Below are 72089 nucleotides of genomic sequence, written 5' to 3'. Positions count from 1 at the left end.
GACACGAGTGCCTTCGCTGACGGCATGATATCACCTGTAGCGCCTCTCTTGGGCTCGTGACCATATCGTTTAAAGGTCTCCAAAACTGTGGCCAGGTCAGACGAGACGTGATTTCAATCATTAAGAGCTGATGGTCGGTTCGAGTGCGGCGCAGATCCAATAAAGCCATGGATCAAAATTGCCAACAAGGCACTCTGCAGGCTGGTGGTGGTTTTGTAATGGGATGGGATATGTTTACATGGGATGGACTGGTCCATCTGGCCCGGTCATTCACTGTAAATGGTCATGTTCGGTTACTTGGAGACTACTTGCAGCCATTCGTAGACTTCTTGTTCCCAAACAGCAATGGATGATAATGCGCCATTGCAGATCATTCTGGAAAATTCACGCGAATGATTTGTTCACGCTTATAGAGCAAAATCAGGAGGTCAGATCGTGCACAAAATTATGTACTGCCAACATTTTTGCAGTTATGGATGGCCATAGAGGCAGCAAGATTCAATATTTCCGCAGGAGCCTTCGAACGCCATATTGAGTCCACGCCACTTCAAGATGCTGCACTATTCCGGGGTAGGCACAATATTAGGAGGTAACCCATCATTTTTGTTACCTCACTGTATTTGTCACTGCCGATAAACAGTTTCGCAATCAAGTTGGCTGTTTACGACGTCTGTACTTCCTAAGAACATAAAGTAAGTTAATTTATTTTGAAATAAAACACTTTATTGCATTATTTATCAGTTAGCTGTTTTCACCGTACTGGTCATTATCGATCATATCATAATAAAAAATGTTATGCTTACAGGGTATTACAGTCCACACATCTGCAATACGTGATAGCGTCCCTAGTATGTGTTTCACACAACCATGCAAGATTCGGCCGCAACTAACACAGTTGCACGATCCAAATATAAATCTAAGAAACTGCAACACTTACGCGGCGCCGGCCAGGGTGGCCGAGCGGTTCTAGGCGCTACAGTCTGGAACCGCGCGACCGCTACGGTCGCAGGTTCGAATCCTGCCTCGGGCATGGATGTGTGTGATGTCTTTAGGTTAGGTAGGTTTAAGTAGTTCTAAGTCTAGGGGAATGATGACCTCAGCAGTTAAGTCCCATAGTGCTCAGAGCCATTTGAACTTACGTGGCTTTTACACTGAGTTAGCGTACATGACTCATATATATATATATATATATATATATATATATATATATATATATATATATATATATATATATTTGTGTAACCTTAAAACATACATACTGGAAACACATGGTGTGGTCAACGTCTTAAATACGTGTGGTCGTCACATGTTCTGTCCGCATTTATTATGGTTATCCAAAACTCTTATTAGGGATACCATCACGAGTTACTATTTTCTTTCGTCGATATAGCCTGTGAAAGAACACAAAGTTAGTGAAGTAATAAATAATGGAATAGCGTTTTTTTTTTCTTTCAAAATAAAATAGCAGCATATGTGGCACGAAAGAAGTCCGATTGCATAGGGATTGGCGGTGTGAATGGAATAACAAGATTTACGAAGCGAAGAAATAGCACATCAGTTGCGTTAGAAAACAAAGATCTAAATTACAGGATAGATCTTTACGGTAGGCAGAGACGTGTGAGCGGAAATGATGGCGCAATCGGAGCTTGGTGCTATCAACACAAACTGCAGCGTTTAGCTTCTCCAAGCAATTTTTGACACTGTAACTGTCAGGTCACTGGCGTTGGCAGAAATGGAGAAACAGGTAAGCCGACATGAAGTGTTCTGGGATATGTGACGAAACCGAATGACGGATCCGTGGGACACCTTTTAGTGTGCCATTTACATGCGGTTAACATTGTTAACAAAGTGGTTGTCGCCATAGATGAACGTTCATCGTTTTCCTTTCAGTTTTTGCTCCAAGGGGGATTGCCATGCTGCTAGCTTTTTGATGTGCAAGTAGATAATAATAAATCAATACTCAAATACACAGCGTTAAAATCGGCAGCATATTTGCAATGTGCAGCAGATATTTTTATGGGCAGATATGTCGATATATTTTTCGTCTATATATCGGTAACTTTCGTCTAAAATTGTTGGCCGACTCTGATACCTTTCAAAACATCGATATATCGGATACAAGATATTTTAAAAAATATCAACAGTCCCAGTTACGACTGCCACATCTGTTGACAAATGTCGTTAAGAAAGTTCCTAAGTGGATTGGCGATTGGTATCGTCACTTTATGTAGCGCAGAGAAAGTTTTTCAGTAACATTTCGATTTCAACTATTTGTACATAAACAGTACAGATCCTTACGCTACACAACAGTAGACTTATATGATGGAATACCACGGTGACACTTCAGGCGTCAGGATGGAGAAACAGACCTCCCGTGGCAAAATGCTTAACCTCAAACAACAGGACGTTTACTTGCAAAGCTTACGCTATTTGTCAAGAGAGGAAACCCCGGCCTCCAGGGAGAAAGCAGAAGTAGCGCCTAGTTGCCTATGCAGTAATTACTCGACGAAGAGCGGCAAACGCGACGCGAACGGCAGAATGGCGGTGCGGGGGTTACAGTCTGGCGCTATGAGGGCAGATTAATGGTCGCACTCGGTCTTCATTAGCCGCTGACGCGACTCCAGTCATAATTGCTTCGCCCACTCGCGGGAAATAACTTGTCACAAACTTCTTTGATTATTAACGCCAGTGGGCTCAAAGTGGAATGTCTCAACTTATGAAGAGAGCGCCGCGGTCTGAAGGGTATTCTTATAAGTGGGTCCCTCAAAGAAGTTGGCAGGCGAAGAGAGAGAGGTCGGGATATGTGGATGTCTGTGTGCGCCGCTGCCGAAACGACTGCTCAGAATTAAAAATAAATTCGAGGCACCGATCTCTAAGGCCTACTTTCACCCGTGTGACTGTTATGGAGATGTAAATGAGTCGACTGGAAACAGCTGTACGAGGGCACACTGACAAGTAGTGCCTCCGAATTTTATATTAAGTTCTTGAAATCAGTTGACGTATTACATGCCATTCGCATTACTATTTCGACTTCCCAATTTCTGTGATGAAAAGTTGCAACTCTCTGCCGCCAGATCGTGTAGCATAGCGGTGTGTATTGTAACTCTGTCTGGGCAGAGACAGCGAGCTGTAATCGAGTTTCTAACCGCAGAACAAGGGCCTCAAATTAAAATCCTGTAAGAATGAAATTTATGTATGGCGGTGATCGTTCCGACATAAATAATGTCCAACGTTGGACTGTTCATGTTCGTAATAGTGAAAGCGATAGTGCTAACCTCGACGTGTGGGACAGGGCTCGCCGTGGACGTCTGCATACGGCAGCCGACGAGAATCATCGCAGTGGGGTTGATGAATTCATCACAGAAAACCGCCGGATATAGAAGGCACAGCTCTCAGGGTTAGTACTCGTGGTCTAGGGGCCGGCACGGTAGCTCAGCGTGTTCGGTCAGAGGGTTAGCTGCCGTCTGTAATAAAAAAAACTGAGTTAATGGATCAATAACGAACTTCAACGGCCGTCAGGTGACGTCCGCCACGAACAATTGAAACGAACAATAACGAACAAAATGAGATTAAAAAAAAAAAAAAAAGGTAGCGTCTTTGATTCATAATCAAAACGTCTTCGGTCCCGGGTTCGATCCCCGCCACTGCCTAAATTTTGATAAATAATCAGCATTGGCGGCCGAAGACTTCCGGCATAAGAAGTCAGCCTCATTCTGCCAACGGCCTTGTCAAAGAGGGCGGAGGAGCGGATAGAGGTTCAGGGCACTCTCTTGTCCTAGGGGTGGGAAATTGCCCCTGAAGGCGGAAGAATCAGCAATGATCAACGACATGACGATGCAGAAGGCAATGGAAACCATTGCATTAAAGGCACGTAACGTGTATTCACAGGACATGTGGCCTGTAATTGAAGAAGTGTCATGATGATCTCTCCATTGGCAAAAGATTCCGGAATAGTCCCCCATTCGGATCTCCGGGAGGGGACTGCCAAGGGGGAGGTTACCATGAGAAAAAGATTGAATAATCAACGAAAGGATAACGTTCTACGAGTCGGGGCGTGGAATGTCAGAAGCTTGAACGTGGTAGGGAAACTAGAAAATCTGAAAAGGGAAATGCAAAGGTTCAATCTGGATATAGTAGGGGTCAGTGAAGTGAAGTGGAAGGAAGACAAGGATTTCTGGTCAGATGAGTATCGGGTAATATCAACAGCAGCAGAAAATGGTATAACAGGTGTAGGATTCGTTATGAATAGGAAGGTAGGGCAGAGGGTGTGTTACTGTGAACAGTTCAGTGACCGAGTTGTTCTAATCAGAATCGACAGCAGACCAACACCGACAACGATAGTTCAGGTATACATGCCGACGTCGCAAGCTGAAGATGAACAGATAGAGAAAGTGTATGAGGATATTGAAAGGGTAATGCAGTATGTAAAGGGGGGCGAAAACCTAATAGTCATGGGCGACTGGAATGCAGTTGTAGGGGAAGGAGTAGAAGAAAAGGTTACAGGAGAATATGGGCTTGGGAAAAGGAATGAAAGAGGAGAAAGACTAATTGAGTTCTGTAACAAGTTTCAGCTAGTAATAGCGAATACCCTGTTCAAGAATCACAAGAGGAGGAGGTATACTTGGAAAAGGCCGGGAGATACGGGAAGATTTCAATTAGATTACATCATGGTCAGACAGAGATTCCGAAATCAGATACTGGATTGTAAGGCGTACCCAGGAGCAGATATAGACTCAGATCACAATATAGTAGTGATGAAGAGTAGGCTGAAGTTGAAGACATTAGTCAGGAAGAATCAATTCGCAAAAAAGTGGGATACGGAAGTACTAAGGAATGACGAGATACGTTTGAAGTTCTCTAACGCTATAGATACAGCAATAAGGAATAGCGCAGTAGGCAGTACAGTTGAAGAGGAATGAACATCTCTAAAAAGGGCCATCACAGAAGTTGGGAAGGAAAACATAGGTACAAAGAAGGTAGCTGCGAAGAAACCATGGGTAACAGAAGAAATACTTCAGTTGATTGATGAAAGGAGGAAGTACAAACATGTTCCGGGAAAATCAGGAATACAGAAATACAAGTCGCTGAGGAATGAAATAAATAGGAAGTGCAGGGAAGCTAAGACGAAATGGCTGCAGGAAAAATGCGAAGACATCGAAAAAGATATGATTGTCGGAAGGACAGACTCAGCATACAGGAAAGTCAAAACATCCTTTGGTGACATTAAAAGCAACGGTGGTAACATTAAGAGTGCAAAGGGAATTCCACTGTTAAATGCAGAGGAGAGAGCAGATAGGTGGAAAGAATACATTGAAAGCCTCTATGAGGGTGAAGATTTGTCTGATGTGATAGAAGAAGAAATAGGAGCCGATTTAGAAGAGATAGGGGATCCAGTATTAGAATCGGAATTTAAAAGAACTTTGGAGGACTTACGGTCAAATAAGGCAGAAGGGATGGATAACATTCCATCAGAATTTCAAAATTCATTGGGGGAAGTGGCAAGAAACCGACTATTCACGTTGGTGTGTAGAATATATGAGTCTGGCGACATACCATGACTTTCGGAAAAGCATCATCCACAGAATTCCGAAGACGGCAAGAGCTGACAAGTGCGAGAATTATCGCACAATCAGCTTAACAGCTCATGCATGGAAGCTGCTTACAAGAATAATATACAGAAGAATGGAAAAGAAAATTGAGAATGCGCTAGGTGACGATCAGTTTGGCTTTAGGAAAAGTGAAGGGACGAGAGAGGCAATTCTGACGTTACGGCTAATAATGGAAGCAAGGCTAAAGAAAAATCAAGACACTTTCATAGGATTTGTCGGCCTGGAAAAAGCGTTCAACAATATAAAATGGTGCAAGCTGTTCGAGATTCTGAAAAAAGTAGGGGTAAGCTATAGGGAGAGACGGGTCATATCCAATATGTACAACAACCAAGAGGGAATAATAAGAATGGACGATCAAGAACGAAGTGCTCGTATTAAGAAGGGTGTAAGACAAGGCTGTAGCCTTTCGCCCCTACTCTTCAATCTGTACATCGAGGAAGCAACGATGGAAATAAAAGAAAGGTTCAGGAGTGGAATTAAAATACAAGGTGAAAGGATATCAATGATACGATTCGCTGATGACATTGCTATCCTGAGTGAAAGTGAAGAAGAATCAAATGATCTGCTGAACGGAATGAACAGTCTAATGAGTACACAGTATTGTTGGAGAGTAAGTCGGAGAAAGACGAAGGTAATGAGAAGTAGTAGAAATGAGAACAGCGAGAAACTTAACATCAGGATTGATGGTCACGAAGTCAATGAAGTTAAGGAATTCTGCTACCTAGGCAGTAAAATAACCAATGACGGACGGAGCAAGGAGGACATCAAAAGCAGACTCGCTATGGCAAAAAAGGCATTTCTGGCCAAGAGAAGTCTACTAATATCAAATACCGGCCTTAATTTGAGGAAGAAATTTCTGAGGATGTACGTCTGGAGTACAGCATTGTATGGTAGTGAAATATGGACTGTGGGAAAACCGGAACAGAAGAGAATCGAAGCATTTGAGATGTGGTGCTATAGACGAATGTTGAAAATTAGGTGGACTGATAAGGTAAGGAATGAGGAGGTTCTACGCAGAATCGGAGAGGAAAGGAATATGTGGAAAACACTGATAAGGAGAAGGGACAGGATGATAGGACATCTGCTAAGACATGAGGGAATGACTTCCATGGTACTAGAGGGAGTTGTAGAGGGCAAAAACTGTAGAGGAAGACAGAGATTGGAATACGTCAAGCAAATAATTGAGGACGTAGGTTGCAAGTGCTACTCTGAGATGAAGAGGTTAGCACAGGAAAGGAATTCGTGGCGGGCCGCATCAAACCAGTCAGTAGACTGATGACCAAAAAAAAGCTCTCAGGTAAGTTTGGAAAGTCACGAGAGCGTGTACAGGCCATCATTGTAGAACTGCGGTACAGAAAACTGTGTGCGCTATGGTTGCCTCGATTGCTCACTCCCTACATGAAACAGTGCAGATTGGACATCTGTCGACAATTTCCTTTGTGTTTTGAGCGCAAGGTTGATCGGTTCCTTAACAACATTGTGAGAGGTGATGAAAGCTGGGTTCACCAATTTGCCCCAGGAACGAGAGGCCGTCAATGGAGTTCCACCACAAAGGATCACTGTCGCTAAAGAGTTCAAGACCATTCCACCAGCAGGCAAAGACATGCTCATACTGTTCTAGGATGTTAATGCTGTGGGGCATTTGGAATTGATGCCTAAAGGCAGCACAATAAACTCTGCAAGGAACTGTGAACACTTAGAAAACTTAAACCACGAATTTGAAGAGTCCGTAACATGTGGAGTACAGCGTCCTTCAGCAATTCAATAATCGAGCACACACCAGCGAAGCGACGTCTGAAGCACGACGGTTGGGTTCATACCATCGATCATCCTTCATACCTTCCCGACTTCGTCCCATTCCATTTTCTTCTGTTTCCAAAACTTTACTAACACATTCGAGGACATGTAGCGGAGAAGGCAGAGGCGAGTTTGTGACTCCATCAACGAAGTCAAGCGTTCTACAGTGACTGTATCAACAGACCGGTCTCACGTTGGGAGAAATGTGTGGACACCAGTGTAAATTAGATGAGAAATAAATATGGAGTTTTCATATAAAAATTTCGGAAGCATTACTTTTCAGCATGCCCTTGTATGGGTGGTGAAACATTTGATTATGTTCAGTGACTCGTTTACACGTGAACTCGTTCCATTTGCTTTCGGCCTTTTTTTTTTTTAAAAAAAAAAGAAGAAGAAAAAGGAGGTTCAAATGGCTCTGAGCACTATGGGACTTAGCGTCTGAAGTCATCAGTCCCCTAGAACTTAGAAGTACTTAAACCTAACTAACCTAAGGACATCACAGACATCCATGCCCGAGGCAAGATTCGAACCTGCGACCGTAGCGGTCGCGCGGTTCCAGACTGTAGCGCCTAGAACCGCTCGGCCACCCCGGCCGGCCTTGGGTCTTCATTCTGGTTTAAATCCTCATCTACATCTACATACATACTCCGCAACCCACTAAACGGCATATGGTGGAGGGTACCTTATACCGCTACCAATTGTCGCCTTTCCTGTTCCATTTGCGAAAGGAGTGAATGAAAAGTGTCTATCTACACCCCCGGGAATGGAAAAAAGAACACATTGCCACCGGTGTGTCAGACCCACCATACTTGCTCCGGACACTGCGAGAGGGCTGTACAAGCAATGATCACACGCACGGCACAGCGGACACACCAGGAACCGCGGTGTTGGCCGTCGAATGGCGCTAGCTGCGCAGCATTTGTGCACCGCCGCCGTCAGTGTCAGCCAGTTTGCCGTGGCATACGGAGCTCCATCGCAGTCTTTAACACTGGTAGCATGCCGCGACAGCGTGGACGTGAACCGTATGTGCAGTTGACGGACTTTGAGCGAGGGCGTATGGTGGGCATGCGGGAGGCCGGGTGGACGTACCGCCGAATTGCTCAACACGTGGGGCGTGAGGTCTCCACAGTACATCGATGTTGTCGCCAGTGGTCGGCGGAAGGTGCACGTGCCCGTCGACCTGGGACCGGACCGCAGCGACGCACGGATGCACGCCAAGACCGTAGGATCCTACGCAGTGCCGTAGGGGACCGCACCGCCACTTCCCAGCAAATTACGGACACTGTTGCTCCTGGGGTATCGGCGAGGACCATTCGCAACCGTCTCCATGAAGCTGCGCTACGGTCCCGCACACCGTTAGGCCGTCTTCCGCTCACGCCCCAACATCGTGCAGCCCGCCTCCAGTGGTGTCGCGACAGGCGTGAATGGAGGGACGAATGGAGACGTGTCGTCTTCAGCGATGAGAGTCGCTTCTGCCTTGGTGCCAATGATGGTCGTATGCGTGTTTGGCGCCGTGCAGGTGAGCGCCACAATCAGGACTGCATACGACCGAGGCACACAGGGCCAACACCCGGCATCATGGTGTGGGGAGCGATCTCCTACACTGGCCGTACACCACTGGTGATCGTCGAGGGGACACTGAATAGTGCACGGTACATCCAAACCGTCATCGAACCCATCGTTCTACCATTCCTAGACCGGCAAGGGAACTTGCTGTTCCAACAGGACAATGCACGTCCGCATGTATCCCGTGCCACCCAACGTGCTCTAGAAGGTGTAAGTCAACTACCCTGGCCAGCAAGATCTCCGGATCTGTCCCCCATTGAGCATGTTTGGGACTGGATGAAGCGTCGTCTCACGCGGTCTGCACGTCCAGCACGAACGCTGGTCCAACTGAGGCGCCAGGTGGAAATGGCATGGCAAGCCGTTCCACAGGACTACATCCAGCATCTCTACGATCGTCTCCATGGGAGAATAGCAGCCTGCATTGCTGCGAAAGGTGGATATACACTGTACTAGTGCCGACATTGTGCATGCTCTGTTGCCTGTGTCTATGTGCCTGTGGTTCTGTCAGTATGATCATGTGATGTATCTGACCCCAGGAATGTGTCAATAAAGTTTCCCCTTCCTGGGACAATGAATTCACGGTGTTCTTATTTCAATTTCCAGGAGTGTATGTGCGTCTGTATGTGCTCTGACATCTCTAACTTTGTCATCGCAATACTTGAGCGAAATGTATGTTGGTGGTTGTATGATCGTTCTGCAGTGTATCACTAATGCCAGTTCTCTGAACTTTCTCAATAGAATTTTGCAAAAAGATCGTTTCCGTCTATCCAGATCATCATTTTGAGTTCACGGAGCATATCCATAATACCCGCGTATAGATCGATCCACCGGTAACGCAAAAAACACACACACACACACACACACACACACACACACACACACACACACACACACATATTTACGGTCTACGGACGTCTTCCCATCTGGCAGAAGAATATTAAAAAATAAATAAAAATTATATCTTACTTCTGTGTTAATGTTTTACAGATTGATTTACGAGACACTCAGAATATGTTTATACGTTTTTCATTTTATTTCTACGTGTTTAATCCAGTAAACGTTTCCTGCGTTTTGTTCTGTTTCAGTTAATGAATTGTCAACATATGGTCGTAAAAAAATATTAATAGAGTAATATTGGTTTTGAATGTTTCTCCATTAACGGTTGCAATGGGTTTAACACACAATACCCCGGAGGTCGCTGTTTTAAAAGTTCACTGGTGTGGACCTATTCGCAAATGAACATTCATTTTATCTGCAAAATGCTATGGCATTGGCAAAAAAACGCGTTTCACAGCTGAAAGACACTGGTTAGTTAGGGTTACCACGAAACCTCAAATACGGCGAATTTCGTGAGTAGTAAGATACTGTATCACAGACGTTGTCTTAACTATGACATCTCTTTCACAGATACTGTTTCCCTTTGTCATACCGAAATATCCGCCATGTTAGTATATGCCGTGATTTCTCGTATTAACAGAAAAAGTGCATTTTTGTGATTGCTTTGTGTTTCCACCTGCGATACCTGTGACGTTGAGAACTTCAGTTCAAAAGGGGCTTACGTATTACAGGTAAGGGACGCACTGTGAACGTACCCTGTATCATTTTGGCTCTGAGCACTATGGGACTTAACATCTGTGGTCATCAGTTCCCTAGAACTTAGAACTACTTAAAGCTAACTAACCTAAGGACATCACACACATCCATGCCCGAGGCAGGATTCGAACCTGCGACCGTAGCAGTCGCGCGGTTCCCGACTGAGCGCCTAGAACTGCTAAACTGTATCATTTCGTTTCCCATGCAGTTCTTGGCAGTCACAAGACTTCCGTCTCATTTATCACACTAGTGTATTTGTGCACGAATTTCATACATCTACCTGAAACAAACCACTCCTATAGTGCAAGAATACAAATCGACGAGACTGTTGCTATACCTCAAAGAAAGCAGCAGTAGATGACGAAGCACAAAAATAAATGTATCTGTTGTAAAGGATATAAGGAGGGGCTAAGGCCTGTCGTTCATGAAGTTTAACTTGTGTGCTGAAGAATCAACGAAACAAATCAAAGGAAATTTCGGAACAGGATGACAAAGTGTAAGGGGAACAAATATCAAATTTCCTGATCCCTGCAGGTAGGGATAAGTTAAATCAACAGTTACACTGAAGGGGTGTTAAGAACAGTAAAAAAAAAAGAGGGATATATCTGTAAGGAGTAGTAAAGGTTCGCTAAACATTGAAGCTTGTAAAAAAGAGAGCATGTAGTAAAAAGAAAAAAGGCATTGTCAGATAGTGATTAACATGTTATAAACTAAATGATAATTAAATGGACACCCTAGCCGCAAACAGGCGTTGATGTACTTCATTGGGGACATGTTGAAAATGTATGCCCCGGCCAGGGCTCGAACCCCGGATCTCCTGCTTACATGGCAGACGCTCTATCCATCTGAGCCACCGCGGGCACAGAGGATAGTGCGTCTGCAGGGACTTATCCCTTGCACGCTCCCCGTGAGATCCACATTCCCAACATGTCCACACCACTACATTCGTAGTGCGCCTAATAGATGTTTGCCCATCATACTCATTACTCGTGGCAGATTAATCTACCAAGTCCCGTACGAGTTCGGGCATAGCGTGTGTGTTCGCACAAGAAGGCCAATGGCCGGGAAGCCATATTTTAACTATATATGACGGTAGTATCTGTTCCCGAAAGAACAGTTAGCGTGGATGACCATGCAGCTTTGCTAGAAACGAAATGATAATTAAATGGACACCCTAGCTGCTACGCTGCATGGTCATCCACGGTAACTGTTCTTTCGGGAACAGATACTACCGTCATATAAGGTTATAAACTCTTATTTCAGACACCATCATATTTATTGTACAACAATAGTAAATAAGGATTTCAGCATTACTTTAGTCACCTTTAGATTCTACAAGTCAGCACGGGTCTACAATTTATAAAAGCATAAAGAAGTAGGACAATCTTGCTCTGCAGAGCAGCGTTACACTAGATCACAGAGGCCAGGAAAATGATAGAATCCTGTTGGCACAGGTGCAGGAAGCTTGCTTTGATAAAATGTCTAGCGATGCTAAATACACACAAAGAAATAAAAAATGTCCTATAGGTATAGGTAGGGAGAAAAGCAGTGAGTGACAGTGGAACATCAATGTCAACTAAAAATGTAAATGTAGGTTTGTCTCAAAATCGATAATCTTTGGGGCCGGCCGGTGTGGCCGAGCGGTTTTAGGCGCTTCAGTCTGGAACCGCGCGACCGCTACGGTCGCAGGTTCGAATCCTGCCTCGGGCATGGATGTGTGCGATGTGCTTAGGTTAGTTAGGTTTAAGTAGTTCTAAGTTCTAGGGGACTGATGACCTCAGATGTTAAGTCCCATAGTGCTCCGAGCCATTTGAACCATTTTTTTTATAATCTTTGAAATTTCTTGATCAATTCCTTTGAAATTTTGACACGACATTGTGTTGTAAGACGGATGTATTCTTAGGTACCTAATTCCTTAATACATGCTTATTTTTAGTATATACAGGGTAAAATTCGCGCACTCGGGCTTCGCAGCACGACTCCTAGCATGCCAGAGATGAAAAAATTTCGTTCAGCGAGTACATCCGGCAGAAAAAGGATATTACAGAGTGACAGTCCGGCAACACTGTAACCTCATGTTTGGTAACAAACTCTGTCAGCAAATATTAGTCGTACCGTACAGTTGATGCAGTGGATAGAGTTTTGGGCTAGCGTGCAGAAGGTCGATGGCTCGATCCTTGGTTGAGGCATATGATTTTTATTTGGTTAATATAGTCCAGGTGGTACGGTATCTGGCATCTTAATCGTCAACAGCGTTTGCAGCGGGTCCTCTAGAAAACATTTACACTTACATACTACAATCCTACAAACGGAAGATTGGTCAACTTTGAAAGAAGCCACTTCGTGGCCGTGAATTTATTTGCACGACTTCATCTAGTAGACACGAAACCTGCTTTCATTGTACCCTTCTCAAGTGGTCTCACAGATTAGTGCCAACTATTATTCTTGCCTCGTTCTGGTCCATTACATTTCGTCAGGGCCTTACCTTTCCAGTAGGACTAGCAACGTGCTTTGCTAATAATGTCCAAACTCAGTTACTATTTGTATGTGTTGTCACCATGGTCCCACTAATTATACCTTTCAACAATGAGTCTGGTAACCGCACGCTGTTTAGTACGTACCTCAATTAATAATAGTAATAGTAATAATAATAATAATAATAATAATAATACCCGTGGAGGCCCGGGAAAAGAATAGGCCTCCGGTATGTTCTGCCAGTCGTAAAAGGCGACGAAAAGAACAAACCACTAATAGGGCTAACCCCCCTTTTAGTGTGATTAGTTGGTTCAGGACAGAACTAAAGAAGCCTCGGACAAGCGCCGTCATGGTCGGGGACGACGCTTGAACCCTATGCCCGCCCACAATAGTAACGACACTGCTAGCCAACTGGAAAATGATTTAAATCCAAATAGAGGTGTTTTGCAGGATATGCTTCCTGCAACCACCCTAGAAGGAAAACAAAGACAGAGGATGAGATGGTCAGATGAAGTTAATCGACACCTCATGTTCTGTTATTACCAAGCAACAAACCTAGGAACCAACACAACTGGATACAGATCACAAGTATACACAACATTTATTACCAGATACCCAGAATTAAAATTTTTAACAGAACAAAGACTAGCTGATCAGATCCGTGTAATAATCAAAAATAACAGGATACCCCAGTAAGAATTAGGAAACATCAAACAACAAGTACAACAAATACTGGAACAAAATAATGTGCAATCAGAAGAAGAAGAAAATACAGTAATGGACTCAAACATCCCAGAGCAAACAAACAAAGAACAACACGCACCAATTAAACAATCAGAGGAAAAGGAAATCTTAAGACAGCCACCAGAACAAGCACAAATAGAACACGAAGTGACACACATGTTAGATATAGAAGAAAAATTTCAGCTGACATATATAGAATACAAAGACACAAATACAGACATAAGACCATTCTTGCATAGACCACCAAATAACCCACAAGTCGAAACAACAATAAAAACTATCAACACAATCATACACAACAAAATAAATGAAAACACAACTATGGAAGAGTTACAACTACTGGTTTATATAGGAGCACTCACTACACTAAATATACACACTAGACAGAGATCAGAACCAACCAACACACAGAAGAAACCCACAAAACCAGCATGGCAACACAGGCTACAGATCAGAATAGAAAAACTGAGAAAAGACATCGGACAGCTAACACAATTTATAAGAAATGAAATCTCGGAAAAAAAACGAAAAAGGTTAGGTAAAATCTCACAACAAGAAGCGACAGAGCAATTAGACGAAAAGAAGCAGAAATTACAAGCATTAGCCAAACGACTCAGAAGATACAAAAAAAGTGAAAATAGAAGGAAACAAAACCAAACATTCAACACAAACCAAAAGAAATTTTACCAGACAATAGATAACACACACATTAAAATAAACAATCCACCAAACATAACAGACATGGAACACTTCTGGAGCGGCATATGGTCTAACCCGGTACAACATAACAGGCATGCACGGTGGATACAAGCAGAAACAGACACATACAAGATGATACCACAAATGCCTGAAGTGATAATTTTGCAACATGAAGTCACCCAAGCAATTAATTCTACTCACAATTGGAAAGCCGCTGGAAATGATAAAATAGCAAATTTCTGGTTAAAGAAGTTCACCTCAACACATTCACATCTAACTAAATTATTTAACAGTTACATTGCAGACCCATACACATTCCCTGATACACTTACACATGGAATAACTTATCTGAAACCTAAAGATCAAGCAGACACAGCGAACCCAGCTAAATATCGCCCCATAACATGCCTACCAACAATATACAAAATATTAACTTCAATCATCAAACAGAAATTAATGACACATACAACACAGAACAAAATTATAAATGAAGAACAAAAAGGCTGTTGCAAAGGAGCACGAGGATGTAAAGAGCAACTGATAATAGATGCAGAGGTGACATATCAAGCTAAAACTAAACAAAGGTCGCTACACTACGCATACATTGATTACCAAAAAGCTTTTGATAGTGTACCCCACTCATGGTTACTACAAATATTGGAAATATACAAAGTAGATCCTAAATTGATACAGTTCCTAAACATAGTAATGAGAAATTGGAAAACCACACTTAATATCCAAACAAATTCAAATAATATCACATCACAGCCGATACAGATTAAGCGTGGAATATACCAAGGAGACTCATTAAGTCCTTTCTGGTTCTGCCTTGCTCTGAACCCACTATCCAACATGCTAAATAATACAAATTATGGATACAATATTACTGGAACATACCCACACAAAATCACACATTTGCTATACATGGATGATCTAAAACTACTGGCAGCAACAAATCAACAACTCAACCAATTACTAAAGATAACAGAAGTATTCAGCAATGATATAAATATGGCTTTTGGAACAGACAAATGTAAGAAAAATAGCATAGTCAAGGGAAAACACACTAAACAAGAAGATTACATATTGGATAACCACAGCGACTGCATAGAAGCGATGGAAAAAACAGCTGCCTATAAATATCTAGGATACAGACAAAAAATAGGAATAGATAATACAAATATTAAAGAAGAACTAAAAGAAAAATATAGACAAAGACTAACAAAAATACTGAAAACAGAATTGACAGCAAGAAACAAGACCAAAGCTATAAATACTTATGCCATACCAATATTGACCTACTCATTTGGAGTAGTGAAATGGAGTAACACAGACCTAGAAGCACTCAATACACTTACACGATCACAATGCCATAAATATAGAATACATCACATACATTCAGCAACAGAAAGATTCACATTAAGCAGAAAGGAAGGAGGAAGGGGATTTATCGATAATAAAAACCTACATTATGGACAGGTAGACAATTTAAGAAAATTCTTTATAGAACGAGCAGAAACTAGCAAAATACACAAAGGAATCACTCATATAAATACATCGGCTACACCACTACAATTTCATAACCACCTCTACAACCCTTTAGACCACATAACATCAACAGATACGAAGAAAGTAAATTGGAAAAAGAAAACACTTCATGGCAAGCACCCGTATCATCTAACACAGCCACACATCGATCAAGACGCATCCAACACATGGCTAAGAAAAGGCAATATATACAGTGAGACAGAAGGATTCATGATTGCAATACAGGATCAAACAATAAACACCAGGTATTACAGCAAGCATATTATTAAAGATCCCAATACCACAACAGATAAATGCAGACTTTGTAAACAACAAATAGAAACAGTAGATCACATCACAAGCGGATGTACAATACTAGCAAATACAGAATACCCCAGAAGACATGACAATGTCGCAAAAATAATACATCAACAGCTTGCATTACAACATAAACTTTTAAAACAACAAGTTCCTACATACAAGTATGCACCACAAAATGTACTGGAGAATGATGAATACAAATTATACTGGAACAGAACCATTATAACAGATAAAACAACGCCACATAACAAACCTGACATCAAACTCACCAATAAAAAGAAGAAATTAACACAACTAATCGAAATATCCATACCCAATACAACAAATATACAAAAGAAAACAGGAGAAAAAATTGAAAAATACATCCAACTGGCTGAGGAAGTCAAAGACATGTGGCATCAGGATAAAGTTGACATCATACCAATTATAGTATCAACTACAGGAGTCGTACCACACAATATCCACCAGTACATCAATGCAATACAGCTACATCCAAACACATATATACAACTACAGAAATCCGTAATTATTGATACATGTTCAATTACCCGAAAGTTCCTAAATGCAATATAACACATACCGTACAGTTAATAGGAAGTGACGCTTGATCAAGGTCCGCGTCACTTTCCATTCTTAACCAGACTTAACGTCTGAGAAAGTAAAGAAATAATAATAATAATAAATTATTATTATTATTATTTTATCGATGGGATTGTGGGAACATCACGTTTATTACCGTTAGGGAAACAGTGTAATTCGAAACCGAACATTTCACGATTAGAGGTGTCGGGATGAATCATGTAGAAAAATACACACATAAAAACAAGTTTTGCATCACCTCGGTTCCGAGATTTCCGGAACTTGTACTGAAAATAGGAATGGAGATCTACTCTTCAGTCCATTTCTCCTTACCACTGAGTATGAAGTTGTACAAAACAACTTTCTTGTTTTTAATATGGGAATCTTGCTTTTGCTTTTGTCGGTCTCTGATGTAAGTTCGTAATGAAGTCGCTTTCTGAAAAATAATAGGAAAGTAGGAAGAAAGATACGATTTAATTTAAGCTTATGGGGAGATCGTTACAGGCAGACCTGTGTGCAATATCAATATAGGTACAGGATATAGTGTTAAAGTCCAGTACATTGACAACCAGAGCTTGATCACTCTAGGATCATTAGTCCGAAATATCGGGAAACTCTGCCATGTTTGACAATAAATGGCATCAATATCAGCTTCTCTCTTTCAGCAAAGAGGTTGGGAGTAAAAATATATGAAAATCTAAGTCGGACATAACGGAAATGTGCAAGAAGACTTGTAAAAATATAAAAAAGTTCTTCCCTCTTGATGGAAAAGAAACTTCCACGAACACTTATACTTCGAATTACTAATTACGGCGATAATATCCCGGAAGGCCTTTCTCTGGAAACTTCACAGCGCCTGGAACTGATAATGAATGGCTGTGTTTGTCACGTCTGTGATGCTCGATTCTTGGATCGTATTTCACCACCATCTGTACAGCTATCCTGTGTACAGACAATCACAGATTTCCATACCCTTCTGTCTTTTATGTTGTCTTATCAATGGACACTGTCCCTCACATCTCTCCTTGGCCTTAAAGCTGTTGTCTGGACAAAATGGCAGAAACACCCGTTCCCATCAGAGTTCTTTCTGTCCCACTCCATCGTTCAGCTTCTCCGTAGCAGGAACCCGACTCTGGAATAACCTCCCTCATTGTATTAGAGAACTGAATAACAACCCCAGCTTCACCCACATTTAAGTGTGTGTTTACGGAGTGTAGTGGTAGTGTTTCCAACACTACACACGCACATAGAGCACAAAATGAAAACTGAAAGTGATATGTTATAAGAAATGTGAGTGAAAACACGTCGAAAATCGACCAGATGGAGCCTGAGGATCGAAGGACACCTCCCGGAACACCTCCCGGATCACACATATTGATTAACAACCATGTAATTCGGCACTGAAGATGTTTCACAAATAAAAGAAGCAAAACGCTATGACAAAAAGCAAACTGCCTTTAATTTAGTTGCATAGACAGAATACACCTCCATGAATTCTACTTTAATATAGGAGGGCTGGATCTTAAATAGTGCAACTATTTATTCGCAACCGATACAAAAGAGTTACATGTTTGCACCTGTTCCTGTACTTCAAAGCAGTTACCAGCGCTGTGTAGAACCCGTTGCCAGCGATGTGGAAGGCGTAGTATACCGTTAGCAGAGCCTGTTCTGTTGATGGTGCGAATGGAGCGGTCTACTGCCTGTCGAATCTCTGGATAAGTTCTGAAGACAATGCCACGAAGTGGTTCCTTCTTCTTCGGAATGAAATCGAAGTCATAAGGACTTAAGTCCGGGGAGTATGGTGGATGGTACAGTACTTCCCAGTTCCATCGACCGAACAGAGCAGCCACTGCTTGCACTGTATTCGCCCGCGCATTGTCGTGCAAAATGATGGGTGGGTTGCACAGAAAGTGTCACCGCTTCTTTCGCAAAGCTGGTGGCAGGTGATGCTCCAAAAACGAAGAGTAATACTGTGCATTGACGATCTGCCGTGGAGGAACGTAATGCGTTAGGATAACACCATCACAGTCGTACACTAGAATCGCCATAACTTTCGACAGCTCCATTCACACCACCAACAGAAGAGCTCTGCTATCGGTATACTACGCCTTCCACATCGCTGGCAACGGGTTCTACACAACGCTGGTGACTACTTTGAAGGACAGTAACAGATGCTAACAGGTAACTCTTTTGTAGCGGTTGTGAATAAGTAGTTACCACTATTTAAGTTCCAACTCTCGTATAAACAGGGTGTTTCAGGAGTGATGGTCAATATTCAAGGATATGCCAGGAATAATCATTCGAAACAAAAAAGTCAATTAACCATGGGGTCTAAAACGCATACTTAAGTGTTATGATCAATTCTTTAACTTCGAAATTGCGAAACAAATATCTTTGCTAGGGAGGTGGTGATATGGAGTAGAAAAAAAAATTCCACTAATTATGTGACCAAAAATGCTTAACTTACGAGCTACGAGCACATGTTCACCTTTGCTATTTTGAAACAATCTCTTCTAATGAACAAGTGCTCATAACTTTTAAGGTATGCACTTTCAAGCACATGTTCACTGGACATTTTTTTCCTTGTATTGGTCCATAATACCACTTCCCAAAATACATAAAGCAAAGACTTGAATCAGAAGAGATTTGCTTCACATTATCGAAGATCAAGAATTGCTCATAGCTCTTAAGGTATGCCTTTTAGACCCCATGTTTACTTGCCTTATTTGTTTCGAACGATCATTCCTGTTATATCCCTGAATATTGACCACACTTCTGAAACACGCCGTATTCTGGTTTTGCAAATATTAAATCTGAATACAGAGATAAAATTCAGTTGAATAGCAAATATCACAGGAAAGAATTGAAATGGAGTAAAGAGAATTCAAATACACAAGGAAATACTTGCAATTTTTCTTTAAATTTCTTTCACAGCCAATTTAAATTTAAAGAAACACATAAAACACAATATAGAAGCCAAATTTAGCGTTGATAGTGGAATGCTGTGTGATACAAATTGAAACATAGAGAGATACGTTGTCTAACATTGTACTCACTGGAGTAATGTACTCAGAATCATGTCCTGATCTTCCTGCAAAAGAACCTTCTATAACAACATAATCTGTGAAAATAATATGGTAACCATTTGTAGCAACTCGTCTCCCAAAACACCTGGTATAGCAATTATTTTCAGATTACGTATAGTCTGAACCATCATCAAATTTTCGTATTAATTGTCTGTAGACCTATTAATGACTGTGTAAAACATATATTCCAAGCCTGTTTCCTCTTCACTGCACATTTTCAAAACAAAAACACGCTAAACGGATGAAACAGGGAGAACTCGAATGCCAGCTAGCGCCTACGAAACAAGAGACACATAAAATGTTTCAAAAACGCCTCTATTTACTGCACTACCGTTCGGCGGTCACAATAGAAACTACGAAGCTTGTACATCTGACAGACGTTTGCGGGAGTTATAAATATAAGTACGCCATTGCGGAAAATCAGCGTAATTGACATGAAATAATATTACGTTCGCCTTACACACTCGTTTCGGGCAAGCGCCGTAATAATAAGTCAACCCAAAGCTTACTATTAAAAATCGGGGTTTGGGGGGATCCAATATAATGTGTTAGGGAAGACGTGTTGAGATTTAGTGCTACCAACAGGCAACTAGCGACAAGATACCAGCAGGATTCTGGAACATATATTGTGTTCGAACATTATGAATTGCCTCGAAGAAAACGGTCTACTGACACAAAGTCAACACGGATTCAGAATTCATCGTTCTTGTGAAACACAACTAGCTCCTAACTCGCACGAAGTGTTGAATGCTGTGGACAAGGGATTTCAAATTGATTACATGTTTCTAGAGTTCCAGGAGGCTTTTGACACTGTACCACACAAGCGGCTTGTAGTGAAACTGCTTGCTTATGGAATATCGTCTCAATTATGTAACTGGATTCGTGATTTGCTGCCAGAGAGGTCGCAGTTCGTAGTAACTGAGCCAAAGTCGTAGAGTAAAACAGAAGTGATTTCTGGCGTTCCCAAAGGTAGTGTTATAGTCCCTTTGCTGTTCCGTATCTGTATAAACGATTTAGGAGAAAATCTGAGCAGCCGTCTTAGGTTTTTTGCAGATGACGCTGTCGTTTATCGAGTGGTAAAGTTACAAGAAGATCAAAACAAATTGCAAAAGAATTTAGAAAAGATAAATGTACGTTGCGAGTATTGGCAGCTCTCCCTAAATAAGGAAAATTGTGAGTGCTAAAACGAATCCGTTAAACTTTTACACGATAAATGAGTCCAATCTAAAGCCGTAAATTCAACTAAATAATTGGGAATTACAATTACGAACAACTTAAATCGCAAAGAACACATAGAAACTCTTGTAGGGAAGGCTAACCAAAGATCTCTTTTTATTTGCAGGACGCTTAGAAAATATAACCGATATACTAAAGCGACTGCCTACACTACGATAGTCTGTCCTCCTTTAGACAATCCTGCGCGGTGTGGAATCCTTACCGGACCTTGACGGAATACTTCGAGAAAGTTCAAAGAAGGGCAGCACGTTTTGTATTATCTCGAAATAGGGGACAGTGTGTCATAGAAATGATACAGGATTTGTCCTGGACATCATTATAACAAAGATGTATTTCGTTTAAGCGACATCTTATCACGAAATTTCAATCACCAACTTTCTCCTCCGAATGTCAAAATATTTTGTTGCCGCCGACCTACATAGGGAGAAACGGTCGCCGTAATAATCAGAGCTCGCACGGAACTATACCAAGGATTGTGAAGGTGGATCGATGAACCCTCTGCCAGGCACTCATATGTGATTTGCAGAGTATCCGTGTACATGTAGATGTCAAACAGGTTCCAGCCTTTTCACTGTCGCACCGTCTCTGTAAATTAACAAGTACTGTCAGAGGACGCAGGTCCAAAGAAACCCGCTATTTCTCGTAGCCATTGCAGAGTGATCGCCGCTCAGGGACGCGCGACCGCAGAAGACGTGGGCGAGACGCAGCCGCCTCTGCTGAGCCGTGTTCTGCCACGGCCGGTAAATATTTAGTGCTCAGCCCAGAGCCAGCCAAACTCCGTGGAGGCACCTTTCAAACAGCCACCGCCTGCATTCTCGGCCATTTGATGTGCTCCCTGCCGCGCGGCCACTGTGAACTGCCTCTGTGTTTCCCGTCAGCTGCAGGCGCGCCCGTTCCCGGAAAAGTTTGTAGAAGCAGGCGAGTCGCCGCGGGCAACGAAACCGTGTCCTACCAACAAGTAAGAATTTACTCGTCGAAAATCTTTGTGCGTCCGCTAGCTGGAACCTAAAGCTACGAAGCACACAGAAAAATAACTCTGGAACGCTGCGTTTCTCGTACGAACCTGGTATGTGCTCACAAAATACGTTTTATGATATAATTCTTTTCAGCTCGCCGCTTATTCGACTGCTTCAGAGAAAAACTGCTTTAATCGTAGTAACTTAAATCAACGTATTAAAAATTGGTTCTGATGTAACGTAAAAGACGCTTTCGATCCACTGCACAAAATTGTTTGAAATTACCCGTACGTTTCCATGTCGATCCTTTCACCCACATTTACTTTATCATCTTCCTTCATGTGGCTCAAGTTTACGTATATGGTTTCTCTTTTAGAAATTATCCCCAGGTTTACTAACATATATTTGAAGCCACAATCACCTCATACAGTGACGTTCTGGATTTTCTGCAGGTTAAGTTCCATCATCAAATCCCGCGAAGCCTAGTAAGAAAACACGCCTCATCTTAATTTTGACAGTAATTATTAAAAAAAGCCTTTTGAAGCAACTTATATATTAAAGTCGAAATAAGACGCCAAAATACCTCTATTTTGCCGGCCGCGCTGGTCTCGCGGTTCTAGGCGCGCAGTCCGGAACCGTGCGACTGCTACGGTCGCAGGTTCGAATCCTGCCTCGGGCATGGATGTGTGTGATGTCCTTAGGTTAGTTAGGTTTAAGTAGTTCTAAGTTCTAGGGGACTAATGACCACAGCAGTTGAGTCCCATAGTGCTCAGAGCCATACCTCTATTTTGATGAGTATATTCGCTTGAGGGACGATGTTTCAATTACTGTTAATGAATGGAAACATAGATAAAGACACGCTTCGGTAACTTGCGTAATACTCTGTCTAGACAAAATACGGTTTCAGTTTCGGAATCCACTGATAAAACGGAACCGACTGATATACATCACGATTCCATTAAGTTAACTTTTTCGACATTTTCCTAGTGATTTTTCGTTTTTGTTTTTCTCCAGCCCCTCGTCCGCCTCCGTAGCGCAGCGGTAGCGTTACCACCTACCACACAAGGGGGAATGGGTTCGATTCCCGGCAGGGGACTGGGTGCTGTGTGTCCATCATCATTTTCATCAACACTGACATGCAAATCGCCGAAGTAGGGTCAACGAAACAGACTTGCAATACGGCGGCCGAACTCCGAAGGGGATATCCCGGCCAATAAATGCTAAACGATCATTTCATTTTCAGTTCCAGCCCCTCCAACAACTTTGAAAGCGGTTTAGTCAAAATATTATCAATAAGATTTGCTTGTATTCACTAGCGCCAATTTGTGAGGAACTTCCAATGTCATCAGCCTGCACAGAAGCATCTGTATAGTTGGCCATCAGAATAGCTTCGAATTGAATGAAATTTCATTTGATTCGAAAGACACGTTTTAGTTCTGACGTCATCAGCCACTAGAATAAAAGCAGCTGTCTTGAATAAAGAGAGTGCTTGGGCAGCTGTGTTTGCGGTCTTCAGGGGATATCGACTGGTAGAACAAGCTGCAGCTATGGTCAAACGCTGGTGGTCACTATACACAATTCAGGACAAAATGTCACCACAAACAGATATTACACTTCAATTGATTTGGGCAGCCGAGGTGGCGGAGCGGCTCTAGGCGCTACAGTCTGGAGCCGCGACCGCTACGGTCGCAGGTTCGAATCCTAACTCGGGCATGGATGTGTGTGATGTCCTTAGGTTAGTTAGGTTTAAGTAGTTCTAAGTTCTAGGGGACTGATGACCATAGATGTTAAGTCCAATAGCGCTCAGAGCCATTTGAACCATTTTTGAACCTAAGCTATTTGTATATTACCTCAAGTTTTTATAATATTTTTTAATTATAGTAAAGTGTACTTAAACAGTACTATAACGACTTATAATTTTTCTCAAGATAATTAGACTTGGTACACATAAATAACGAAGTAAGTGAAAGATATAAAATGCATTTTTGAAAACAGTTTAAAAAAAAATCAGGTTCTGGATCCTGATTATGCATCAGTAGATCTTTCAAAAGTATGTTATTAATGTAACTCAAGAACAGTTAATGAATTCTATTTATTTTTTAAATTTTTTATGGTGGTGAGAATGTACCCCCCCCCCCCCCCCTTCGTAAGAAACGTTACTGAAAATGGCTTAATATTGCGAGGGTTAAATCCTAGCAACGACTGCGTTCCGTATTAATGGTAACTACGATGCTCGAATAGCGTCCCAATGATTTACTATCTCCAGGTTACTGAAAAAGGATGATTCAGGGTGGAGCGTATTGTTGAACTAGCAGGAGGAAGGTATTGGAAAGCTGCGCGTTCCGTAGTAATAGTAATAGTATAATTACTTATGGATGACGGCTTAACGAAGATTTGACATTCTATTGTTTAAATAGTAGTCCCATTTCTTGACAAAAACTGCAAGTAACATGGCGAAGCTGTACATTTATAATACTGTTGTCACCGTTCAGTACGTAGGACGCGTATGTTAAAAAACTGGAATTTGCTCTTATAATTATTGCTTGTAATGGAAGTGGTACAAAACACAGCGTCATGCGAATACTCGGGGTATAATGCTGACATTGTGATGACATATTACTCCTGTAACTAACGCTAAACAAGTTTCCATCCATTAATATCACAAATTACAGCTGAAATATTAATGGCCGCTAATGACCGATCAGCAGAACACACTTGCTTGTCAGCCCGATTGCAACAGACACGTGGAACAGTAAACATCGGGCCGCGTAAAATCGCGCGTTAGGAAGAATACATACGCTAAAAATGAGGTTAACGTTTTAAAATTCTCCTGCAATGGAACAAATAACTGCCTTTTCTTAGGGAGAAATGTACCAGAAAAGGTTGGAATGTAGCATAGTCCGATGTGGTCTCCGATGAGTGAGGGATAACGGTGAATATACGTACAGTGTCGGTTAAGAGTTTTCTTCACTTTCAGTTCCATCCACACATATCGGTTTTCTTCAGATAGGATTAATTTGTTACACGAGAGCTGATCAACGAAGACTGAAATTGGTTCAAATGGCTCTGAGCACTAAGGGACTTAAAATCTGAGGTCATCAGTCCCCTAGAACTTGAAAATACTTAAACCTAACCATCCTAAGGACATCACACACATCCATGCCAGAGGCAGGATTCGAATCTGCGACCGTAGCAGTTTCGCGGTTCCGGACTGAAACGCCTAGAACAGCTCAGCCACCGCGGCCAGCAACGAAGATGATGTTTTTTCACAGATGTCTGTTACCCTATTTCAATGCTTAAATGATCTTTTCAACATTACTCCTCTTCTGGAACGAAATTTTCACTTTAGTGCGGAGTGTTTACTAATATGGAACTTCGTGGCACAGTAAAATTGTGTGACAGACAAGGACTCGAAATCTGGATCTTTGTCTTTCGTGAACAATTGCTCTACCGACTTAGTTACCCAAACACCGCTCTGTACGCTTCCTCCCAGCTTTACTTACTCCAGTACCTCAATTCCTGCCTTCGTAAATCCACAGAAGCTTTCCTGCGAAACTTGCAAGACTAGCACTCCTGGAACCAATGATATTGCGGAGACATGGCTTAGCCACTACAAGGGGTATGTTTCCAGAATGGAGGGAGGAGGCAAAGTATTGGCGGAAATACAACTGTGAGGAGAGGACGTGCGTCGTGCTTGGGTAGATCAATCGGTAGAGTTTATGTCGGCGACAGGCAAATGTCCCGAGTTCGAGACTTGGTCCGGCATACAGTTTCAATCTGCCAGGAAGTTTCTTCGCTCTTCTTCTACTTAAATGCGCTTTTTATAGCTTCTCTGCCAGTCCTCGAACAAATGGTGCAGCCCATTGTTTATCATATGCTTGAGAATCGCCTCACATTTCTTGAACACTGCTTCAGAGTTTTGGAATCAAATGCTCCGAAGCTTTGCTTTTTGTGATGGGAATATAAAAAAAAATCACAAGGTGCAAGACTGCGACTGTAAGGAGGATGTGATACACAAGTAATCTTGAATTGAGACAGAAACTGTGTGACTTGATTTGCGACGTGAGGCTGCGTAGAGTCATAATGAAGTCGCCACTGGTCGTTTTCTTGCAACCTGCTTCCTCAGTTTAGCCAATACTGACGTGTAGTATGCTGCTGTAACAGTAGTGTGAGAGGGAACTACATGCTGGGAAATCATTCCGTGACAGTCAAAAAGTGTGAACTTCATCACTTTCCCTGCAGATGTTGTCCTCCTTTGAAGTTCTGGAATCAGTAACAGTTGTACGATGCAGACCATTTTCACCGTACGCTTGATGCAGCCTTTTGTAAATTTCAGTGGCTTCGTGGTGTAAATGAGCACAGAATATTATGGCGACTCTCACGTCACCTCCATTGTTTGACATGCGAAATGCAAGGAGAGTCTACAGAATAGAGCATTACTACCAACCTACCGATACGAGAGTGTTGCCTACGGCATTATAAATAAAAACTCTTTCTTTTCAAATATTCGCGGTACAGATTGGAAACTCCCACGGAAGCTACAAGAAGAAATCAGTATTTGTCTTTGTTGCTCAGTTCTCGTAGTCAGTGACGTTTATAGACGCCACGGAAAAGCATGGACAGAGTCTAACAACCTAATGACATATCATAATTATAAAAGAACCTCTTAAAGGTGGAGTAACTCAGTAGGACAATAATGGAAAATAGATCCACTAGAGCAGTCTTACCACTTAAAGGAATTTCACGAACGGATGGAGTAATACAGCGTGATTGTAAAATCGCATGCGTTCACACACACAGGCAGCGGTAGCAGGAAACATATACACTCCTGGAAATTGAAATAAGAACACCGTGAATTCATTGTCCCAGGAAGGGGAAACTTTATTGACACATTCCTGGGGTCAGATACATCACATGATCACACTGACAGAACCACAGGCACATAGACACAGGCAACAGAGCATGCACAATGTCGGCACTAGTACAGTGTATATCCACCTTTCGCAGCAATGCAGGCTGCTATTCTCCCATGGAGACGATCGTAGAGATGCTGGATGTAGTCCTGTGGAACGGCTTGCCATGCCATTTCCACCTGGCGCCTCAGTTGGACCAGCGTTCGTGCTGGACGGGCAGACCGCGTGAGACGACGCTTCATCCAGTCCCAAACATGCTCAATGGGGGACAGATCCGGAGATCTTGCTGGCCAGGGTAGTTGACTTACACCTTCTAGAGCACGTTGGGTGGCACGGGATACATGCGGACGTGCATTGTCCTGTTGGAACAGCAAGTTCCCTTGCCGGTCTAGGAATGGTAGAACGGTGGGTTCGATGACGGTTTGGATGTACCGTGCACTATTCAGTGTCCCCTCGACGATTACCAGTGGTGTACGGCCAGTGTAGGAGATCGCTCCCCACACCATGATGCCGGGTGTTGGCCCTGTGTGCCTCGGTCGTATGCAGTCCTGATTGTGGCGCTCACCTGCACGGTGCCAAACACGCATACGACCATCATTGGCACCAAGGCAGAAGCGACTCTCATCGCTGAAGACGACACGTCTCCATTCGTCCCTCCATTCACGCCTGTCGCGACACCACTGGAGGCGGGCTGCACGATGTTGGGGCGTGAGCGGAAGACGGCCTAACGGTGTGCGGGACCGTAGCCCAGCTTCATGGAGACGGTTGCGAATGGTCCTCGCCGATACCCCAGGAGCAACAGTGTCCCTAATTTGCTGGGAAGTGGCGGTGCGGTCCCCTACGGCACTGCGTAGGATCCTACGGTCTTGGCGTGCATCCGTGCGTCGCTGCGGTCCGGTCCCAGGTCGACGGGCACGTGCACCTTCCGCCGACCACTGGCGACAACATCGATGTACTGTGGAGACCTCACGCCCCACGTGTTGAGCAATTCGGCGGTACGTCCACCCGGCCTCCCGCATGCCCACTATACGCCCTCGCTCAAAGTCCGTCAGCTGCACATACGGTTCACGTCCACGCTGTCGCGGCATGCTGCCAGTGTTAAAGACTGCGATGGAGCTCCGTATGCCACGGCAAACTGGCTGACACTGACGGCGGCGGTGCACAAATGCTGCGCAGCTAGCGCCATTCGACGGCCAACACCGCGGTTCCTGGTGTGTCCGCTGTGCCGTGCGTGTGATCATTGCTTGTACAGCCCTCTCGCAGTGTCCGGAGCAAGTATGGTGGGTCTGACACACCGGTGTCAATGTGTTCTTTTTTCCATTTCCAGGAGTGTATAAAGGAACTGAAATTTGGAAACTATTTGATGCTCTTTTTTTTAGCAGAAGGGCTGAAGGGGACAAAAGAGGGGAGAAAAAGAGTGGCGAGGCTTAAGAAATTGGGAGAGAACGGCGGTTCGGGGGAGACTTTATAGACAGGACAAGAAGAAATATATATATATATATATATATATATATATATATATATATATATATATATTACTGGCCATTAAAATTGCTACACAACGAAGATGACGTGCTGCAGACGCGAAATTTAACCGACAGGAAGAAGATGCTGTGATATGCAAATGATTAGCTTTTCAGAGCATTCGCACAACGTTGGCGCCGGTGCCGGCAACTACAACGTGCTGACATGAGGGAAGTTTCCAACGGATATCTCATACACAAACAGCAGTTGACCGACGTTGCCTGGTGAAACGTTGTTGTGATGCCTCGTGTAAGGAGGAGAAATGCGTACCATCACGTTTCCGACTTTGATAAAGGTCGGATTGTAAACAATCGCGATTGCGGTTTATCGTATCGCGACATTGCTGCTCGTGTTAGTCGAGATCCAATGACTGTTTGCAGAATATGGAATCGGTGGGTTCACGAGGGTAATACGGAATGCCGTGCTGGACCCCAATGGCCTCGTATCACTAGATGTCGAGATGACAGGCACCTTATCCGCATGGCTGTAATGGATCGTGCAGCCACGTCTCGATCGTTGAGTCAACAGATGGGGACCTTTGCAAGACAACAACGGTCTGCATGAACAGTTCGACGACGTTTGCAGCAGCATGGACTATCAGCTCGGAGACCATGGCTGCGGTTACCCTTGACGCTGCATCTCAGACAGGAGCGCCTGCGATGGTGTTCTCAACGACGAGCCTGGTTGCACGAAAGGCGAAACGTCATTTTTTCGGATGAATCCAGGTTCTGGTTACAGCATAATGATGCTCGCATCCTTGTTTGGCGACATCGCGGTGGACGCACATTGGAAGCATGTATTCGTCATCGCCATACTGTCGTATCACCCGGCGTGATAGTATGGGGTGCCATTGGTTACACGTCTCGGTTACCTCTTGTTCGCATTGACGGCACTTTGAACAGTGGACGTTACATTTCAGATGTGTTACGACCCGTGGCTCTACCCTTCATTCGATCCCGCGCGAAACACTACATTTCAGCAGGATAATGCACGACCGCATGTTGCAGGTCCTGTACGGGCCTTTCTGGATACAGAAAATGTTCGACTGCTGCCCTGGCCAGCACATTGTCCAGATCTCTCACCAATTGAAAACGTCTGGTCAATGGAGGCCGAGCAACTGGCTCGTGTCAATACGCCAGTCACTACTCTTGATGAACTGTGGTATCGTGTTGAAGCTGCATGGGAAGCTGTAACCTGTACACGCCATCCAAGCTCTGTTTGACTCAATGCCCAGGCTTATCAAGGCCGTTATTACTGCCAGAATGGTTGTTCTGGGTACTGTTTCCTCAGGATCTATGCACCCAAATTGCGTGGAAATGTAATCACATGTCAGTTTTAGCATCAAACGAAAAAAACTACAAAGAAACAAACTCGTATAGCTTGGATGGGGAAACCAAATGGCGGTGTGGTTGGACCGCTAGATGGCGCTGCCATATGTCAAACGGATATGCTACTGCTACTGCTGTGCGGATTAGCCGCGACAGCAGCTAAAACACCTACTTGGGCACCATCATTTGTTGCATGTCGTGGTTGACGTTTCACATGTGGCTGAACACTTCCTGTTTGCTTAAATAACGTAAGCATCCGGCGAACGGTCCGGACACATGGATGATGTCGTCCAGGATACCGAGCAGCATACATAGCACACGCCAGTTAGGCATTTTGATCACAATAGCCATACATTAACAAGATATCGACCTTTTCCTCAATTGGTAAACGGTCCATTTTAACACGGGTAATGTATCACGAAGCAAATACCGTCCGCACTGGCGGAATATTACGTGACACCACGTACTTATACGTTTGTGACTATTACAGCGCCATCTATCACAAAGCCAGACAAGTGGTCCAACTAAAACATTCATATTTCTTTACATACTACACGAATGTGTAATAAATAATGTAGGTTCCTATTTAAAAAAAAACGTAGCTGATATCCGTTTGACCTATTGCTAATTTCGTGAGATATTTGACCCGGTCACTATCAATGGACCACCCTGTACGTAGCAGGTTTAACAAGAGAATGAATGTTACGGTTTGTACGTGTAACGTGACATACGTATCACTGCCAAGTAACGTAGCTCGTTGAAACCTGGAATATACCAAGAGCTGCTCGAGTGTAGCACAGAACTGAAACAAGTACACAACGAGGAGAACAATACGTGATTGTGGGTCCTTCTTGATGTAAAACCCTTCTGTTTTATTTTACTTCCCAAACCAGATCGTAAAACGATTTCGTCGCCATCAGTGAGTTTTCCTTTATTCTTATTTACTTTTAAGTCACAGCGTTGTTCCTAATTTTTTCGCCGTTTCCTCCAGCACATTTTCTGTGTTGCATGTCATCTGCAAGTTCGTTGATCAGCTTGCAGTTGGTTTTAAAGCACAGTAAGATATAGCTGCCACATTTACATCCGCGCCAATGGTATGTACGTGTGTGAAGTTAGTTCATACCCGACAATGTCTTCTGTGTGCTTCAATGTTTTTTGTCAGTCAGTGTAAATGCAGAGTAAGCAGTTACCAACTGGATACTACGGATAGTCGATTGGAATTCGTTGTAGTTGTTATAAAATTATCTTATGTACTTCTTTAGCCAGTACCACCATTAGACTGTTGTTTATTTACAGTATGCCATCTTAGGCAAAACACTTGGTTGTGGCACTTTGAAGTCGAAATCATGATTATGTAAGTGTAAATGTAACACTGTAAATAAACAAGTCTAATGGCGGTACTAACTTTAAAGAAATATATCATGATTGTGGCCCCGCATTACGAAAAAATTATTAAATGTCTTATGTACATTACAGCTGTGTTAATTACTTTGTTAAATGTTAATTTACTAGTAAGTACCGGGTGATCAAAAAGTAAGTATAAATTTGAAAACTGAATAAATCACGGGATAATGTAGATAGAGAGGTACAAATTGATACACATGCTTGGAATGACATGTGCTTCTGTTAGAACCAAAAAAATACAAATGTTCAAAAATGTCCGAAAGATGGCGCTTCATGTGATCAGAATAGCAATAATTAGTAAGACAAAGTAAGACAAAGCAAAGATGATGTTCTTTACAGGAAATGCTCAATATGTCCACCATCATTCCTCAACAATAGCTGTAGTCGAGGAATAATGTTGTAAACAGCACTGTAAAGCATGTCCGGAGTTATGGTGAGGCATTGGCGTCTGATGTTGTCTTTCAGCATCCCTAGAGATGTCGGTCGATCACGATACACTTGCGACTATAGGTAAACTCAAAGCCGATAATCGCACGGACTGAGGTCTGGGGACCTGGGAGGCCAAGCATGACGAAAGTGGCGGCTGAGCACACGATCAGCACCAAACGACGCGCGCAAGAGATCTTTCACACGTCTAGAAATAATTTGGTTTTTTTTTTTTGTAATAAAACCCCATGTCATTCCAAGCATGTGTGTCAATTTTTAACTCTCTATCTACATTATTCAGTGGTTTATTAAGTTTTCGAATTTATACTGACTTTTTGATCACCCAGTATTTTAAAGTATCTGTAGCTGTCACATGAAACTGAGGTAGCTACTATAGCCATAGGTCATTTTTAGGGTGCTGGACGTTATAGGATCTCTTTGTTGTCTGTCTGTCTGTCCGATAAAACGTTTTTTTTTTTTTTTTTTTTTCTTTCATGAACGGGTAGACTTGTTGAGTTGAAATTCTAGGTCATTGCGGTCATAATATATGGCCAATTACATCACATATTTTTATACTCATAAACTCACTTATCGGAACATGTAGGGTACTTCTCCTTGGTATAGAATCATGGAATTTGGGAAGGAGAAAGATTCACAATATAAGTACAGGGAAAATATCGGAGCTATTAATTTGCAAATACACCACAGGAAGAATATTTCTTTGTCATTTGTTATACGAGTCTCCGTCCGTCCGTCCGTCTGTCTGTTAAGACACCTTTTTCTCAGGAACGGGTTGATGTATAAAATTGAAATGTATGTCACGTCCTGAAGTATATGGTCCTTAGTTGGTGTAAAAATATTAAGCTTCTAAACTAATACAGTCAAAAAATAAGGACGTTCATATCACAATTATATTCTGACACTCGCAAAGTCACTCATTAAAACTTGTAGAGTATTTGGAAAGAAACAAGGTTTCACAGTACACGTAAAGTACAAAAAATACTAAAAATGTTGATCTTTAATGATATCTCATGAAAAAAGTTTTTTTTTTTTAATCTGCTTTCCGACTTCAGACTTCAAATTAAAACACTCTCGAAAATCTTGGAATCCCTGGGACCCATATATTGTTAGTATCAATGTCAGCCGGCCGATGTGGCCGAGCTGTTCTAGGCGCTTCAGTCTGGAATCGCTCGAGCACTGCAGTCGCAGGTTAGAATCCTGCCTCTGCCATGGATGTGTGTGATATCCTTAGGTTAGTTAGGTTTAAGTAGTTCTAAGTTGTAGGGTACTGATGACCTCAGTAAGTCCCATAGGTTCTCAGAGCCATTTGAACCATTTTATCAATGTCAATAACAGGTAAGAGTCGTCGAAATTCTCGACTTAAGGATGAACTGTCTATACACTTTATTAAGTTCATAGGGAACCCTCAGTGCCAATTTCTTCGTGAAGGAATGACTTGTCTCAAATTTAAATACACGTCAAATTTAAAAGACGGTGAGCTAACGTTATGGTTACTAAAAGTGTAGCTGTAACCGAAGACAGTAAGAGCAGCGTTTACGAATTTACGTGCTATTCAGTTGTGGATGCTTCAGAATGCACTTTACTTAAACAAAAGACTATAAGCTGCCCCGAAGTGAAAGAAATAAAAGCTCCCTAATCAAGGAATGCTGCATCACGGATCTGGAAGTACAGGTGACTATTGCTGTGTAATAATAAAATGCTAGTAAATTAGCATCACCTCCGCGCTGATTTCCCGTTTTCCGACTTCAGAAAACGATGGCTAGTTAATCATCTTACCGGCTGCCGCAAAACGAGGAGGGGATTATTAATGAAACGCGGCCTTTCGCAGAAACTGAGCTAAAAACCCGCGTCCGGAAATAATTTCCGTGAAATAACAACCGCTACCCCGGCGAAATGGTAGGGCTGCGCGAACCTCGCGCCTAGCACGGGCGCCGAGCGAGGCGGCACATAAAGATTTTGACTTTAAGCACTGCGGGCACCCATTCATAATTTACGACGCCGAAGAGAGAGTCTCGTGGGTATTTTAGAGAAAAGGCGCTTTCGGACGCTTTAAAAACAATTCACGGAGCCCCTAATCTGATTATCGATTGTGGCCGGTCGGAAGAGGCCGTGGGGATTTAAACCGAGGAAATTCGCGAGAGACTTGTGTCCGGGGAAGCCTGCGGTCGAGGCTACGTTCCACAGTATTCCCGGGAAATGGAGTGGGGTGCGGGTGGAGGTGGGCGTCGCTTGCACGCCCAACTTAGGCGCCACGGACTGTATCTGGACTAGCGAAGCTCCGCTGGATGCTGGATGGTGTCAACCAACTGAAAATGGATACAAGGTCCCGCATTACGTGAAAAGTCTCTATAGGATCATTTCGCAACACATTTGACGAATTTTATCACGTTATGGTCTCATTTTCTGCACCGCTTGTTCACGGTGCGCGTCTTCAAACTCGTCCAGAAGAGCTGAGCAGTGGAACTTACATAAATTCAATAATTATCTGACGTTTAAATGAAAGCGGTTTTACTCTGCATCGGAATTGTTATATAGTATGTAATTCAATTGCTTATCCTAAGTACCCTTTATTATTCATATCCGTATTAATATGTAATGACATTCTACATATCATGATTCCTCCTTTACCTTGCCTTGCCTTCTCTGTAAAATTATGAGGCTATACACCGTATTTTGGGGATTATAAGACGCTACGGACTATAAGGCACACTTCACCTTTTAAACAATATTTTAAATTTTACATTTTTACCATTTTCATTATTAGATTTGCAAACCCAGACCAAAAAAGAATGTCTTACTTTACAAATCTGAACTTTAAAATCCGTGAAAATCGTCATCTGACCTACCTTCTTCTTCTTCTTCTTCTTCGTCTTCTTCCTCTTAGTCGTCATCATTGTCCTCTTCATATGTACGAGGATGAATCAAATATAAAACGGAATTTTATTTTTATAACTTTATTCAAGTTTCAGAAAAATTCGTACACAGGACCTTATTTTTCTGTATAGTCTCCGGAACGGGAAAAATTTTTTTCCCACCGGATGGACAGTTTCTTGATCCCCTTTGTTAAAACGAACGTCGTCGTGACAGCAACCAGTTGCGCACGAATACTTGGACAGCGCCATCGTTATCTTATCTGTCCCCTCCCACTGCTGCCCGCATCTCGTGGTCGTGCGGTAGCGTTCTCGCTTCCCACGTCCGGGTTCCCGGGTTCGATTCCCGGCGGGGTCAGGGATTTTCTCTGCCTCGATGATGGCTGGGTGTTGTGTGCTGTCCTTAGGTTAGTTAGGTTTAAGTAGTTCTAAGTTCTAGGGGACTGATGACCATAGATGTTAAGTCCCATAGTGCTCAGAGCCATTTGAACCTCCCACTGCTCGCTTTAGTGGTCCAAAGAAACGATAATCGCAGGGCGATAATTTCGGACTGTAGGGAAGATGTTCAAGTGTGCTACAGAACAACTGGAGCTTTCTTTTTAAGTTCAGGCAGCTGTGTGAGGTCGAGTGGTGTTGTGACGCGTGACACATCCCGGACGGGAACTGTGCACCTTCCATGGCGATATGCACGTTTTGTTCTGAGCAAAAGATTGCAGCAGACGCAGCGTTCACAGTACGACGTTCGTGGGAAAAATGGATGGAAACTTCTTTAAAATCAAAATAGACAACAGCAAGAACCTCTCGCGCGGAGAGACGGTTTTCGGCTTTGGCGGGTGCGACCTCCATGCAGCTTTCAATCGATTCTGGGGTGTAATGGTGCACCATTGTCTCATCGCAGGTCACAGTTCGGTGCAAAAAATGTTCCCCTTCAGTTTCGTAGCATGTCAGAGCTGTTTACACACATCAAGGCAATGAAATTTGTGTTCTGCGGAGAAAAATTCAAGATTGTCAGTAAGGATCGACTGAGTCTGTCGTAGCTTATGCCAACTTCAGTAGCAATTTTAGTAATGTTATTAGACGATCGTCTTCAGTAAGCTGGCTAACAATGCAAATATTCTCCTCTTGCTGGTCCTCGGGCGACGTCTATGAGCGTTTGTCGTCCTCGTGAAAACTGTTTGAGACAAGCGTATACCGAGTCTTTCTCAGCATGTCTTCCCCAAACTGTGCCGCAAGGCTATTCAAAATTTTGGACGGCTTTATGCCCTCTATTGTAGCCAACGGCCTTGCCGCAGTGGTAACACCGGTTCGCGTCATATCACCGATGTTAAGCGCTCTCTGGCTGGGCTAGCACTTGGATGGGTGACCATCCGGTCTGCCGAGCGCTGTTGGCTAGCGGGGTGCACTCAGCCCTTGTGAGGCAAATTGAGGAGCTACTTGATTGAGGAGTAGCGGCTCCGGTCTCGGAAACTGACATACGGCCAGGAGAGCGGTGTACTGACCACATGCCCCTCCATATCCGCATCCTGTGACGCCCGTGGGCTGAGGATGACTCGGCGGCCGGTCGGTACCTTTGGGCCTTCATGGCCTGTTCCAGAGGAGTGAGTCTTTTTTATGCCCTCTATTGTGAGAAACTTGATTAGAGTGCGTTGCGCAAAACATGACGCTAACTCTTGCTCTGACATGGCAATTCTGACTGAAGAAATGGTACTACAACGTTATATCTGTGGAGAACAATCACTGGAAACGAAAACAACAATGAGGAGAGATCGCATTACTCTTCGTTTACAAATAGGCGAGTAAAACAAAAATTACGGCTTATATTTGACTGACCTTCGTAATACGGTCTTAACAGCCATTGGGAGCGTTACTTACTCCACACTTTTTGAAAGATCTAACAATAATGCCTTCTCTCAGTCTAGAATAGGATCTTATCCACTGACAGACTAGTTTTATTTGTAGATCGTTTTAAAGCTACCTTCGGCGTGAATTCAGCCATCATACATTTATTCCAGTCCTCTCATATAGATTAAAATGCTTTATTTCAAATGGTTCAAATGGCTCTGAGCACTATGGGACTTAACATCTATGGTCATCAGTCCCCTAGAACTTAGAACTACTTAAACCTAACTAACCTAAGGGCAGCACACCACACCCAGTCATCACGAGGCAGAGAAAATCCCTGACCCCGCTGCGAATCGAACCCGGGAACCCGGGCGTGGGAAGCGAGAACGCTATCGCACGACCACGAGCTGTGGACAAAATACTTTATTTATCGAGACATCAAAAGACTGCAATTGCGAAACAAATCTCATGGAATAACAACAAGCTTTGTACTTCCCAGCCTCAATTTCTCTTTCATAGAATTTTTCAGACGACTAATAAACTTGACAAACGATAAGCCACTCTCTCACTATTCTCCATATTCAAGGATACAAATTAATGTTGATTTTTTCACCCAAGACATCGTGTTCGTGAGACGATAGAGTCATCCGCATGAGGAGGCACTGATGGAAGTGTATACATTGTTAATGGATGCAGGATCTTTACGGTGGCTCTCTTTCGAATAGTAGTTTTCTGGAGCTGAGAACAAGCAGGCTGTGTGGTCGGTTAACAGTAGATGTTGCAATGTACATTTGCGGATTGGAAGCTACGTGCAGCTATTAGGGAAAGGAACATCTCGAACCTCTTACTGGGGAGAGAATGCTGGGCTCAAGAATTTCTCCCACTGTGTGCAGACAATGCATCCTTTCAAAGAGGCGGAAAAACGGCCTACCTGGCCCTACTTGTTAGGCGCCTCTTGCCACAGTAAAGGTGGGGGGCACAAGCAAAATCTAGGCCACCCGGCCAACATGTTACGACAGCATCATAAACGCCCTTTGTGAACAGGGATGGCAGCTATAAAAATTCGTGAGTTTCCATGTTCACCGTGGACTGGACACTATCGGGGGAGCTGTGAGGTGGTGTTGCCCTTCGGCCTACAGCGTTTATGGGAAGCCTCAGTCAGTCAGGCTGGCCTTTGTGGCGGGGCTGTTCTAGGCTCTTAAGTCTGGAACCGTGCGACCGCTACGGTCACAGGTTCGAATCCTGTCTCGGGCATGGATGTGTGTGACGTCCTTAGGTTAGTTAGGTTTAAGTAGTACTAAGTTCTAGGGGACTGATGACCTCAGCTGTTAAGTCCCATAGTGCCCAGAACCACTTGAACCATTTTTTTCAGTTCTTCAAAACAATTTTAGAAGGAATGCAAGATTTATGGCGGCCCTGAAATAATCTATGTTGGGGCACAAAAGCACTTTTCTTAGTTTAGCCAGGACCCTGGTTGGACAGGCGGTAACACCCAGGCCGTCCAGACAATAATCTCCATGATAAATGTGTTGTTCACTTTAAAGCTTTATCGAAATTCAGAATAATACGCTGCCTTATGTGGCCACTGAAAATAAAGAAAACAAAAAAACAAGAAAAAAACAAAAACGCTGGGAACAGAATGTCTCCCCTTCTCTGCTCGAGAATTTGCGAGTCAAGGATTGGCCGCTTCTCCTGAAAAGAGATAACTATTGTTAACTTTGATTAGGATTGGCCGATGAATGGAGCAGACGAGTTAAATGGGAGAAATGGAGTTCGTGGAGTCTTGTGATTGGCACGAAAGACTTGTAGGGGCAGTTGTGGGAGTGCTTTTGTAGAGTTTACTCAGGTTTGATGGGAAGCGAGGCGAGCAGAAACTGTGTCTTCCAATTCAAGCTCCAGGGTGGAATGGGTCTTCCGATTTAGACTCTGCTCTGGAGAGGATTCCGGTCTTGACTTTTGTTAGGAGTGGGTTTTCCGATTCAGACATCGAGTTGCAGTGGGTCATTCGATTCAGACTCCGAGCTGGAATGGGTCTTCCGAATCAGACTTCAGCCTGGAGAGGATTCCGGTCTTAACTTTTGTTGTGAGGGGGTTGCACTAGGCCACTTGTCCTGGGCGTGACTTTGCTCTAGTACTGTCTTTACTGGGGAGCCTGTGGTGAGGACTTACCTGTACTGATAATTTAGACCTTAGTCATCGCGGACAAGTCGTTGTGCCGGAAGCCGCTCTGAAATGTGAGCTACTTAGCGCACTAGGGTATAAATGATGCAAATTGGTCGATAATATGACTGGTGGAACCTGTCGAGATTTCAGGTCTCCGTTAGAGAGTAATTGCAATCCGTGTAACAGATCAACAGCCGTGACCTTCCATATTTCATTCCCACGATAGGAAATTACAGGCGCTGCTCAACTTTGCTCTGCAGACGCTTGATCCAGGACCACCACCTCAGACTGCACCGCATACCGACAAAAGGAGCATTGTTTTGCTTCTCCAGTTTGTTAGGGTAAACAAGATCACAATCTCATCAATTGTTGTCAGCTGCAGCAACGTAGTATAACTTCTGTGTAGAATAAATCCATCAAGGTCAATACAGCGTTAGTTAATTTCAGATTGCATTATCCATATTCTGAGCCAGAATAAATTTTTCAATCAGACGAACCTTAATTTTTGCCAATTACCCACCAAACCGGGTTGTTAATTGTTCTTTGTATATTTGTGCTGCCATAAGATCACATTTTATTTTGGTCATCATGCTTAACATGTTTTTCCCAATTTTTTATCAATAAACTTGTGCCATAACTTTTATAAAAGATCAATCCCGTGTTGATGTATTAATCACACATCAACATTTGACAAAAATAATGACAGGACCACGATTTCGTTAATACTGTTTCAGCATTCAAGTTCATTTAGAGTCTGATAACTGTCGCTTCCCGCGCCCGGGTTCCCGGGTTCGATTCCCGGCGGGGTCAGGGATTTTCTCTGCCTCGTGATGACTGGGTGTTGTGTGATGTCCTTAGGTTAGTTAGGTTTAAATAGTTCTAAGTTCTAAGGGACTGATGACCATAGATGTTAAGTCCCATAGTGCTCAGAGCCATTTGAACCATTTCTTACACTGTACATTCTTGAGCATTATCCTTCAAAATGATGGTCAGGTCTTGCAGAAAGTGTCATCACTTCTGTCAGAGCTATTCGAATCTGATAACTGTGATAACCTCTAAAGCAGGCTGTCAACACCACACACAATTAAAAGACAAAATCAGTTTAGGAGGCGCTTAGAGCAGGTAGTCAAGTGGAAGGTTTACTGGTTGATGTGATTGCTGCGAGGACGGTAGCTAAGAGTCGCCTGTCGCCTTCCAAAACATACTGCGAGTCCAGTGCAGTCTTGCAAACGGATCTAGCGCAAGAAGAGAACTCTTCTTCAATAAATCCTCTCTACTTCTCTCCCACACTCTGTTAATCCATAATTTCATACCAGCCTCTTACACCAACGCTTGTCATGAACGTGAACAACTACATCTGGCGATATTTCAAGAGCTTTTGAGATTGTTTTGCACTTGAAAATGATCATGAATTAAGTACCACCAGGACAACTACAGTTTTAGCAGCTTCCATAGCAACAGTTCTGATACTCGGAACATCAATTCTCAGAGCTTCTTTCATATTCTCTATTTGGTTTCGTTCCACACTGGTTTTCTTTCGATGTTGAAAAACGAAGCGATGGAGTGAAGATATTTTCTCTTCGTACTCTTGTGGCATTTTCTGAGATATTTTGGTTTTGGCTGGCATGATGTCTATGACGCTTCATAAACTTGTAGCACCCACCAACGCCACCCTTAATGTCCGTTAAGTTCCATTGCAGAGCTAGCTTACGATTCTGTATTTCAATCATTTTTGTATGAATTCCAACGTAATTTTGGCGGTATCCTTGAATCCATTTCAATACGTCATATTCTAGTTTTGCCGACTTGTATTCAGTTCTCTATTTGCATATTTAGTCTTCCTCATACTTTCCGTTCTTCTTTACTAGCCAGTCAATCGCGAATGGTTTTTTCTGTTGGTGGAGGACCGAAATGCCATTCAGCTGCTCTGTTTCCATGTTCTACTGCATATGTTATTACTTTCAATTTACAGCCCGCATCGTAAGAATACCTTTTTTCATTACGAAACTAGATATAACAAAAATATTGTACTGTTGGTTATCACTGTTAGCATTCAACCGCGATTCTTATACATATATTTTAACAACGCGTTTCAAGAGACAATGCTCTCATCATCAGGTTGTAAAGTCTATGTCATGAGATTAAACGTACTAGAAAGACAAAATACCATCACTAATAGTTGGGAAGTCCATAGAGTAAAACAGAATTAAAAGTATATTGGACTATGGGTCCTCGTCTTACATTTAAGTTGTTGACACAAGTCAATGGCCGTCCCATAGCTACCAGCTGTTGTGGACTGACGTGCCTAGGTGGTGTGGCGTGGTTACAGCCTTGTGCTTGACGGTAACGCTATGCTATTGGGCGCCTGATTTCCTTATTGCATTGGTCTGCCATCGTTAGCGTCTCGCAACTCCGTCAGTGACATGCTACAAGTTTGAAGTCGCATACCTGCCCTAAAATAATTCTAAAATTAAGTTTGAAAGAGCGGTAGTTTATAAGATTCAGTGCAGAACTTGTGATGCAAAATATATAGGGCAGACAGGAAGATCATTCGCGATCCGGTATAAAGAACATAAAGATGCGTTCAGGTTAGGAAATTATGACAAATCAGCTGTTGCGAACCATATATATGAAACAGGCCATCCCCTTAATAGCATAGAAGACAACGTAGAAATATTGCATGTAGAAAAGAAAGGGAGGAAACTTGATTTACTAGAGGAATTCGAGATAGATATCCATGAAAAGAAACAAAGCAATATTCTAACTGCACAAGATAATTTTAAAGAAATGAGATTTTTTTGCGGGATTTTGGAATTATTTTAGGGCAGGTATGCGACTTTACACTTGTAGCATGTCACTGACGGAGTTGCGAGAGGCTAACGATGGCAGACCAATGCAATAAGGAAATCAGGCGCCCAATAGCATAGCGTTACTGCCAAGCACACGGCTGTAACCACGCCACACCACCTTGGCACGTCAGTCCACAACAGCTGCCGAGCCGGCGCAGTGCGACAGCATATCTGGTAGCTATGGGACGGCCATTGACTTGTGTCAACAACTTTAATGTAAGACGAGGACCCACAGTCCAATATACTTTTAATTCTGTTTTACTCTATGGACTTCCCAACTATTAGTGATGGTATTTTGTCTTTTTAGTCCGTTTAATCTCATGACATAGACTTTTCAACCTGATGATGAGAGCATTGTCTCTTGAAACGCGTTGTTAAAATATATGTATAAGAATCGCGGTTGAATGCTAACAGTGATAACCAGTATAACGACAACCGCTACCTCGACTCCATAATGGATTATATTAAATATTGTACTGTTACCGATAACACAAATTACATTCTATTCATGTTCACTGGCGCCGCAAACTGAAATGACGTATCACATGCTGCACGGGGTTTGGGTGTGTGATGGCGGGGTGGGAGGGAGGCATGCTGGCAAGCTTGTGAATCCCCGCGACTCGTGTTCGTCGCATTGTTGCACCCCTGCCGCCACTTGAATCCAATGTTGTCAGATAGAGATAGGTATCCCGTCGCATCGAATGTGTGGGCATTTTTGTGAGGGGAGGGAATTTTATACCAAACATTGTATATTTTTCTATTAATTTAAGAATAAGACTCACCTGAATTTTTGAGACAATTTTCACAAGAAAAACAGTGCATCTTATAGTTCCGCCAAATACGGTATTTCTTTTCGGATTTACAATTCATGTAGAAGACTAGCTGCTTTTCGTCTCCTGGAGACACACGGTAACCACCTTAGTGTTCCTCTACCTGGGCAAATAGATCTATCATCACTGTCCGTGTCTCGTCCATTTGTTGTGTTGTTGGCCGAAAAGAAACCTCTAGTCTTTTCCGCTTTACGTGGGTGGTTTTCTATGTGCTACCGCTCGGCGGAAACTCTGCTGCTAGTTGGTAAGTCTTGCAGTCTTGCTGCTTTAAATCGGTTGTGAATATGTAAGTTATTCAGCCTAACTCAAGCGTTTTATCTTCATTTACAGGATGTGCCCATTTAAAAACATAATGTTTTCTACTGTGTTCCTTCGGAACATTATGGTGTAGAATATTCTCCACTGCGTAATGATTAGGCCATGATAGAACCATCGTTTCCTTGTGCGAATGTGAAAATAAATGTGCCTTCGGGAGAGTGTGTTTCTTTCAATTCTTATTTATTGGTATATCCCTGCCTCAGATTAATGTGCGCCTACGTATACCGATTTTCATGTCTGTCTAGTTACACCTATTTCCACGTCTTCCTAGTTCAATGTGCCCTCAGCTCTAGTTTCTGTAATTCAGCGCGTGATTCGAGTTAGATTGAATGATCAGCGTCTAGCATGTTATTTGAGCACCTGTATTTTCGTAGTTTTGAGAGGTTTTAGTGATCCCCCTTTGTTTGTGGGGACCACGTATTGCACGAACCAGTTCTACCTTAGGCTACCTTGGTCTCGTTGGCTCTATTCACGGTTGTTCGTGATTTAATCCGAACTTGGTAGTACTGTAGTCTTTATTCAGTAATCTCGTAATTTTTATGTCACTCGCAAAGGTGTTGTTCCATGAGTGATTTGTTCATCTCAAGTTTATTCCCTTTCTCATGTGCATAAAAATGGCTCTGAGCACTATGGGACTTAACATCTGTGGTCATCAGTCCCCTAGAACTTAGAACTACTTAAACCTAACTAACCTAAGGACATCACACACATCCATGCGCGAGGCAGGATTTGAACCTGCAACCGTAGCAGTCGCGCGGTTCCGGCCTGAAGCGCCTAGAACCGCTCGGTCGCGCCATGACGCCTCAATACGCGCGGCCACTCCGTGCGGGATATATGACTATTGCTCGAACAGAAAAATGTGAACTGATTTCACAATTTGCTCGTCAAGATTTATAATATTCGGTTAAAGTTTGAACGCAATAACTTAAGTATTCAAGTCAGAAAGTTTGTATCTGACTTGAAACAGCATAAATCACGATGCGCAAATTTCCACACCAAATTCACCCAGTGTTTGAGAATGAGAGAACTTAAACACAAGACTTCAGAACTTTTCAAAACCTCTCCTCGCTGATAACACCACAAATTAATGAAAAAAGTATATTTATCGCTTACTACAATTTTCGTTATTCATTCAGCGGCCGGCCGCTGGTGGCCGAGCGGTTCTGGCGCTACAGTCTGGAACCGCGCGACCGCTACGGTCGCAGGTTCGAATCCTGCCTCGGGCATGGATGTGTGTGTTGTCCTTAGGTTAGTTAGGTTTAGGTAGTTTTAAGTTCTAGGGGACTTATGACCTCAGCAGTTGAGTCCCATAGTGCTCAGAGCCATTTGAACCATTTTTTTTGTTCATTCAGCAAAACTTCAAACATGAGGCATTACAGTTTAATGTATTACTACCAATTCTAATAGTAACACATTTTGCACATGGTACCCACATATAGCATTGAATTTATATTAATGAACCAAACACAGTTCAAGACAAAAGCTAGCTTAGTAAAAAAAAGTAAATAGTTCTCAGTACTGGTTATATATATGTATCCTGATTTAAAAAGCAACTGTGTTGGAGGGCAGTTACAGCTGACAGCTGTATGTAGCCTACGATTACCGGATTATAAAGTGAAACATCAGCATCATTATTAGTGACATTGTACTTCATACTGAAATGTGAGATACTAGCTATGCATTTAGCAAAGAGCTTAAATAGTGAATCGTTTGTTGCGTAACTTTTGTTAGTTTTTTCGAATAATTGACATCAAATACTATAAGTACAGGGTGTAACAGGAACGCTTGGTCAAACTTTGAGGAAACATTCCTTACACAAAGAAGAAGAAAATATGTTATAATATTAGTGAAGGAAAGTTGCTACTCACCATATAGCGGAGATGTGGAGTCGCGATAGGCACGAAAAAAGATTCACACAGTTATAGCTTTCAGCCATTAAGGCATTTGTCAGCAATAGACACACACACACACACACACACACACACACACACACACACACACACACGCGCGCGCGCGCGCGCGCGCGCAAATTCAACTTGAACACACATGCACATTGCGGACTTGTGTGCAAATTGCGTGTGCGCGTGGGCGCGCACGCGCATGTGCGCGCACGCGCATGTGCGCGTGTATATTGCTGACAATGGCCTTAGTGGCCGAAAGCTATGATTGCGTGAATCTTTTTGTTGTACCTAGCGCGACTCAGCATCTCCGCTATATGGTGAGTAGCAACTTTCCTTCACTAATATTGTTACATTCCATGCTGGATTTTCTATTGTTTGAAAATATGATATAATGGACACAGGCCTACAAACTCTTTATTTCCATTTAGAGCTCAATTTCTACAACTCCTCAACATATTAATCATGGGAAACACATAGGGAAAAATGTATCAGCAAAGCATGAACAATTTTCCTAAATGAAATGTTCAAAATGCCCTCCGTTAGCAAGTATACTTGTGTCAACCCGACGTCGTCGTAAATCCTCGGGGCGCTGATGTAACTCAACAGAACTGCTAATTGTTTCACAGCCTTCCACGATACGTGTAGGAAAACACTGTGCGCTTTGTACTGGGGATTCGTACGCGTGAACTTTCAAATGCCGCCAGCAGTAAAACTCTGGTGAGTTTAGAGCTGGAGATCGTAGAAGCCGAGTAATTTTCCCACCTCTACCTATCCATGTGTCACGGAATCTGTTATTTAGAAGCCTACGAACATTAACACTGAAATGAAGGGGAGCTGCATCGTGGATGAAATACAGGTTTTCTCCCACTCGTAAATGCACATATTCCAGCAGACCTGGCACAGTATTGTGAAAATCTACGGTATGATCACTTTGAAAAATTGTTTCATCCGTGAACAGCACCTTTGCACTAAAGCGAGGTTTAAAATATTGTTGAATGAATCACTCATAGAAGTGTGCTTGTACTTGCAGTCCGTGATGAACCCTAAACAGCAGATGCTACATTCTTGATGCTATTAGAATAATGAAGTTAGTCACATGTCAACATAAGGAATGAAGTTGGTCGAAGTTGGTCGCAAGCCAATACAAGCATTGAAATTAGGCGTATGCCAACAGAAGTAATGAAGTGAGTGACAAGTCAACATTTCCTTCGTTCAGTGTGAGCAGCAAACACTTGCGGTAAAAACAAGACTTACAATTTACTGTACATTCTATCCAAACGTAATTCTGAACATTTCATGTATGAAACCGCTTCATGTTATGTTGGTACGTTCCGCTCCTGTGTGGTTTCCATGATTAACATAATTTTAAATAGAAATGAAAATGAGCTCTAGCGAGGGAAAAAAAAAGCGTTTCCAACCTCATGTCCATAAAACACATTTAATTCCTCTATGAGAAATCTTTTCTGGAAGTACACTAATATGTTTTTGTTACACACTGTGATTAATATGTTAACTGATTTTTACTGGTGGCTGTTAAAGAGGGAGGATTATTATTTTCGATTACAGATAGTCAGTGCAGAGATTAATAAATGAACAAGGACATCCTACAGTAGACTACATCTGAAGATGTAGCGGTAGTCAGTGAATTGCTGGTAGGAGTAAACGAACCTGAGCGCGAGCAGCGAACAACAGAGTCCGTTAGAAGAATCTCGCCAGACAAAATATCAACCACCATTCTAAAGCAGAACGCAGGTCACTTTGGAGCGCTGAAAATAGTGGAGGACCGTGTATACAAGCAGGTGGGCATGTGACTCTCCACATCTGAGCTAAGTGGGAGAGTTCAGTGATTTGAATATGCCAATTGGTTGTATCAAATCATTTCAGTAAGATGGGTCTGCGTGGAGACGCAACAGAATGGGAGAGAGGAGTTACCGTGTTCGAAGGTACACTTGGCTACATGTTGAGTGAAAACGCTAGACTGGTCTGGATATCAGTGGGGACAACCCGTCATGTCTGCAAGGAACAGTGTACCTCACAAAAAAAGTTCCTAACCGACAGACACCACGGATGTGCAGCAGGCCTTGACAATGACAATCAGTTTCAAACCGACAGATACAGCTGCTGCCAGTGAACACAGAACGATCTCGACTACTTTCCATGCGATTTTGCTCATTTTCAAATGGCGCAGGGCATAGAAGCCAGTGACGGTCAAGTGACTCTTTTATTCTGCATTGCGTGGGGACTTTAATTCAGGACTCTGGTGGTTTTGTCATGTTTTTGGGGTGTTTCTGCTTAGGGTTACCTCACGCAGGCAATCGTGAACATGGAGCAGGATTCAAATGTAAAGGACAGATATTATCTGCTGAATCTTTAATTTGGTGTAGCTGTATATTTTAACTATAATACAGTCATCATTTGTGCTAAAATACCAACAGAGAAAGACCCAAGAACACGTAAAAAATAGTATATCAGGTAGTTATACGAATCCATGTGAATGGGAACATAGTGATAACATACCATTACCAGAAGAGTCATACAGGGAAAACCATGTCAGAGCATAAACATGTGACGATTGTCGTTAGCATTTACGCGCAAGAAATAAAACTGAAGCAGTTGCTTACAATCAATGCAGACAAAGAGAATATGCATCACCGTGTGTCTTTAGCGCTCTCTACTGGAGTTTTACTTTCAAGAAGTTACACGAGTAGCTCAATTTTATTGCGGACCATAACCGTTAAATTAATATTAAAATACATATATCTGGAATATACAAATTACATATTGATTACTTCTAAATGCATAAAATGTGGACAACCGAATTTAAAAGCAATTAAAGTCATAAAAGACACGAGGTGACCCCTATGGGACTACATAGCGATAAAAAAAGTCGAAGTATATAATAAGACTAATGAATTAAAAATCCATTTACACAGGTTTAATACAACATATATTATTAATATGTGTCAAAATGTAAAACCCGAAAAATATGCATTAATATAAAACAGTGTCAGAAGAGGCATGAGAAGTTCTCTCTGAGATTACATCTGAGAGACGTAATAATCTAAAAATACTTTATGTTAAAAACCTAATGTTTCGATAAATTTAGATTTACAGACTTGCATATTTATGCCTATTACATATCTATAAGGTTATTGCTACAGGTATATCAAATTACTCTTTCATAATGCAAGCAATTCACAAACATGCAGTTGGGTTCCTTTTTGAAAATACGAAGCTGACCCTGCCAGGGCTGAGGGGTGTAGGTCAAACAATTGTCCCATTTACCAAAAATATCTGTATGAGAGAGAGAGAGAGAGAGAGAGAAAGAGAGAGAAAGAGAGAGAGAGAGAGAGAGAGAGACCGGTAAGTGTCTAAATTATTGATAGTGCACTAAGGCTTTGTGTACAGGAAAATTTATGCACTGCTTATCTTACAGCATCATAGTACCACTTATGAGATATATGAATTTGGATATTGCATGTATGTACCATGTACTAGGACTTCGTATATTATGTGTGAATGCTTATGTTGCTTTAAAATATTCTGTTACTCTTGATAATAATTTCTTAATGGAGATTTTAGTGTTCAATCTGATTAATGTATTCCATAAAGAAGTCTGAAATACTTTTAGTGATTTTTACATGACAATTAATGTTTCATATGTATGTGTAACTTTACACATTATGGATGAACTATGAATGAGCTAGTACTATTTTAAAGTATAAGTTCTAAATGAGACCATTTTCCTCAATACTGTAGCTACTACATTCATTTTATATCATGTTGTCTAGTTGTGTTGCATGTGGGGAGAGCACACACTATTCAAAAGACACCTATAGAATACAGTTACTACAATGGCTCCTGTACTATGCTCATACAGGACTAGAATACTCTGGATGTTCAGTGTATTGGGACCTGAAGAAGATGCTACTGAGGCCTTGAAACTAGTAGCCTAAATAAAGTATTCAAAAATAATGGCTGATGATATATACTCCTAGAACAGTCTTCCTCCCTCTGTCTGTCCACCCCACCCCCTATCTCCATCTGTTGATCTTGCCCTACCCCTCTCCCTCTCTGTCACTTTCCTCCACCCCCTCTGTCCAACATTTCCTCCCATCTCCCTCTAACCACATCCTTCTCCTTCTCCCATTTCATCCATCCATGTCGCCTCTCTCCCTTCTCCATCTATCCATTACTCTTCTACACCTTCACCTATAGCCACTCTTCTCCTGTACCTATTTTTTTCTCCCTCTCACTCTGTCCATCCCCTCCTCCATCCACCTCAAACTGTCCTCAGCCATGTCCATCAGCATGTGTAGCCCCTGAAATAGAGTTGAAAATCAGTTTTCCCCTGAAGTACAGGCTGCCATGCAAAGCTAGTCAATAAAGCAGGCAAATACCACTCCGACTCCAACACAACTCGACTGTCATCTGGGGCAGCCTACATGTTAGTGCCCAAAAACCAATTGTTACCCCCCACATGTAGTGTGCTCTGCAAAGGAGTTTGATTTGGCTGGCTGATACTGTTCTCACACAACGTGCCAGTTGTGCAGGGCAGCCTATCTACTAGGAGTTGGAAGTCACGCGGTTTTTGTCCATTCCTGCGCTCCTATTCGAGCTGGGAGGTTATAAGCCCCACAGTGCTGATACTTGTGAAGCCAACTGTTCTGTGGCAAATTTGCTTGAAAGTGATCGGGGTATTTTGGAACAGATCCCAGATATACAACATACACACACGCACTCTGCTTAAAATGTTTCTGAGACATCCCAGTAGTGATAGGCGTCTATTTATAGCATTCACTGGCTGAAGCACGATGAGATTTCACCGAACTAGCAGGGTGTCTTAACCATTTGTGCTGCATACTGGTACCTTCAAGAGAAAATGTTAGAATGATTTTCAACAAGAAAATCTTAAGAATGAGTGTCTCTAGGCAGAGAAAGATATTTTAGAAGCGAATCAGGAAATTTAATGTTGCTCAGCCAAGTCACATGGAGGAGATGTCTAGATTATATCACACAAGGCATACACATGTTGCAGAGTCGCTGGGAAGTGTAAGAAACATGTTGGCTCCAACAAAGGGTGTTCCACATTATGTCCCTAGACTTGTAATACAAGGACTTTGACACGCCCTATATAAAGGGTGTAAACGGTATAAGGCGCCAAAATTATACAGATGGCACATCTCGCAGTGCTTGACAAAAAAGTCTAGTAACATGTTTGCGTATTTCCAACGGTTGTCCTAGAAAATAACAGTTCGTCTCAGGAAAATTGGTTTTGAAAAAGTAGACACTTGGCCGTGCATGTATGTTGTAAGTAGGCTGTTTAGGTTTTTTTTATTAGTAACGCCACCTCTGTATGAAAATCACTGGCTGTGCTGTGTGCAGTCTGTGGCTGCTTTGCATTGTTGTAATACGCGTAGCGTTGGGCAGTTGGAGGTGAGCCGCCAGCAGTGGTGGATGTGGGGAGAGAGATGGCGGAGTTTTGTAATTTGTCATGAACTGCTATATATATGATGATATCAAGGTAAATACATTCTTTCTTCTCTATTAATATCTTTCATTTGCTAACTATCCCTATCAGTAGTTAGTGCCTTCCATAGTTTGAATCTTTTATTTAGCTGGCAGTAGTGGCGCTCGCTGTATTGCAGTAGCTTGAGCAGCGAAGATTTTTGTGAGGTAAGTGATTTGTGAAAGGTATAGTTTAATGTTAGTCAGGGCCATTCTCTTGTAGAGATTATTGAAAGTCAGATTGCGTTGCGCTAAAAATACTGTGTGTCAGGTTAAGCACAGTCGTACGTAAAATTGTTCAAAGGGGACGTTTCATAATGTAAGCAATCGGTTCCTGTTATTACGCGCTGTGCGTATTGACATCACGAGCGTAAATCGTAAACACATAGGCAACTGCAGTCTGAGTGGCTGCGTCATTGTAATACACCGAGCGACGACAATAGGCAAGTAACCTGTGCAGATGTTATTGCAACTCTGTTAACTGTTAGGATGGAAAGGAGATTTACTATAGCTGAACTATGCGATATGCATTTAATTTACGGCGAGGCAAAAGATGGTGCGAGGACAGCTGTACGAATTTATCGAGAACGCTTCCCACAACGACGACTTCCTGCACGAAAGACATTTGCTGCTGTGCACCAAAGGTTTGTGTCATTGTAATTATCTGCTTGTATGCGATTATTATGCATTTACATCTTAATAAAGTACAGTAGTTATCTGCACCTTTGTAAATTTTCGTCCGTATGCGAAACGTATCTTCTGCTCTGATATGCTTTCCGTTTTTGTTACATCATGACAGAATACAACTGACGAGTACGTATTTAATTTCCTTAGATTGAGAGATACTGGCTCATTACTTCCCCGCGCAGAAGGCAGAGGCCCACAACGCGCCGATCGTACATTGGAAGCTGAGGAAAGAATTCTGAACCGCATCCAGGAGGATCCTTATCAGAGTACTAGAAGCATCGCCCGCCACGTGGGTATATCGCACACTGTCGTTCATCGCACTTTGCAAGAGGAGCGTCTGCGGCCTTGCTACATTCAACGCGTACAAGCATTGGAAGAACAAGATTTCCCTCCACGACGTGAATTCTCAGAGTGGTTTTTGTTACACAGTGCGCAGCATGATTCTATGTCAACAAAATACTCGTCACAGATGAAGCGTGTTTCACTCGCGACGGAATAACTAATTTCCATAACATGCACACGTGGAGTGTACACAATCCTCGCCACGTAGTGGCAACACATTTTCAGCAACGATTTTCCGTAAATGTGTGGGCGGGTATGCTCGATAATTACATTATTGGGCCCCATGTTTTACCTGCACTTTTGACTGGTAACCTCGTATTATCGAACGTTTCGAGAGGAAACATTGTTACCAACGTTGTTAGCAGACATTCCGTTTGGCATACTTCATAACATGTGGTTCCTCCAATATGGTGCTCCACCCCACATTGGTCACAAAGTACGCAGATTTTTGGATAGTCGGTTTCCAGGACGATGGATCGGGCGTTCGGGTCCACGTCGATGGCCAGCACGCAGTCCTGATTTAAATCCACTGGATTTTTACTTTTGGGGCCATATGAAGGAACTTGTTTATGCTGAGCCAGTAAATAATGTGGACGAATTGACGCAGAGGATTTTAGATGCTGCCAATACCATAAAGGCCAATGTGCATGTGTGTGAACGAGTGCTACGAAACTGGGTTCGCCGTAATGAAGCATGAGTAGAAGCGAATGGGTATCATTTTGAACATTTATTGTAGTATTGGTGTAGGAGTTTCTTTTCGTTACGATGTTGTTGTACAAAAGGAAAATAATGTGAATATAGTATTCGCTATGGCATTGCCGTAAAAAGGTGAAACAGTTGACTGTAATTAATGCACAACTATGTACTTGGTGATTGATTGAATTTGTACTAATGGAAATACGTTGTGTTTGATATTAGCTTGTCAGTAATACTACGACCTTCGTTATCAACTTGTTCAGAAACAGACTGGCTGTATTCAATTCACGTAAAGCGAATTACACATTCTTGACAACCCAAAAACCGTTTACATTCATTTTTTCGGTACCACCTGATTGTCACACCACGTCGTTGTATACGTTTAATGATTTCAATCCTCTGGCCGCCCCGTTATTGTAGACAATAAGCTCGGTACGCCGTGTACTGTCGGTTGACTACGTAAACAGAAATGCGTATACTATGTATCCTACGAACATTAGGTTTTAATAATACAAAAATAAAGTACATGATACAAGAAAATGTCATTAGACTTTTTTGTCAAGCACACCGAGATGTACCATCTGTATAATTTTGGCACCTTATACCGTTTACACCCTGTACATGTTAGCGGTCTACTTCCAACCAGGGAAAGCGCAGTGTGGAAGATCGTAAGGGGCTACAACCTCACTTATCCCGAGTTACTGGCTCGACCACTGCGGCAGCCACTCCGGTCAAAATTATTTGCCACTCCACTACTGGGGATAGCGCCGACTTTTTGATGGCACTGTATTCGAGTGCTTAATGTTTATACCAGTACTTGTCAGACTTGTACAGGTGATTGTGTTGGACCCTGAGAAGCGGCAACGTATCTACTTTGCTATCTGCCGCCTCCCCATACGAGCCACCGCGTGCACCAGTGCCGGGGGGGGGGGGGGAGATTATACACGGCTGGGTGGCGGGCTTAGTAACGAGACACCGGCCGCGGGCGGCTTTGGGCCGGGGCAGAATTTAATAAGACGACAGCGGCGGAGCAGCGGCGGCAACGGCAACGCGCCCCTCATTTCCCGTCTCGCCGCTCCGCCGGGGACGCCGCATATTAAAATACGCAGAAATTCTCGATTTAGAGGGAAATTTATACTGAACACCGAGGTGACACCGCAACAAAGACACAATTTGACCCCGTTCCCCCACCACCGCCCCCGCCGCCCCCCGCGACGTGTTTCTGCGTCTCCAGTTCCTTCGCCACAGCCTCCGCCTTCGCCGCCTGCTTTCGCCCCCGGGGGCAGAAATTCTGCGCCGGCGGGGAATCGGAACCGCCGCATCGCGATGCAAATCCCCGTCGGCAGGCCCTCTTTTTCTTATTCGGCCGACTCTCTTCTGTATTCCGAGTCGGACGCCCCTGGCAGCACCGTGTCTGGCGCGTCGGCTTTCCTGACAGCCTCGGGGAGGAATCCGCCAGCCGGAAGGTGCGCGGGGGCCGGACGGTTGTCGCAGCAGACACATCTAAAAATATACACGCAGGGTGTCAACGAAACATCTTCACATCTTTAGACCTTAACAACTTAAAGACTACGTGTTCCTAAAACTGAGAACATGATTTCAGGCAGGTATTCTTCATGTGCAGACAAAAAAAAAAAAAATTTAGAATGATATTTTCACTCTGAAACGGAGTGTGTGTGATATGAAACTTCCTAGCAGATTAAAACGGTGTGCTGGATAGAGATTCTAACACTAACACCGTATCAGTGCACATTCAGCTACAGAGTGAAATTTTCATTCTGGACACATTCCCCAGGCTGTGGCTAAGCTATTTCTCCGCAATATTACTTTTTTCCTTGAGTGCTAGACTTGCACGTTTCGGAGGAGAGCTTCAGTGAAGATTTGAAGGTAGGATATACGGCACTGGTGAGTAAACGTATGCGGAAAGGTCGTGGATCGTGCTAAGGTAGCTGAGTGGCAGAGTACTTGTTCGCGAAAGGCGAAGGTCTTGAGTTTAATCTGCCGGGAAGTTTCAGTATAAAGAATTAATTACAGCATGTATCCGGAAATGCTTCGGTTCCAAGGTTCTTGTTTTTGTGGTCTTCAGTCCTGAGACTGGTTTGATGCAGCTCTCCATGCAACTCTATCCTGTGCAAGCTTCTTCATATCCCAGTACCTACTGCAACCTACATCCTTCTGAATCTGCATGCTGTATTCATCTCTTGGTCTCCCTTTACGATTTTTACACTCCGCGCTGCCCTCCAATCCTTTGATGCCTCAGAACATGTCCTACCAATCGATCCCTTCTTCTAGTCAAGTTGTGCCACAAACTTTTCTCTTCTCCCCAATCCTATTCAATACCTCCTCAGTAGTTATGTGATGTACCCATCTAATCTTCAGCATTCTTCTGTAGCACCACATTTCGAAAGCTTCTATTCTCTTCTTGTCTAAACTATTTATCGTCCATGTTTCACTTCCATACATGGCTACACTCCATACAAATACTTTCAGAAACGACTTACTGACACCTAAATCTATACTCGATGTTAACAAATTTCTCTTCTTCAGAAACGCTTTCCTTGCCATTGCCAGTCTACATTTTATATCCACTCTACTTCGACCATCATCAGTTATTTTGCTCCGCAAATAGCAAAACTCCTTTACTATTTTAAGTGTCTCATTTCCTAATCTAATTCCTTCAGCATCACCCGACTTAATTCGACTACATTCCATTATCCTCGTTTTGCTTTCGTTGATGTTCATCTTATATCCTCCTTTCAAGATACTATCCATTCCGTTCAACTGCTCTTCCAAGTCCTTTGCTGTCTCTGACAGAATTACAATGTCATCGGCGAACCTCAAAGTTTTTATTTCTTCTCCATGGATTTTAATACCTACTCCGAATTTTTCTTTTGTTTCCTTCACTGCTTGCTCAATATACAGATTGAATAACATCGGGGAGAGGCTACAACCCTGTCCCTTCCAACCACTGCTTCCCTTTCATGCCCCTCAATCTTATAAATGCCATTTGGTTTATATATAAATTGTAAATAGCCTTTCGCTCCCTGTATTTTACCCTGACACCTTCAGAATTGGAAAGAGAGAATTTCAGTCAACATTGTCAAAAGCTTTCTCTAAGTCTACAAATGCTAGAAACGTAGGTTTGCCTTTCCTTAATCTTTCTTCTAAGGTAAGTCGTAGGGTCAGTACGGCCTCACGTGTCAGCACCTGCTTTCTTTGGGATTGGAATTATTATATTCTTCTTGAAGTCTGATGGTATTTCGCCTGTCTCATACATCTTGCTCACCAGATGGTAGAGTTTTGTCAGGACTGGCTCTCCCAAGGTTGTCAGTAGTTGTAATGGAATTTTATCTACTCCCGGGGCCTTGTTTCGACTCAGGTCTTTCAGTGCTCTGTCAAACTCTTCACGCAGTATCGTATCTCCTATTTCATCTTCATCTACATCCCCTTCCATTTTCATAATATTATCCTCAAGTACAGGTAGTTGCAGTGACAGAAATATGAGAGCATGCTGAGAACTAATGCGTCCGATTTTTTCATTCTGTTCTCAATTTAGACTGAAGTGATGCATGTCATGCACATTACTCGGACGACTTTCTCGCTTCGTTTACGTAAGTTGTAACTCTCTGCTGCTAAACGGCTCCGAACTGTAGCGTGTAAAGTGGCGACGGTGTGGGAGGAAGAGCGTACTGTAATCGAGCATCTAACCGCAGAAAACGTGCCTCCAATTCACATGCATGAAAACTGTGGTGATTGTATCGACATCAGTAATGGGCGACGTTGGGTTGTTCGTGCTCGTAATGAAGGAAACGGCGATGGATGACAGCGTACGGCAATCGACGAGGCTCATAGCACACGGGTTGATGAGCTCGTCAGATAAAATCGACGGATAACACAGACACAGCTTTGAGGTAAGTGTAAGTTGGTACAGGCTATCAGTTTGTACAGACTGTTAATACAGCCCTACGGTACAGAAAACTGTGCTGCTGGCAGTGCATCTCACGTGTGGTAGGGCGGACGACAAAGCTGCTATCGCTCGTCGTTTGTACCGAGAGGAGTAGACACAGCGTGGATTTACAGATTGTAAGACATCAGCGTCTGTGCGCTAATGGGATATTTACAACTCCTAGTTTCGAGAGGGGACAACGTCGAACTACAACTCCAGATGCAGAGAAGGAGATTGTGCTTTCTGAGCACACGATTCCTTCTGTCAGTACACGAAACTTAGCGTTGCTATTCAATGTTCCTTATACGACTGTCTAGAGACTGTTGCGAGAGCTACAGTTGTATCCGCAACGAGTGCTTCTTTCAACAGTGTGCTACTATCTTTACTTTCCTGTCTCAGTATGAGGGGCGTTCAATAAGTAATGCCACACTTCTTTTCTCTCAGCCAATTTTGGCTGAAAAAATTTGTAACTGTTGTGAAATATTCCCGCTTCAGTCCTCATAGTATAATGAAGTTCCGATAGGTGACCATGTTATACGTAACCTTCGAAATGACATACCAATGGAGGTGCATTCCAAACAAAGCGCTTTCATTAAGTTCCTTTTGGCGAAAAACGAAAGCATCGCCGATATTTATAGGCGCTTGCAGAATATCTAATGAGACCTAATGGTAAACAAAAGCACGTTGAGTCGTTGGGTGAGACGTCTATCATCGTCGCAACAAGTTCGTGAAAACTGTTCGATCTCCTGCATGTCTGCCGGCACACAGCTGGGCTACTCTCGGGAAATTGAAGAAATGACTTCAGCACGTTTGTCGCCACAGAAATGAAACGAACATCGCTCTCTCCACTACAAAGCATGGCCTCACGCAAGTCTGCACACGAGAGCAGCTCACGAAACTTCACTGGACTGCCTCCTCATTCACCCTAGAGGCTTGATCTCGCACCTTCCGACTTCCATGTGTTTGGCTCAATGAAGGATGAGCTCCGCGAAAAGCAGTACGGGGTGATGGGGAGGTTATCGATGCATCTAGACTCGGCTCCGAAGTCTACCAGTAAAGTGGTACCATGCGGGTATAACAGCCCTTTCACTAAGGCGGCGTAACGCGGACGCACTGAATGGAGATTATGTTGAAAATGTACGATTCTGTAGCCGAAAGAGGGGAGGGGGAATAATGTGGTGAATTGGAATCCTGAATAAAATCAACCTGATCTCAGAAAAAAAAATTGTTGCATTACTTATTGAAGCTCTGAAGCACATCTCACACAAGATGACATTCCAAACATCCATAGTGAGGCATGAAAAAAAAATACCCACATGCAGTTCTTCCATTTAATCAAGAAGTGCCGTTCTCCTTCAACATATGGGCGACTATCATTGCTGATCGGTTGGTTGGACCTCTTGTAAGCAGACTTTCGGGCCAGGTGTTCACAAATGTCCTGGAAAACACCGAAACTTATGTTTTTGAAACCGTTCCATTGGCCATTCGTCAAGAAGCTCACTTACTGGATGATGACACTCCTGCGCACTGTGCACTACTCGTGGGTACATGGATAGAATGTTCCCCGATCGATGGATAGGTGGAGGTGGTCCAATAACTTCACCTCCACGCTCACCTAATTTGGACGCTACCAGTATGCACTTGTAAGGTCTTTTAACATCATTGGTGTATTCGTCTCCGATGCCTGAGATGGGATCCTTAAGGAACTTAATTGTGGCAGGTTTGAAGAGTAACGCAATACTTTTAGAACATAGGGTAGTATTCGCAGGGCCTTGAAACATCGATGTGAGGTCTACGTTCAAGCAGAAAATGGACGTTTTGAACAGTTCTGGGAAGAAAAATGTTTCTGTAATTGTCCTTGTTTTGAAGGCCGTTGCCCGGAAAGCAAGCATTTACGGACACTCTTTGTAATGTTTTTATTGTCTACACGCGGGGAATACGTACCTGAAATTATGGTATCTGTTTTTAAAAAACACTGTATACCAGATAATAACGACTGGTTTTCATCATGCGACAAGATATCTCACAAAGGTTTGTTTATTTTTCAGATGCTGCATATCTGACAAAAAATGTTGACGTCACAAGAGAATGTCCAATGTCCATGTACAACGGAGCACAATATGCAAGACAACCATCGTTCCAGCCTGGTATTTAGGATTGGCATAGGTCATTTGTAGAAACAGATAGTGTTCTCCATAAACAGGAGGCGCCAACTCTGAGAAGGTTCGTTAGGCGTTAGCAAAATCAGTGAGTACCGCGGCCAGAGATCTGGATATGCCATGATCAATAGTGTACAAAGTTTTTAATAAAAGCTTCCATCATTACAACTACAAAGTGCAGCCGCTACACCCAATGGACAAACCTCTGCGAGAACTGATTTCAGCAGGTATGCTAGGCAAGAATGACGCACTGTTTGTGGCGCTTGACCAGGAAAAATCCCACACCTTTGGGCTCATCTGGCACCTAAGCAATGAGCCACCCACCATATGGCCGCGTAGTATTGTCGACAGTTCCGAGATGCGTTAGCCGTATCTCTGAGCGATTTTATAGTCAGCTTATCGGGAGTTGCTACTTTCAAATTCGAATGTACGGTGGTTCAACCCAAATGGTTGTTTTTACGTGGTGCCCCCACGTATTATATTGGGAAGCTGAAAGTCTCTGGGGATGTGATGGTGAAAGACGAGAAGTTTGTGTGTTTTAATTCGTTTGGGAATAAATTGTATTGTTTTTTGTAGAATCTAAAGCATTTAATTTTCTGACTTGCCTATATCTAATCTCTTATACCGATTTTTTTTACATGATACTACTATCAAAGACGGTGATTCGAGTTTGATAAAGGATAATCTGCCTGTATTAAGGTAGTTGCTAAATATAGATAAATTCAGATCGACAGCGGCACCAACGATAAACAAACTTTTGTTGTCGTGCGATAACACCGCAGATGCTCTCTACTCTTGTTTGTTATTTCGCTTACTTGTTTATCGGTCTTACTTAGAGCCATAACTGAGCACATTCTTCCGTTCTAGATTCTAGAATTGATCCATTTGATTGTCACATCTAATTCCGGTCAGCGACGGGAACATAAATGAGTTTTAGCGATTTTATTTGTCAGATGCTCATCGCCTCACCACATCACATTCAGTTTTATTGCTTCTTTCAGTTTGATTCCCTGACTGATTAGAGCAGGATGGGCTGCTGTAGAGCAGACCATAATGAGCTTGGACCAAGTGGACACCGAAGACAAAATACGCTGGAGGGGCATTCCAAACCCGGCATGTACTACCCGAACAACTGGAACTTCCTGAATGATTGCCATCGGCCCTGTGTTAATTCATGGCGAAGGCAATACTTCATTAACTGAAAAATACGAGAATGTGGTATGAATACCTGAAGAGAACTGTTGCTGTTATATAATGGTGCTTTTCTTATCTTAGTAACACTAGGTTGGAACGATTTTGGACCAGCACAAACTACTGACCCTTTGTATAGGAAAATAGTAATATTTGTTCTCAGCAACTTCTTTGCACTCTACCAGCTCATTCATAATGTTCTCTGTTCATTTTAAAACACAAACACGCACGCGTATATATATGCCGACAAACTTTCAGAGGTCGTTCAGAGATACATTCTGTGCATTTTGTTACAAGTGGTTCAAGGTCTGCGGCGACTTGCTTCAGAGTAACAACGCAATTACGATTTAATAGTTTTGTTACACAAATCGCCTTCGGTTTTGCAAATCATTGTGATGTAGTTGCTGTCTCTGCAGGGACAGTTCCGTATAGAGTGGTCGCCCCGCTCTTCCATAGCATTCAGTAACCAATACAGGAGACCTAATCTTCATCAATAAATCTATCGCTTCTACTGTTTCACTGTTAATGTATAACTGAAACTGCCGGAAAAACAAAACCCATACATAACTGAGCAGTGCTGAATGCAAGCAAACTTGAGCTCATAGACCGAGGTAACGGGCATTACTGTTTTGAACAGCCGTGAGTGAATGGGACAAGTTTGTTGCCAAACAAGACAGAGCACAAATCTTTGACATTTGCACTTTTGTGCATCACTTTCTCTGGAAGACGAGTACAAAGCTAACTGTGGCAAGAAACCAATCGAAATGCAGTAATGCTGTAACCAGCTGGTGGAGTCTGTGGGTCCCTAATACCAAAATGATCAGAAGGTGTCCCTGAACAACCTCTGAAAGCTCCACGCTGCAGTTATTGATCACCATATGTACAGGGTGTCCCGTTTACCTTGACCACCCTAAGTAACTCTTTTTCCATATACAAATTACAAAATGTTTCAAGCAAATGTTCTTTAGCCGTCAGGGGGACATCAATAAGCATGATTGCCTTCGTTGTAGATTTGTTTTTTACAAAGATATAAACAGTGGTATGACGTTTTTAAAAGGCACCCTGCATTTTTTATACGGTAATTCATTTCCTCTCCTAAAGACCTATTCAAAAATATATCACAGTGTACCATTCACTGAAACACAACATAATTTATTACATAAGACAACACTGACTCTGGGCCCGGGAACACAAACTCGTCCACCTGTAGGAGTTGTCAGGACCAAGAAAAAACCAAAGAAAAAATCATAACACAAAATTGACTGACTCTCCTGTACCATTGCCCAGGAGTAGAACATTCAAAGGTGCTCAAAGTGATGACCCTTGACACCGATGCACTACTGCAATCGTTGAATGAAAGAATTATTTACTGTTTCAAGTGGTGCCGGCTGAAGAGAATTACAAGCAAGTACGACACGTTTCTGCATGTCCTCTGGAATTGTTGGAATATCGCGATACGCAACGTCTTTAATGCATCCCCAAGGAAAAAGTTCAGAGGATTTAAACAGGAGACCTAGCAGGCCAAGTAACTGTTCCTCTTCGACTAATCCATCTGGCAGGATACAACTGGTACAGAACACGACGTGCACGCAAGGCATTACGTGTTGATACCACATAAGCATTCTGGTTCTTAGCTGCGCTTCATCCAGAACAGGAGGAATCGTTTTGATACCACATAAGCATTCTGATTCTTAGCTGCGCTTCATCCAGAACAGGAGGAATCGTCTTGATACCACATAAGCATTCTGGTTCTTAGCTGCGCTTCATCCAAAACAGGAGGAATCGTCTTGATACCACATAAGCATTCTGGTTCTTAGCTGCGCTTCATCCAGAACAGGAGGAATCGTCTTGATACCACATAAGCATTCTGGTTCTTAGCTGCGCTTCATCCAGAACAGGAGGAAGAATTCGTCTGAGGAAGTTGACATACGCTGTGCTGCTTAGCCTACCATTGATGAAATAAGGGCCAATAACTGTAGTACCAAGCATCCCACACCAGACGTTAGCTCTCCATTGACTCTGATGTTTCACCTGTCTAAGCCATCGTGGGTTGTCGCTGGACCAATAATGCATGTCCCTTGTATTTACCTGTCCTTTGTTTGAGAAGAAAAATTCATCGGCAGATAGCACATTGGAGAAGAAGTTCGGGTTGGCGAATATTTGCTGCTGTGTCCACTGACAGAAATGTGGAAATCATTCCCTTGCAATTCGTGATGTAGGTGTACATGGTAAGGATCGAACCGGTGACGTCTAAGAATACGTTGTACACTTGTTTGAGGAATGTCAATCTCGTGTTCAAGTTGTCGTGTGCTCACATGTGGATTCACAACAGCGGAAGCGAGAACAGTAAATTCGGCAGCTTCGTCTGTGCGAGTGCTACGACGGTTGCGTTGTGGTGGGTTCTTGTCAGCATATCGCTCTGTACAGTTACGCTGCCTGCGTAGCATTTCGCCTACCTTTAACAACCACAATAACAGAAACGTTATGTCGATGCAGTTTGTAGGAAGGACAGCCTTTACTGTATACCTAAACTATACAACAGTATTTAAAAAGACTAAACTAATGTACTAAATGTACCCGTGCATAAGAAAACAGTTTTGGAGTTACTGTTCTGCTAACTAACATTCCCCATAGATGAGTAGGATTTCTACCTTCTCTTCGTTGGTGTACATTCTGCTCACACAACTCTTCAACTGACGATGGTTGACGGAATGACGGGTGTGCATTCCACTTATGTTTACATTTGTTCTCTGTCGACGTCCATTACCCCGAGTACCTGTACTAAGCGCTGTGAGCCACAACATCAGTGTTGTGTGTAATTAATAACGTTGTTTTTTAGTGAATGGTACATGTGATACATTTTAATAGGTCTTTAGGAGAGGAAATGAATTACCGAATAAAAAATGCAGGGTGCCATTTAAAACATTCATACCGCTGTTCATTTCTTTGTAAAAAAACAAAACTTCAACGAAGGCAATCATGCTGATTGATGTCCCTCTGAAGGCTAAAGGTCATTTGCTTGAAACAATTTGTAATTTGCATCTGGACAAACAATTTAGGGTGGTCAAGATAAATGGGACATCCTGTATACATACAGGTAACCCCTCCACACATTCATGAGAAGCATTTGTGTTTTATCAGGTATTTGAAATTTTATTTTGACTAAAGTTCAGTCTTGATCACACCATTTATATTTAAATGATATAGGTAACCGGTTTCAGTTATTTTTACATAACCATCATCAGACCTGTGGATTAATTTTAGGAAATACTAGAAACCAATCTTTAAATAAAATGAAAGTGTCTAATGACGTCAAAATTTAACAAGATAAAATAAAATTAATTATACCCATGGCTCCCTTAGGATGGTAGGCGGAGCTCTTCAGCTACTACGAAGTTAACTGATGGTTATGAGTGCTGAGCACGAGCTTAAATATGCAGAGGCTCCGCCTACTTCCTGTCACACTACTTCACAATTGCCAATCAGCGTTCATAATATGACGCCATCGTCAAAGTATAAAAGTAGGAAATACACTAATAACATAAAATTGATTCATTTAAAATGTCTGATTAACAGATAGTTAGTATGTGTACAGCTTATTTATATTTTAGATAAAAACAGTAAACCACGATGTGTAATAGTTGTGCTCTCTATGGGCAACCTTAATACTATTACGGTGTCAGTTACATCAAAGATGTGAAAGTCGTAGAAGTTGTGGTATATATCGATTATACCGAGTCGCGTATATCACAATTGCATCTTTGTTGGATGCTGCAGAATCGTCTTACTTTAACTGTAGTTTTCATAGCAATATTCTTTATAGCAATAGGGTAGCAGCCAAGAGCACGTTCCGCATTATGTATGTCTGAATAACTGATGAGACCGCTGATTAAATTTTTAGAATTCATCGATCTAATAGTTTTTATAATAATCAATGTCAATTTAATAAAATTTACACATCGTAGTTTGTTTCAGTCCATACAAATACTGCTCATCACGTCTTTCACGTGGAGCCCAGTGTCAGCGGAAAGCGCCCGTTGTTTCCCTTCAGAAACAAAATTATTTTTAAAGCAGGATTTTACTTGCCCATTCGATACATCCGCCCAAATTAGTGCAGTGCGATGTACGTATAATATATTTACATGTATTAACAGGGCCAGCAAAACACGACGAATGACGAATACTCCAGTAGTGACAGCGCCACAATCTGCGCTGACTGCTGCAGCCATGCAGCAGCGCTACTCAGCCCCTGTGGGAGTATTGATTACTCTTCGTGTTTTACTGATCCTGTTAATATGCGCACATAAAAATATCGCACTTGGTTAATCTATTGAAAGAGCACGTACAGTTCCGCAGTTGTTGGGAGACAGACCGAAGCTTCCAGTCGTCACTGAAAGTTGCATGAAAGACGTGATTAGCAATAATTTGATCTGACACCAGCTATGGATCGCAAAAACTAAACTGGAAAGACCTGTCGAAACACCAGTGAAAATGCGCCTCTAGACCCTTAGGAGGGACCCCAGATTATATATAATACAACAAAATGTAGCAGCACTACTTCGAACTCTGTACAAAATTTGGTTCCGTACTGCGCAAAGCAAATCAAGTTCAGTCAGGTTCCGTCAAGGCGTACAAACATTCAAGAAACAATAAAAGATATAAAGACCTCAAAGGTGCATTACACTGTGGTGATTAACACAAATAACCTTATGCTCTATAAGGTTTGACAGTTCACGCTTCACAGAGAATGACTACATAGAAAACCGCACTATTGTGATTTATTTCACAAATTATTACGTTTATGTACCTAGGGTTTGGCTGTAAGTCGACTGTTTATAATTACTGGCGAAGACGTTCTGTGCAAAGTGATACAAACACAAAAACAAACAATTTAGAGTAATCATAAGAACTAACTGGTATTGCTAACTGTACTAAATAATACATTCACAGTCATCGACAGTGGACTAATCACCAGAAATTTACGGCACATAAATAAATTATTAGTGATGCAAGTAACACAGAAAGTGTCTATTCCGATTCTTCCTTTCAACTCTGTCAGGTGGTTTTCATCTCCTCAAAATTCGGCATCGGTCATTATCTGACCGTAGCCGTCACAAACCATTCTGATTTCTTATTTGATTTTTATGGATTTGGACTCTCATTTTACCTTAGAGTTTTCATCTGATGCGCTCGTATACTACATTAAATAAAAGAAAACTTTTCACATTTCTTACTAGTTGCAATAATTCGTCCCTAAAACAGGAGAGAATGTGATTGTAATACAAAGACACTCTACTGGAGTCTGAAGCACTCACTCTCTTTGTGCTGCCGAAATATATTTCCAGTACGTGAAAAGCAGGCTGCCATAATGCTATACAGACGTGGGCTGAAATGAGTCTGTAGGTGACAAGCAAACCCTGTCCTTATGTATCTCGACGCTGACTGAGTTGCACACATTTACGACCAACGCCGACCGGTCCCTATGGACCTCCGCGCGTTACGCCAAACGATCAAACGCCATCTGCGCAGCTCTATAAATTGTCCTCCATTCGTACTTCGAATCGGCAGAGAAATCTGTAAGAACGGTCGGGGAAAAGAATGCTGCGCGGAGAAATATGGGCGAGATTCATCTAAATAGCGCCATTCCGACCGCCTTATGGCGCCGCCGCTCCTGACAAAATCCTCAGCCTGCTGCTGGCGGCAGGCTCGCAGATCGCAGCAGGGGCTTACTCACCGCCTATGAGGCAGCGTCGCTTCCCCGCGCCAGCACGCATACTCACCTGAAACAAGCAGAAGGAAACATGACGTTAGTGTGGCTCTATATCGAGTAGAATTAAACATCTGAAAGAACAACATTCCGTCACACATACCCAGTCTCTATTTTCGCCATGTTCTCATTCACACACAACGCAGGCAGTGAAAACAATAACAAACGAACAGGCAGTTTTTCTGATGTACGGTAACGAAAACGGGATGGATTACACAGTAAACGCTTCACCGAACTTACCAATCTGATGTGCAAAAACACTCTAAGAGAAAAAAAAAAAGCAGACACATAACAGAGAAATTATCCAAATGGGACGGAAATCGGTATATGTGATGTAAATATACAGGAAAGAATTGATTACAATTTCGGAATAACCAGATGATTTATTCAAGAGCAAGAGCTTCACAAACTGAGCAACTCAATAACGCGTTGATCCAACTCCGGAAATTATGCAAGCAGCTATTCAGCTTGGCAATGGTTGACAGAGTTCCCAGAATGAGATTTTCACTCTGCAGCGGAGTGTGCGCTGATATGAAACTTCCTGGCAGATTAGAACTGTGTGCCGGACCGAGACTCGAACTCGGGTCCCGAGTTCGAGTCTCGGTCCGGCACAGTTTTAATCTGCCAGGAAGTTTCATTGACAGAGTTGTTGGATGTACTGCTGAGGGATACAGTGCCAAATTCTGTCCAGCTGGCGCGTTAGGTCGTCATAATTTCCAGCTGGTTGGAAGGCCCTACGTACACTATGTGATCAAAAGTAACCGGGCACCTCCAAAAACATGCGTTTTTCATATTAGGTGCATTGTGCTGCCACCTTCTGCCAGGTACTCCGTATCAGCGACCTTAGTAGTCATTAGACATCGTGAGAAAGCAGAATCGGGCGCTCCGCGGAACTCACGGACTTCGAACGTCATCAGGTAATTGGGTGTCACGTCAGTACCCGAGATTTCCACGCTCCTAATCATCCCTAGGTCCACTGTTTCCAATGTAATAGTGAAGTGGAAACGACAAGGGACACGTACAGCCCAAAAGTGTACACGCCGCCCTCGTCTGTTGACTGACAGCGACCGCTGACAGTTGAAGAGGGTCGTAATGGGTAATAGGCAGACATCTATCCATACCATCACACAGGTATTAAAAACTGCATCGGGATCCACTGCAAGTACTATGACAGTTAGGCGGGAGGTGAGAAAAGTTGGATTCCATGGTGGAGCGGCTGCTAGTAAACCACACACCAAGCCGGGAAATGCCAAACAACTCCTCGCTTGGTGTAAGGAGCGTAAACATTGTACGATTGAACATTGGAAAAACGTTGTGTGGAGTTACGAATCTCGATACGCAACGTGGAGGTCCGATGGTAGGGTGTGGGTATGACGAATGGGCAGCTAAAGTCATCTACCAGTGCGTGTAGTGCAAACAGTAAAATTTGGAGGCGGTGGTGTTATGGTGTGGCCGCGTTTTTCGTAGAGGGTGCTTGCACCCCTTGTTATTTAGCGTGGCACTACAAACGGCTCTAAGCCCTAAGGGACTGAACTTCTGAGGTCATCAGTCCCCTAGAACTTAGAACTACTTAAACCGAACTAACCTAAGGACATCACACACATCCATGCTCGAGGGAGGATTCGAACCTGCGACCGTAGCGGTCGCGCGGTTCCAGACTGTAGCGCCTAGAACCGCTCGGTCACTCCGGTCGGCTTAGCGTGGCACTATCACAGCACAGGCCCACATTGATGTTTTAAGCACCTTCTTGCTTTCGACTGTTGAAAATCAATTCGGGGATGGCGATTGCATCTTTCAACACGATCGAGCACCTGCTCATAATCCTCGGCCTGTGGCGGAGTGGTTACACGACAATAACGTCCCTGTAATGGACTGGCCGGCATAGAGCCCTGACCTAAATCCTATAGAACATCTTTCGGATGTTTTGGAGCGCCGACTTCGTGCCAGGCTTCACCGACCGACATCGATACCTCTCCTCAGTGCAGCAGCCCGTGAACAATGGGCTACCATTCCCAAAGAAACCTTCCAGCAACTGAATGAACGTATGCCTTCGAGAGGAAGCTGTCATCAAGGCTAAGGGTGGGCGAACACCATATTGAAATCCAGCATTACCGATGGAGGGCGCCACGAAGTTGTAAGTAATTTTCAGCCAGGTGTCCGGATAGTTTTGACCACATAGTGTATAGTGCTCCAAACGTTCTCAATTGGGGAGTGTTCAGGTAATCTTTCTGGCCGAGGTAGCGTTTGACAAGCATGACGACGTGAAGTAGAAACTCTCACCGTGTGCGGGTGGGCATAAAGTTGCTAAAATACAAGTCCAGTACGCCTCGCAGAGTAGGGCAGCAAAATAAGGCGTAAAATATAGGCGACGTACCGCTCTACTGTAAGGGTACCGCGGTGGCAGCCAAAGGTATTCTGCTATGAAACGAAATGGCATGCTAGAGAATCACTCCTGGTTGTGGAGCAGTATTGGGAGAGACATTCAGGTTGGTAACCCATCGAAGTCCGGGGAGTTTCGAGACACGTCTTCGCTGATCATCGGTGCTGAATTCGAAACGGGACTCGTCGCCAAAGACAATTCAACTCCAGTCAATGAGATTCAAGGCCGAAGACTTATCTGGAGACAACCCAGTCAGCGGTGGGATACCAAACTGATTGTCGCCCGCCATACAACCCAACAGCCAGGAGACTTGGTGTGGGGCGCCATTTCTTTTAGTGGCAGGACCCCGTTGATTGTTATCCACTGCACTATTACAGCGTAGCGGTAAGCCGACGATGATCTACGCCTCGTTTTGTTTCTCTTCAAGGTAAGCCATCCTGGGCTTGCATTTCAGCCGAATAACTGCTAGGACAAGGACCGAGGTGACCAACGCGTTATTGACTTGCTCAGTTTGTGAAGCTCTTCCTCTTGGATATATCATTCAATTTTTATGAAAGTGTAATCATTTATTTGTCTGAGATGTACTTAATATCTTCCGATTTCCGTCCTATTCGGATAATTCCTTCGCGGTGCGTCATTCTTTTGTCTTAGAATTATTTCCATTCCCATGACACATGTTGATGAAAATTTCGTTCATAGGCAAGCTTATATTCAATACATAGAGAAGCCATTTTCATAGACGGAGAGTGTGTGATTTCGTGATGGCTAATGATTACTGGAATTTTTCAGGTGTAGGTCGCAACACACCATGCCTAGAAGGCTTAGCGACATTTATGAGGTTTGAGAAAGGTCGAATGGTTGGCATTGAAGAACATATGAGCATCATACCGACAGATGACGCAGGCAGTTGGCTGTGATGCGATGACTGAGGAACAGCGGTGAGAAGATGAACTCAGAATGACAATATGACGAGGGAAGTTGGAACCAGTCCTTCAAGATGGACGAGAAGGTCGTGTAGAGGGATGAAAGCAGCTGACACATGAAGAGAAGTTGTTGCACAATGTCACGTCGACCCGTTGGGAACAGATTACTGTAAATCTTTGTTTGTCCATCCTTGGTTGCTAATGGATAGTGTCGTGTAAACCTGAGCTCTACGGATACCGGTTATCTGAGACTGGCTCCTGTTGTGACTGCGCAGTGGATTATATTCCTCCCAATTTGGGTCAAGGGGCCTGATTGGAACACCGGAAGTGGTCGTCTAACTACATCAAATGCAAAGGAGACGGCTGCAGATGCTTTAATTTTCGTTCGAGACTGCTGTAATGTAAATTGAAATCCTGATGTGTCATTTACTGCTGACGTCATTCCACAGACAGAGCCTTCCATCGCGTAGAGTCATAATCCAATGTAACATTGATTAGAATTTTATGCTTTCCATTTTTGGCAGTCACATCGGCGCCGATGTGTGTGTAGTCGACCTGGTGAAATGCCGCTAGAAGGAGTGGCGCTCTAGACCAATACCTCTCCAGCACCTAGAATCATAGCGTGGGGAGTTTTTGAGTATGACAACAAGATTGATTTGGTAGTTGTTGAAGGGAGGCTGAACGCGCCCCACTATGTTGCAAGACCATCTTGTTGCTGTGACCTTCTTGAGCAAGGTACAAAATAGTGTATTTCAGCAGGATAATGCCGTTTATAATGAACTTTATCGGTTACAATCGCAGTACCGATATTCCTTTGGCGTGATCTAAATCACAGGCAATCAGCAAAGATGTATTTTGTTCCCAGCAATCGATATCTGAAAGAATGGCTGTCTTTGACACAATGAAGTACTTTGGCGAGGCAGTTATAGCGCGCCAGTCGCAAGGATCGCGTTGTGGTTTTTACTTGGAAGGTTTAGTTTGAATGGTCGCTGCCGTTTGACATACGTTGGTGTGCTTGGCTGAATAATATAAGCTGAACGGAAATTATGAGGGTTAATCGTGATGCCTTGCCACTACTTTAAAATGTTACTATTTTTATGGCAAAATGCGTACTTCACATCGCGCTGTCTCACATAATACTGTAGACTTTCTGCCTTCAGCAGAGATATCAATTATTCTGAATCATTGCAACAATCAGCCAATATACGAGGGTTGGAAAGTAAATAGTGCAATTATTTATTCACGACCGATACAAAAGAGTTACATGTTTGCAACTGTTACTGTCCTTCAAGGTAGTCACCAACGTTGTGTAGAACACGTTGCCAACGATGTGAGGGCGTACCATACCGTTAGCAGAGCCTGTTCTGTTGATGGTGCGAATGGAGCAGTCTGAAGTTATGGTGATTCTCGTGTACGACTGTGATGGTGTTATCCTAACGCATTACGTTCCTCTACGGCACACCGTCAATGCACAGTATTACTGTTCGTGTTTGGAGCATCACCTGCGACCAGCTTTGCGAAAGAAGCGGCGACACTTTCTGCGCAACTCATCCATCATTTCACACGACAATGCGCGGGCGCATACAGCGCAAGCTGTGGCTGTTCTGTTCGGTCGATGGGACTGGGAAGTACTGTACCATCCACCATACTCCCCAGACTTAAGTCCTTGTGACTTTGATTTGATCCCGAAGATGAAGGAACCATTTCGCGGCATTCGCTTCAGAACTTATCCAGAGATTCGACAGACAGTAGACCACTCCATTCGCACCATCAGCAGAACAGGCTCTGCATCTCTGGCAACGGGTTCTACACAACGCTGGTGACTACTTTGAAGAACAATAACAGGTGGAAGCATGTAACTCTTTTGTATCAATTGTGAATAAATAGTTGCCACTATTTAAGTTCCAACCCTTGTATTCCTCGCTGCATGCTTCGTCCTTTTCTTTGCGTGGTTTTGCAGGGTGGGAGGTGAGTCAGCAGGTGGAGCTGCAGAGAGAACTTCATGCGCGAACTGATTGCTTCGTGGCTTTGAATTTCAGGGTCGTAAATATTATGCCTTCGCAAATAAAGTTCATAAATATAAAGTCTAAGATATGAAAATATAAATACAAAGTATAAGATAACAGTTTGGGCCACGCATATCCACTGCATGTAAACTGACAACAATCTGGGTTACATACATGTAGTTAATATTAAGCCATGAGCTTATCACAACTTAGTAGAGTCCTAGAATTCATCCAAGAGTCTATTTATTCCCATTATTACTACTTCGTGCAGAGTCAGACGCTTCTGTTGTTCTCTTGTTCTATTCCTGTAACAGACTGTAGTCAGAAAGCGTTATCATATTATCTCATAAATCCAAGCTTTATGCAGAAGAGAGTATTTTATCGCTGGCATGTTTCAAGATGCACATTTCCTTGTTGTTGTTGTTGTTGTTGTTGTGGTAAGGTCCCATGGGACCAAACTGCTGAGGTCATCGGTCCCTAGGGTTGCACACTACTTTAACTTAAAATGTCTTACGCTAAGGGCAACACACAAACCCATGCCCGAGGGAGTACTCTAACGTCCGACGGTGGGAGCCGCACGAATCGTGACAAGGCGCCCAGACCGCGCGGCTACCCCGCGCGGCCGTATTTCCTTGCAGTCCTAACTAGAAGTCTGTGGTCTACAACAAACGCCTTGGAGAATGTGCAGATTCTGGTCTGCTCCGTCGAGTCCCCTGATTTGTCACCCATGAAGCATATCCGAGATGCGATGGTAAGTCGCATATTCTAGTAACAGTCTCCACCCAACAATATTTGTTATCAGACGCGGCCTGCGTTTCAGGAATGACACGAAATTACAAAATATGACTTCCGGAGCCGTTTGCTTCTATGCTACACAGAATATGAAAGTTTGCTTGTATCTGTGGGGATCACATCTCTTAGTGGTACTTATGACGAACATCAGTCCCGATAGGTTGGAGAGTTCAGTTTACTTCCGGTTATGTGATGAACATGTCCACTAGATTTGTTAAGTACCGGACTATTGCTTCAAAGTGTGGCACCTTCCACCGGTGTACTAGCTTTTTCAAGACAGTGACACTTTAGCAACTTGGCTAGTTAATAGAGGTAAAACGATATACTATCCAGCGAAATACACCAAGTTTTTCAGTGTGAATCTGTGGCTTATTTGACAATTGATGTAAACCTACGCAGTAGGGAAGTACTGCATATAATATGTCTCACAGTTTCACACGTCTTTGTAGTGATTGAAATATACGAAGTGAACAACGGAAATAAATGTTACATGGCATCGTACTGACATAATACACGTGCCAAATTGAAGCATCCTATAAACCAGCGGACACTCAGATACATAGCGAAAAGTATCACAAAAAATTAAATTTAACGCGCTCTTCTTGTCAAACGGATTAACCCACCCGAATGTTTCCAACAATTAAAATATGGAATATAATTGGGTCTAAAACATATTAAGAAACCAAGCATACTTAGGTTTCATTATCCTGTCTACATCAGAAAATGCTGAATGTACATACCGCGGCTTACTGCATTGTGAAAAACTGAAACTATGGTAATTTCTTTTTAAAAAGTTCAGTAACAGCAACAGCATCAGCAAAATCTTAAGTTGGAGGTATAGCAACATCTGTAAATGGAAGGGCAGAGTGTACAATATTAAGCTGTTTTTCCTGTCTCATCTACCTCTTTGTAATTACTAATGGGGTATAACAATACAGTTATTGATAGAGATTCGTATGAGATTTGTAGAAGAACTATCAGGTATCAGAGTTTAAAAACTGTGACATAATAAATGCAATGAGCTATATAGCGACACCATGCAGTCGTACTGTGGCATATAAAAACGGAGTGTCGGCCACGCCCCAAACGTCGTTTTTACCCGAGGGTGAATTACT

This window comes from Schistocerca nitens, chromosome 1 (genome assembly GCF_023898315.1).
Source record: "Schistocerca nitens isolate TAMUIC-IGC-003100 chromosome 1, iqSchNite1.1, whole genome shotgun sequence".
NCBI lineage: Eukaryota > Metazoa > Arthropoda > Insecta > Orthoptera > Acrididae > Schistocerca > Schistocerca nitens.
Note: the sequence above shows the minus strand (reverse complement) of the source record.